General features: G+C 37.4%; 1 protein-coding gene across 1 annotated transcript; it reads right to left on the reverse strand.

Annotated features, from left to right (window-relative positions):
• Positions 1-53521: 53521 nt before the first annotated feature.
• Positions 53522-56624, reverse strand: LOC148044389 (uncharacterized). Its single transcript, XM_087722050.1, has 4 exons — positions 55975-56624; positions 55281-55423; positions 54435-54500; positions 53522-53682 (listed from the first exon to the last, which is right to left on the reverse strand). The coding sequence occupies exons 1-4, from the start codon at positions 56622-56624 to the stop codon at positions 53522-53524; spliced, it is 1020 nt and encodes a 339-aa protein (XP_087578176.1).
• Positions 56625-60948: the final 4324 nt, after the last annotated feature.

The following is a 60948-nucleotide window of genomic DNA, read 5'->3' on the forward strand; positions in this document are numbered from 1 at the left end:
AACAGTACTGCTTTTATTTCTTCCCCCACTCAGTTTAATCTGGGTTCAAGATTCAAATAGAAATAATACAGAGTGCAAATCCACCTTTTTATTGCTTCTGCACTCTTCAATTTCTATTTTCTAGTCTTGGAGTTTAGCCCATAAGCTAAATTTTATTAAATTATGTTTATTGTTCTATACTGCATCCATTGTGTCAGTTTTCATACTCAGAGAATTACTATATGAATAGTGAAGAACATTAATTTTATGAGCTGGTGTTATTTCAGATTTTTAGCAGTATGAAAGAACTTTTTCAGCAACAATCTTTCTTTCTACATCGCACAAATATTTTATTCCCGTACTCCTGCCAGTTCAAAGTGTTTCAAAGCATGTTCCCTGTGTACTGAAGCTCACAATTGTAGTTTTTATCCATTTGTCATCAGTTTTGCTTCATATTACACCACCAGTTGAAAAGTTCTTTTGGTTCCCTCTTCCATCTTTAGGCATTTGAGAAAATACAAATCTCTGCACAGAAAAAAATGGATAAGGTTTTCCCTTAATTTCCCTGTTAGATTAGTGGCAAACTTTTCCTAAATGTCCTAAATGTGTTTATTTGCTCAGAGAGCTTGTTTTTTAGAACCTTGCTCCTAAATTCCTCTTATAGTCTTGACCTTCAGCAGGAAGCAATTATGCAATCACCCACAATGGGCAGCTAAAAGCTCTTAGGACACATTCCTTGCAGTCAGCAGCTATTCATGAGATGACCTTTTCCCCTCTCACAATTCAGCATAATTTCTATGGCCACTGAGTTATTTCTCTTTATTATTGGACAGTTGCAAAGCCTCTATCAAAAATATAGTATAGTAATACATAAGTCAATGATTCAACTGCTCCATCACCACAAGAACATAGTCTTTTGCATTAGATGATTTTTTCAAGTCTATTCTTTCAGAACAAGTAAATTGTTAAAGCATAATAGCTTTAAAACATCTAGGATATTTAAGCACAATATTTGACTTTATTCAATAGGTCCTTAATTGCATGTAATTAACATTGTTTTGGTGTTTATATAGAACAAAGTATTCATGTTGAAAAGATGATCAGGTATCTAGAACCCTATCTTGGTGTTAGAGGCATCAACATTTGTGAACCAACTATGGCTTGGAATACAATTTTCTGAAATTATGTTCTGTTTACTTTTAATAAATGAATAGTGGGACAGTGCATTTCATTTTGGGAGCATGGCTAATGTGTCTCTTGTGTGATTGACCAAGTTCTGTGGACCCTTACAATATCTGGAGACTGGCAGTTGGATTCTTCACCTTGACTAAATAATGAATGGACCTGGAATCTCCTTGATATAATATTAGCTGAGAAGGGAGAGGCAGATGTAGCACTTATGAGTTCTCTTCAACAGTGTACATTCATGTCTCAAGCAGACTTTTCCTCAAGAAAGTTACAATGTTAAGGGCAAAGAACAAAGAAAACAAAACCCAGTTTGCTATATTTGGCAAAAGCACTTTCCCCCCAGAGTTATCTCATTATGTCTTTTGTTAAGAGTCACTTGAATCCTTATTTCTTTTCTTGGCTTAGTACAGGCATATTGCTACCAACAGGATACTTGGAATTCTCTCAAGATAAATTATAAATAGTCACTTATCCTTGTTTCCCATATGTCCCACTGAAATATCTCCATATCTTAATTTTACATACATTTGAAAGACAAATGTATTATTAGTAACTTTGGACATGGAGCTAAGAAAAATAAAAGGCAATACAATGGACTACATCTGGTGGGCAATACAATAGTCCATAATTTAAGTATAATTATATCACTTACTGCAGCATAGGAATTAACATGTAATTATACTAAGAAATGAAAGAAATTGCAACAAATTGAGTAATTTTCTTTACATCCCTGAAAGTTCGTCTCCACAGATCAATGGTATTACTTAATAATGACTCCAGTTACCATGAAGCCTACTTATATTCTGCATTCTGTTCAAAGATCAGTAAAAAAAGAATTCTTATGGCATTTTTTTTTAGGAAGAACTCATGCTTATTGTGCATAGCTATGATGCGTCTGCCACAATAATTATACCTGATTGCTCAGCTTGTGTACTTTGGAGTGATGTACTATTTTATGGTTTGGACTACAGAAAAAATGATCTGACAATCACATTTCCATTTCAAACTTCCTTTAACCAAATTTAACTTACTCAGCACATCGTTTAATATGGCAGTTAACTGGAGGCAACTTTTTTTGTTCCAAATAACATCAGAGGACTTAGCACTGTAATTTTCCCAGTATGTTTATGATGTATTGCTCTAGTCTACTATCTATTCATTACATTAAACCAAAGATAATGTCTTCTGAGTATAGCAATAGCAGCAATAGCAGTAGACTTATATACCGCTTCATAGGCCTTTCAGGCCTCTCTAAGCGGTTTACAGAGAGTCAGCATATTGCCCCCAACAATCTGGGTCCTCATTTTACCCACCTCGGAAGGATGGAAGGCTGAGTCAACCCTGAGCCGGTGAGATTTGAACCGCTGACCTGCTGATCTAGCAGTAGCCTGCAGTGCTGCATTTAACCACTGCGCCACCTTGGCTCTTATAGAATAAGGGAAGATGCCTTTTTCAGGGAGATGCATAAGCATTACAATTCTACATGCATTGGATCTGTCCACTGCCTTGACTTGTTTATTAAAATAATAAAGGTGGGATATAAATGAAATAAATAATGAAAGTCACATTTCCTATTAGGTGCTCAGGAACTTATAATATCATAGTTATATGATTGATACTCTTAGAAGTCTGCAATGTTTATTTTACTGAACAGAATTCTTGATATCAATGCTGCTGATTGGCATTTGTAAAGTAATAATTGTTTTGTCTTTTCCATGAATATATTAATCTTAAGCTTCTAATTCTGTTTGGCTTCCTGTGGCCAATTCTATACTATGTAATCATTTCTGTGTCCAAACTGATTACCCTACAAGAATAATAGAACTTTTCAATAATACATACAATGACATAACACTTTCACTTCTGTGGATTAATTATTGCTGATGGTTTGTAATTTAGGAATAAACTGATTTAGGTTGACTCAATACCCTTTTGGAAGCACCAATGGTTGCTATGAATTGTTTGTCAATATGGTGCTTGTAATATAGGACAACTATTTATCCTGCTTTTTTTTAAAGCTGTAAACCTCTTTCATGAATGAAGGCAAATGTAGGTGTCCTGGGGTAATGTTGCAGGATCCAATCTGGGTTGGTCACCAGGTCCAGTTTTGTCTTCCAAGATTGAACTCATATTGGAACCTATCCTCAGGGAACTTCTCTGTGTGCTTTGGACTGTTCTCTTTGTGATATTTATATAAAGGCTGTTGTGTTTTTAGATGGGTGGTGATGGCTAGCTATTAAATCATCACTGTTGTTTCCTTGTGCTGCCAAGCCCTCACCCTGTAAGTACTTGATAAGCTGAAGGTAAATCATCATTCCTATTGATTGATGAGGGGCCTTTTCCTAGACTTCAATCACTTCCCTGGCTGTTTTTGTGCCTGCTTGTCCAACAATCTTAGTAGATGCAAAATTGGATGTATGTCTGTTTATTGCAATGTGAGGCTACTAATGAGTTGGGACTTCTTGTCTGAGTGCTTGCTTGTGTTCTTGCAATCTGGTGGTTAGCTTCCTCCATGTCTGTCCTACCAAGTCACAAGGCCAATCCATGCAATCCTTAGGATATGGAGGCTTGGCAGCACAAGGAAGCAACAGCCAACAGGCTCAAATCAATATTTTTTATTGATTGATTAAGTGATTATGTGCACCAAACATTTTTTCCTAGCACATAGATGGATTTTCTCCATAACAATCTGTTCACAGCATGACCTTTCATGTCTTCCAGTGATATTTTCATTGCCACTGATTCACTTTTCTGCTGATCCACCTTGTTTCTGTGTTCTTCCACCTTTCTCAATATTAGACTGTTCTTCAAATAGCTGGATCTTTGCATAATATGTTTAAAATAAGATAATTTCATTTGTGCCTCAAATGAGAACTTTGGGTTGATTTGTTCAATGATTCATTGGTTTCTTTCCTCAATTGTCCATTATAGGTGTAGTTATTCATAGCATTTGAATATCTGATTCATAAATTAATTCCTGAAAACAAGAGATCAGTACACTGCTTTGAAGAAAATAATGTGCCCACTATTTTTTTTTAATTCAGTGGGCACATCTATTTTTTAATTTTTAATTAATAAATCAAACAAAATACTTGAGCAAAAGTATTTAATTCATGAGACTCTCTGAGGAACTAAAGTATAATTTCACATTCAAATTTCCAAGCTTAATTTGAGTCTCTGATTGTATTCTAGCATATTTATTAAAGTGTGAATGAACATTGTGCCATAATCTTCTTTCATGCTGCCTTTTCTTTGCGCCACAACACTTCCAGGGTATAAAGCCTGGAAGTTTTCTCTGTAATGAGAAAGTTAGGGTTCATCAAATTTTCCTGTATTGCAAAAAAGTCTCACAAACTTTAAGTACTGTATATACTTTATACAAAAGTATATACAGTACTTTAGAATATCTCCTCATGATGTTGCATTGTCTCAGGCCATTAATACTGTAAGTCCTCCTAAGTTCATTTTTAGCTGATTGGAAATTAAAGCAGTGTGTTCCATTTTTTCCTGACTTATAGCTTTGCGATATGAAATATTTATGGTGTTTTAGCAGTGTTTATGATAATGATTTGATTGAATATGAGATTGAGTTATTGATTATTTTGGATTATCTACATAATTTCTCATTTCTGGTTTCTAAGTAGTGCCCTTGGTATTGTCAGTTTGGTTTACACTGATATCTAACAGGTATAGCAGGTATCCATGAAATGACTGGCTGGTGCTTTCTGAAGCACATATCAATTCTAAGGTCAGATCCTTATTAATATGTGCTACCTGTGTGTTCAAATAAATAATAATAACTCCATGTGAAGAAGGTCAGTTTTATTGATAACAATTGTGTTTCTAGCAGCAGAGATTGTCAGTTGCTTTTACTGATGTGGAGACATATCAATGGTAAAGGACCTGGAATTGACATTCCTTGTTTTATTCAATGCATGACAGAATTTTCTGATACCAGATGTCTGTCACCAAGCTGCCAATGACACATTTTGGATCACTAAAGTGTTTAGTTTGTAAATGAACTTAAATTTTGGTGGGTTTTTTTTTTTTTTTGCACACACATAGACGTCTTATACAAGGAAATGCTTAGGTGACCAAAGTGTTATACGTGAGAAACTGTCAATTCCACCCCTCCGCCTTTTGCCAGATATTTGAATGCATTATACTTTTTCCTGAATTTTCAAAAAATGTGTAGATATTGCTTCACAATTTTTGCTAAGATTATTGCTAAGAGAAGGACTTTCAATATTTAATCCTGTTTCTTGTTCTGAAACAATATAATTTCCCTCACCATATTAAAAAACAATTCTACCGTAGAAGGCAGAACATACGATTTTATTAGATCCTATAATGTATGTTATATAGATACAGAAACTATTTCTGTAGAGAATCCCTGTAATGGCCTTGGAGGAATTGTGAGAACACATTTTGAAAACTGATTTAAGATTAGAAAAGAAAGCATTAGAAAATTTTTTAACATGAGTGTGGCTTAACTTTCTTGGCTTTAAGAGAAAGGGAGAAAAAATACTTTTATGCTTTCAAGTTTTTGTTTCTTATATAAAATAGATCTTCTCCTTGAGTCTGTTTCCTGACCTTGTCTACCTCAAAGGGCTAATAATTCATAACATTACATCATCCATACTTGAGTTTGAGACCTTGTCTGGTTACTCCATAAACTGTAATGTTGGATACTACTGAGTTACAGTAACAATTCAGAAAATGTAAAGGATTCTGGTTGATTTCTTTATTTGCTTGCAATAAGGGCCTGTTTCAAACAGTAGTTTTTATTGTATCTCTTATTTTGATATAGATGAAGGAAGATTAAATATTTTATTGGTGAAATATAACAACCAGAAGATATGATGAAGTACATCCAAAATGTGCTCTAGTATGAACAGAAATAATAAACAGAATAATATTTTGATAGACCTTCCCATATTTATTTCATCATATTATTTGAAATGGATTTATAGTATATGGACTACATTTTTGGCAATGACATCCTGAAGTATTTTTACTGTTAAAATTACAATGACTTGTAAAGAAAGGTTTATTACTGTGCATTTATAAAGTTTCAGTCACTACCTGGAATAATTTCTTTACAATTCATCCATTCTTTGGTTTCAGCATGAAAATATATTACACACATGTATCAAAATGTTAGAATCCAATATGGAGGGGAAAAATCACAGTCTTGTGGTTTACTATTATTCTGTGAATGATTGTCTGGCTATACAATGTTATATAGTTACCTAACTGTTGTAGGAAATGTTGGAATTTATAGCCACAAAAATCCTATGTCACCTCATGCATTTAAATAAAGTAAGCACCACTCTCCTACTCTTACATGAAAATATTTAAGAAACAGATTTGTGACTGAATAGCCACAAAACCTCAGTAGACCAAAAACCAACTGGTAAACTTTCCCCTCATCAATACAATAATCTCATTGTAAAGATATGATTTCACTCTGTTTGTTCATTCAGTTACTTATGGCCTATTATTTATTATACTTATGAGCATAAAAAAAGGAATAACTCCAGGCATATGACCGAGCTCTTTAACATTATCTAATATATAAGTACAATAATTTTTTGGTATTTATTTGTTTTAGAATTATTTGTTTGTTACTTGTAGAATATACTGATATTTTAAACTGTATCCAATTTATTATAATGTAAAAATGAAAACTATATCCAATTACACAATCAGTTTCACAGAAATCTATGTAAAAATTAAAATGAATAATTTTATTGCTCTTATTAACCAGTATGAGAGAATTGGCATTAAAATATCCAATACTAAATTGGCAATATCAGCATAATTAGAGAAGACACATACAAAGAAAGAATTTTGGTTAAAAGACAATAATCAAAATATGCTAAGGGAAAAGAAGTGAAAATTGGCAATCCAAGTAATATAAACTTTGAAATATTAATACATTCACACGCACATACACATACCCACTCATACACTCATATTTATGTATAAAACAATAAAATTATCCAAAAGGGATTTAACAAATTGTATGTTTCCTTTCAAACTTTAGAAGAATATAGTATAACACAAGCAATTCTTGATTTATGACCACAATTTCCATCATAAGTCATTGTAATTATACATCAGGTTGGACCTGATTTTATGACAATTTCTTTGTTGGTCATTGAGCAAATCCATTTGCCCAATAAGCACTTTTTATGGGTTTTGCCAGAAATCAGCAAAAAAGTTTGTAACTTACAATCACATGGCTGTAGGATGCTGCAACCAGTTCTTAATGTGAGCCAGTTTCCAAGTGCTGAGATGTGATCATGTATCACAAAGATAGTGCAAAGATCATAAGTGCCAAGTATAGGTATTAAGTCATCTTTTCTGAAGGCATTGTAACTTTCAACCATCACTAAATGAATACCCTAAGTCAAGGATTACTTTTAATTGGCGTGGCATGTCCACACCCAAAAAAGTTAAAAAATAGGCAATGGGTTGTTTTTTTGGGGGGGTTGATAAGAGGAAATTTGATATAAATTGCAAATGGTGACTACGAAAGGAGGTTTAGAAACTCTGTTATTAAATATAACCAATATTTACTTAGAATATGTTACAAAGATGTAATGTTACTGGATGATATTGGGAAGACCTAATGGAATGCCATTATGTGGTGCAGCTTTAAATCTGGAATATTTTATATAAAAGGATGTAAAAACAATTATAGTCAAATGAAGGTTGTGGTATGATGTACGGAAGTTTTTGTAACCAATTGACACACTTTCTACAATTTGTAATGGAAGATGGTTTTGTGTGTGTGTGTGTGTGTGTGTGTGTTTGTGTTTATTCAAAAATAAAAAAATCCTTATAAAAAAAGTAGCCAATGGTTAATGCTGAGCTTGAGCCAGAATTAAAATGGCTATTCATATTCAGACAGGTTCAATTACTCCCAATTATTCTTTGCTTGATTTCTCATGACACCACATGCAGTAAAACCTGGAAATCTTGTGTGTTATTTCAGAGTTGGAAAGTTAAAAAACAATGACCTGTTTATACTGTTGATTGTTATGTTTTGCTGGTCAGAATTGGAATAATTAGGGCATTTCAAAGTTGTTTATAAAATAAAGTGACCAGATTTTAAGATGGATAAAGCGGGACACCATTGACCCCGGGGGGGGGGGGCTCGGAGCACCTGAGCTGTAAATAAAAAAAAGAGGGCTGTAAAACCATGAAGCATTACCCCTGCTGCTGCTGCCGCGGCCTCCGCCGTGCTTTTGAGGAGCATGGGAGCTTCTTTTTCCTGCTCCTGCCCCTTCCGCCGCCTTCCTACTGGCTCCCGTGGCCTCGTAGCTCCTCAAAAGCACGCCAGAGGAGGAGGAGGAGGCAGCAGGGGTAACGCTTCATGGTGCTTTTACAGCCCTCTCTGAACAGTTTACAGGATGAAAAGGGGAGGGGGCGAAGGAAGGAAGAAAGGAAGGAGAGAAGGAGGTAAGGAGGAAGGGAGGGAGAAAGGGAGGAGAAGGAAGGAAGAAAGGAAGGAAAGAAGGGAGGGAAGGAAAGAGGGAGGGAGGCAAAAGGGAGGAAGGGAAGAGATGGTAGGGAGGGAGGAAGAACCCGGCTTTCCCGAGAACGGTCTGCTCCGGGCCAGGGAGGGCGAACCAAGAAGTTTAGACAGGACTTCGCTGGCGGTTGCAAAGCAGCCTTCCCCCGATTGCCTTCCCCCAATGCCCCCCAATGCTTTCAAAAGCCACCCCCATTGCCAACCTCTCCCAAATGGATCCCCGCCTGCCTCCCCTCGGCTCACCCAGACCAGGTTGCTGATGGCGGCTTGCACAGCATGGCTGCAAGGAGAGCGGTGCCCGAGAGTAGCGGGCAAAAAAACCCACTTCAGATGGCTGAGCTGCTTGGCCCGAAACCGAGCCTCTGCCTCACCGCACTGCCGCCACCAGAAAGCCCCCCCCATCCGAGGCCACCAGACAGCTGTCGCAAAAACATCACGCGTCGGGCGCACACGCACAGGAGAGGCAGGAGCCTTCTCCTCATCGGGCGCTGTGAGCTAGCTGAGCAGAGGGAGGGAAACCACTGCCCTCTAAAGGCCACATCGGGAACGACACTTCAGAGAAATAAAAACTTTTTTTTTAACGGCGTCCTTTTTAAAATTGATGATTTGGCATCTTTTCTTTCTTTTGGAAAATTGGGACTTTTTGAACATGTCGCGGGACACCTGACAAATTTTGAAAAATCGGGACGTCTGGTCACCTTAGTATAAAACTGGTAATACACAAAAATATGTCTGATCATTTTACCTGTCCTGAATTGTAAAGACATACTCATAATGAATGTGGTATCTTTTTGTTTCTTCCAGATGAAAGTGCTAAAGGGAGAATATTACATCAGGCTAAAGTGAAGGCCCTTCTCTGATGAGGGATGTTAAACTGTGTGACATACATAACTGATGCCAAAGGATATCTCAGCTATCCATCTTGGTAAGCTGAGTGGTATTACCAGCATCCTTTTGATGGTCCATTACTTAATTCTGGTCCTTGCTTGTTCATAGCCTAGAGATAGTCCATGGGGGAGTGTCCTAGGAGATAGAATTGGTTGTAAATTACTTGTTTCTATCTTATTTGAAAACTTCCCCTAATATGAGTAGAACTAAGCCTATAGGAAAAAGTATCAGTTTCAACCAGAAGTAGAACACACTGTGTATTGTCATGTTTTAGTCTCCAGCTTCCCTGTATAGTGAGGCATTGGGACACAGTGAGGAACTTTGAAAATTGTTCTTAGGAATTTATATTGAACAAGTTCCAGTGATGAAAGCTTGTAGTGGTAGTGGTCCAAGTAGCACATCATATAGAGATTGTGGTAAGTAGTTGGCCTCAAATAGCTTAGAGACAGCATATCTATCATCCAGCCAGCCAGCCAGCCAGCCATCTATCTATCTCAAACTATCTACTCTATAATCTATCTCCTCTGGAATTAGGAAATCATATGGAGTCCTATCTGCATTTTGTGAAATATAGTTAGCATGGGCCTTTTATTTTCCATAATATGGAAGATTACCCCAGGTATCAAAAACATTCTACTTTTTCAATGACCATGGTTAATAGTCTTCGAGTGATTTGGGGGACAATTTGTGAACATCATTATTTCAGTTTTAGAACAGTTGATTTCAAACTGACTCTCTTACAGTGATGTGCAAAGGTGTTCAAAGCTCTCTTGAGTCCAGTGAGTGTCCCTAAGAGGATTACTGAATTCTCCATATATAGCACTATAGTAATATGTCTCTTTGCTAGTTACAATAGGTAGAAGTTCTGATAAATTTTGCATGACAAGTCAGACTTTCACATTAAGAAGTAATAATTGGTATATTTGTAATATAAGAACTATAGCAGCAATTTTATTTCAATGGGATTTAAGTAGCCCCAAGATGTTTGTTGATGATTTTATTGCTTTCTATTTTCAGTGCTTTATAACTTAGTAATTTTCTTGGCTGAAGGTATATGTGCTTGCCTAAATCTACATTCTGTATAAAATTGCTTATTCTTAAAACACAAGTGAAGTTATGCATCCTAGATAAATTATTGGAGTCTTTGGATAGTCCCCTAAAAAGTATTATCAAATGGAGTTCTGATGGATCACACTAAAATCGGGGAAATAAAAGTCACTGATCAGTATAAATATATACATGATACAACCTCCTAATGCCTATTTGTTACTGTTGTTGTTTATTGCTTGTTTTCCAGGTAAAGGCCAATGCATAAACAATGAAAACTATCATAAACTTAGCAGTCACAGTAACCAAGAAAAGCAGAAGTTCAAAGTGGAGGTGGAATCAGATTATTCTGAGTAAATTGCATTGTTATGAAAGAATAAAACTTTACTCCAAGAGCTTCTTGATCCTCTGCTATCACTGCCTTTAGAGGTCATAATTCTAACAAGGATACATTTCCACTAATATAGTTAGTGTTCCAGTTGTGATTGTTTTCTGAATCAGTTGGACTCAGTATGATTTATTATAGTAATCAGACTCTATTTGGGTATTTTAATGTTCCCAATACTTAACTATCTTTCAAAGTTAGGATTGCAATGTGGAGCTGAGGCAAAATGTAGCAAATAATTGGTATAAAATTCAGGAATCAGATAAAGTTCATACCGAAAAAGCTGTTCTGGTTACAACTGGTGTTGTAACATAACAGCATAACAGAAGTGTTTATTTTGATATCTATTTTACTATTTATTCTGAGTCACTCAGATCTTCAGGACAGATGTTTCTGAATATTCTTTCATTTGTTCATTAATCTGTCATGTGGAAATGTGCTTTTCTCCTATGACAATCACAGAAAAAACAGTTACTTCAAGAATATTCTAGAGAGTCTCTAGAATAGAGAGTCTCCTAACTTACTTCCTCTTGAACTTTTGAGAGATCCATTTAACAGTGAAATTTTGAGAACCAGTTGGTATTTTTTTCATCCTCCACCTGTAATCTAGAAATTATCTCTCTAATTATACTCCATTCTGGAATAAAGTTGTACCCAGAAAAAAATGCCTAAGCCCAGTACTTCTTTGTGATTGCTAGTTCTGTAAATGTATCTTCAGTAAACCTACAAAATTCTTTGTTGTTACAAGAATCTGACTTAGCTGAACACTAAGGAGCTTTTTTAAAGACCTTTCTGAAATATTCCCCATTTATATTGCTTCCTGCTTTCACTCATTGAACTGAATGCATTATACTCTGAATTCCTTGCCTTTTTCTCTTTGAATTGAATGGTAAGCTCAATTCTTATAATTACTGCTTATTTTATTGCTTTGTGTGCTAGCTTCAAATATTCTTTGTACTATATCTTAATAAATTGTCAACTGCTTATTATCGGATTGCCCTTATATCATCAATCTTATGTTTATATTATAGTTCATTTTTAAACTCCTGTGATGAATACATCTTTAACTACCTGTAATATTAGATTCCAACACTTAAAGACACAACTCTAAACTGGAATGAAATGATTCAGCCCTTGCTACATTCATGGTTTTCTTCTTTTGAAAACAATTGTACATAAATAGAACGTAAGTCTTGATTTTAGATGTTGCTACAAATTTGCAAAATAATGTTGTTTTACTCTTTGTATAATATAGTAGTTGATTAAGCTTCTGTTCATAGGAATTCATTGAAATGTACAATTTTAGTCATGCCTAAAATTTTACGTATGTATGAAAAAAGTCTTTTCCAGAGAAATACTCAAAATAATTTAAAAACATAACAAAATATTTTCCCCAAAATGCTTATCCATTAATAAGTTTCTGAAAGGTCTAATTCCCTTATATACTCTGTTGTCATGTTTCCATGTATTTATTAATGTCACCTAACAAAATGGCATTTTCTTGTAGATTGCATTAAATTAGAATGCTTCATATTTTTCCCTAAAACTTATCCTTGGCTCTTATGTTACCGTAATAAATGTACCACTCAAAAGACAATGGATTTCTACCCTTAAATACATATACAATAGCTTGATAAATCTAATCCATATTTTCTGATCTTTATTTTAGCTCGTTCATTCATAATAACATATGCCTTTGTCTATACTTCCTCAAAAATATTTATCAATTCCACTCACAAAATCGGAACACCTTATGGATTTAAATAAGTACATTACTCATAGTATTTTTAAGAAGCATATGCAATTGAGACTGGAAGTATTCCTCTTGGTGCTAGTGGACAAACAGTTGGAAAAAGTAATGGGACTTTATACAAAAACTGTATATGACAACTGCAGCAAGATTATTGTACAGAATTATTGTACAAAAGATTCAGCAATACCTGCAATGAGATAATATTTGCTGAAAATATGGAACTTGCCTAGGTAGCGAAATTGACTTGTCTGATTAGAGAAAAATTAATATCTGTATTTATTGATGGCTGGAAAATCCTTATAATCTTTTTACACAGAACAAAATAAACTTTGGTTTTGATGATTGAATAATATAGATTAAATAAAGAGAGTCAAGATATACAGTATCTGTAAACAAAGAAATACATTTATAATTAATAACTGCTGTAAAGAAAATTGGAAACCACTTCTTTTTATCTTGCTTGCTTGTATTTTTAGCTATTTGATTTTTTTCTTTTTTTCTTCCTCACTCTATATTAGTCTGTATTAGTTTTTAATTAAAAGTTTATTTTTGAAACTTTTAATAAAAAAGTATATAAATGTACTTTTAAATTTACTTCCTTAAAAAAGGAAGGATGAATGAAGGAATGTATATATGCAAATCCCTGAGAAGAAAAGAAAAGCCAGAGATTAGCTAAAAGACAACAAATTATAAAAGGAAAAACAGACACTAATAGACCAGTTTAAGCATAATCTAGCTGGGAGCATAGAGAGAAAGGGCAAGAAGCAAAAAAAACAACCAATGAGATGTTGTGGTGGCTATAATCTCAAATAGCTCCAGTCCAGCCCGGTTATCATTCTTCTGCAATCCATTGAATTTTTTGAAGTTGGTTTAATAAACAGTAGCATGAGTGACAATCAGCTTAACCTGCACTTCAGAACTTATTTTAATTCTTGGTTTTACTGGATCTCTTTTGGGTTATTTTTGATTATGACAGAGTAAGTTAATTGGGGTTCTCCTCATAGTTGGTTTAGTTTCCTGAACTTAGCTATTTTCTGCAGGCATTTCATTACCCAACTAGGTAACATCATCAGAAAAAGTTCTGTAACTTAGTTAGCTAATGCGAACTAAGCTCAAGAACCCCCTTAGTTCAAACCTGAACTACAAATATTATCTTTTCTTAGTTAACTAGATTAGTCAACTTTATTTTTGACGTTCTCACAACATTTGCTTGTTTACTCTAGTTAACTGCCCCATTGACTCAGTTAAGTATGTTATGAAAACAGTCTGTACGTATTTAAAACTATCAAAAGTTCCTCCCATAGCAAAATACTGACTTCACTTAATATGCATGCCTACAAGATATATATGTGCTAATGCTGTTTAAAAAGCTCTGGAGAAATCTATTGAAAATTGCACTGATCCAAAGCCATCAAATGCCAAATTAAAATCTGCCTTGGACTACAGAACATTAATCATTGGGCATTTTATATACTGATTTGCATCATCAGATTTGTTGAATTCATAGTGCAGAACTGTTTTAATGCTTACTGGTGTGCATTTATATTTCAGAACAAAATGCTGCATTTATACTGTGCCTTTTTTAGGAACTCAAAGCCACTTACCTGTTTTCTATTACTCGTATTGTACTTCAAACCCCATGTAAGAAAAAAATATTGCAATTATTAGTTAATTACTAGGTTCATATTATATTTATATTAAAGGATACTATAGTATATTATCTGTGAAGAAACTAGTTGCACAGAAGCAGGGAACTGCATTTTCTCTCACTTATTTCAAGACATCATTTCCCATTCACCAGTTATACAGGTAGTCCATTCTTAATGACCATTCATTAATGACCATTCAAAGTTATGATTGACCTCCCCCAAAGTTAACCATTCTCCAAGTTATAACTGTTGTATCCCTTCTCTGTGTCACATGACTGCATTTAAGTGCTTGGGAAATAGATCACATTTACAAACAGTTGCAGCATCCCGAGATATGTGAGCTATAATTTGCAATGTTTTGGCCAGGGTGTGGTGAATTTTTGTCAGTTCTGGCCAAAAAAATGGCCATTTGAAACAATAAATTTGTTTAATGACCAAGTGATTCACTTAACAACTATGTAATTTACTTAACTTGCCATATGCTAAATAAATATAAAAACCACAGTGACTTATTTTATGACCATTCTAAAATAGTTGTAACATTGAATCAGATCATATAGTAACCCACATAATGACCTCAACAACTTATGATGGAAATTCCAGGATCAATTGGGATTGTTAAGGGACTATCTATAGTTCACTCATTTAACGATTCGGGTTAAATAATTCCACATGAGGTATGATTCCATAGCTTTTTGCTATGTCTTATATTATGCAATAACAACCACCAATAAACATATAAATAGCTTTTTCACTAAGAAGGCTAAGAAGATAACTCTTCAGGACATGTTATAGATATCTATGAAGAACATTATTGTCTATATCAAAAAGATGGCTGTCACTAACACACTATACAGATCCTTCTTTTCAAATCTTTTCCCAGGGATTTGTAAGCACTCAATGTAGCTACAGTCAATTTTCTATTGACTTTTCATTACACTCTGTTGAGAATCGAAATATCTTGATCAAGCTCCATGTTTTTCTGAGAAGCAATTTAGGGCAAATATTGTGCAACTTCAGCTACTGTCTCTGCATGTGCCAAGGATTTTTATGGCTGTAAATTTAAATTTCTTTTGAGGTATCAAAATGATTCTCCTATAGATGTACAGCAAGACTTATAATGAGTGTGGGAAGATTACTTGCACTTGCTATTTCCCCCACAGACTATTCAGTTATGCCTAACTAGCAGCAATGCTGGAAGAGCATGTTCTATACTGTAGGTTGAGCAGAAGGGATGCGGGATGGGAGGAAGAGGGAACTACATGAACAAATGAGAATTATTCTAGTACACTCATGCTAAATCTTCAAATCTGAAACAATATAACAGTTAATACCAATAATAAAACCAGTGTAGCATTTTATTTTCTTAGTTATCTTACATAAACATTTTATATTATTAGTTTTATTAACCTATAAGCCAAGAAACTTTGCTGAAACTCAAGGAATGCTTAAAAAAAAACTGTTTTTATTAACTCAAATTTCCCTAGTTTCTAAGTGCATTTCTTCATTGCCAAAATAATATGCTCAGCCCGCAAAATGTTTATTATTCTATTGCTATCCTTCTTTCTGCTGCAAACATGCTGCCACTGAATAGCCCTATTTCTATTTGCTGCATGTCAGACATTCTACAGAAAGAAATTGGTGAAATACACTAGTATTGAATATTTTTCACTTCATACAAAATTGCACCAGTGACTGGGAAAATATCTACCAATCAATCTCCTCAATATGGATGAGGCTAGACCTTTCACTTTATCAGTGGCTGGACCTCATAGTACAATGATCTGTCAAAATTCATTCCAGGGTGTCTAAAAGCAGAACATCTGATAGGAGTTTTGTGAAACTCTTCAAGGCACTATAAAATAGATTCCTATATTATTGGATAACAATATTTTAACCTGTTAGCTGCAAGAAGACTACTTAATCATGGTTTGGTGTGTTTTATGAAGAGCACTAGATACTGGATGAACAGGTGAAAGGCATGTAACCTGGTTGGGCAACTCAAGAGAGAGGACAATTCTTGCTGCATTGGATAACTATGCCTGCCCAATGAATATATTTTTTTTGTCCTCTTCTGTTTCTCTTTTATAATGTTCCAGTAGGAAAAAGTGAATCTGGGACAGAAAGAAATTGTAGTGGCCAAAGATATATCCTAGAAACAACAATATATATTACTCAGGTATAGCTTAAGTGACAAGAAAATGTTGTTTTGGTTTTTTCTATAGTTTTGTTTTAAGTGAAGCATTTGAAATTTTCCCTATATCTATTTAACCTGGTCTACACTTTTTTTGTCATGAGACAATGCTTAAATGGCATTATCTATTTTGATATTTAGTATTAGATTTATTTATATATTAACAGAACCAAATCCAGGTTTGGCAAAATTAGCAGGAAAAGCCCTACATGCATGAGAGCTGTGTTGCTTCATTTATGTTAATCAGAAAGAGATAATACACTAGGGCTATACAAAACTTCAAAGAGGCACTTTGATTTAACAAAACTTCAATCAAACCCTCCCATCAAAGTAGATTTGTGAATCAAAGCAGAGACCTACTTTGACACACCGAAGCAAATCAAATGGCTTCAAAGCACTTCCTAGCTTTTGAAGCACTTTGGAGATTTGATAGCTTTTCTCTTGTGTCTGGGATTTTGCAGACAATATATAATGTTGTGACATTGATGGACATTGATAAGTGGTGTTCTGGTCTCACAGATATTGACATGAGTTGACAGACAATAACTTTTATGACCTGATTAAATTTGTTGCCTTTCAGCAGTTCTTTAGGAGAAGAAAGGCTAATGTTGCTCTGGCTTTCATTCACTTCCACATCTGAACATTATTGTAGTCAGCTCCAAGCCTTATCTTTGATCTTACTTCTGTTAATTGGGCAGTACACTACATGATCTAAGGGTAGGATGCATTTTTATAGATATATGTTTTTAGTTGTCTACCAGAAAGGCATCAAAAATGCCCTGCCACAGCCCTCCAGAGCAAGCACTGCTTTGCCTGGTCTGCTCTGCATGAGTATGAGATTTAACCATGGTGCCTGGCAGTTAAACAGCAACTTCTTTTCTACTTCTATACAGTTCTCCAATCCACAGACAAGCTTCATAAGGTAGAAGTAGTAGCAAAAGTTCTATTTCTCTCTCTTTACTTCTCTTGGTAAGCAGGGATTCTGGGATCCTGCAGAACTGGCAGGAGATATGGTGGCGATGACTTTTTGACTCTTCCAGTACTAAAAAATAAATGTCCATGGAAAATAGAAGCTAGGGAAGCTCGTCCCTAATCTTACCTCAGTGAAGGTACTATGGACCATCCAAACATCATGGTGTACATTGAAAGAACATGCAAAATACCATTTAAAAAGAGGAATAGGAAAGATGTCTTTGTGATGGGTCAAAGTCAAGATGAAGATTCTATCAGCCATTTATATCTTTTTGAAACTGTTAACAAAATATCTTCCTGGCCCAATAGCCAGGCTCTCTATGGAAATATCCCTCTCATCAGTTTACAGGCTGGTTTGTTGTTCTTTCCTTATTGCTACAATCTCTACCATAAATGAAATCTCTGTCTGTCTCTCTTAATCACTTCCTGAATTGAGTCAAATTGAATTTTTGAATCATAAATCAAACCAAACTCTAATGAAATCTCAGATCTCAAATTTGAATCTAATCAGAACTGGATCGTATAACCCTGTAAAACACATCTGCTTCTCTTCTGAAAATGAAGTCATTAAAAACAAATTTACCACATATTTTAGTAATTGTAACTTGTGTTTCTCCTGTAGAGAAGTACCATCTGAATAATTCATATTCCACATTCAGATTGCACTGATCCAAGTTTGCATACACCAGGATAAATTGTAAGGAAAATTATAATTCATTGTCAGAACAAATGAAACAGAATCATTGTGTCGACTTCTAGTATTAATCTAATATTTTCTGAGCATGAAAAACACATTATTACATTTCCACTATGTTAACTGATGGGAATTCAAATTCTACTAACTGCATAACTATGAATATTATGTCAGCCTTCAGAAAGATAATACTTTTCAGATGAAAACTAATAATACGGGTGGCAAATTCTGAAATTATTTCTAATGAATGATTCAGGCATTTCTCTGAGACTAACCACTGAAATTGCAACATAAAAGCTTAGGCTACCAGAAATATAATATATAGGCAGATATAAATCTACTTTATCTTTTGGTTTCAATGAATATTTGTTTTTTTGAGGATGGCTGAGCAAATTTAGATAAGAATTATGGGGGAAATGAGGAACAAACTGATGAGGGCAACTATTGGGTCATAAATATTTACAAGACAAAAAATATATTTTAGTCCCTTTAATGAAGATTCTCCAAGAGATAATTATTTGATAAAATATGCCATTTCAATGCATTACATAGATTATTATTTCACTGTATTGTTATCTTCTTGTGTATTTCATAACTTGTGTCCAATACAGACAACTCCTTAACCACAATACTCCAGATTATTATTTTTAAGAAATAATAATAGTGTTTGTTTAAATTGATTGGATCAAACTGTGCTATTCTACATGTTACATTTCAGAGTAATCAATCAAAAGTATATGCATGTTTGCTATATTAAATATGAAGTATTTATGAAGTACTTGCACAGTAAAAAAAAGCCCAAATAAAGTTTTTCATTAAGGGTGCTGCTGCCAAAAGTTTTATTGGTTGATGGTACCAGTTTAGATTTGGTATGTTATATATCTATAAAAAATAAAAATCCTAGCAATGGAAAACTTTTTCAAAAGTGTCAGTATAGATTACATTTGCCAAATGAAATATCCTTCTATTGCCGTAATTCAAATTATAACAATGCTGGCAATCATCCCAAAATATTTATGTTATGCATAAAATTATATTTGCTTTCATGTAATAAGTGTTTATGTTCAACTTCTTTATTTTCCATAAACTGAGCATTAGTATATATAATTAAAGAGTTGGTGGGTCAATGCTGTCCTAATTTTCATTGAGTGCTTTATGCATGTCCAGTACAATTATTTTTCCTCTTTCTCCCTCAATATGTCAATTCTTATTGAAGTCCTTACTTCAAGATTATTATGTCAAAACTACACAGGATTCAGTGACACCCCCAAATCACTCTTGCCATACTTTATTCAAGCTCAGAAAGCAGATTTCTCACAGAGAAAACAATTTTATCTTAATTTATTTTATTTTATTTATTTATTTATCAAATGTAGGCATTTGCTCATCTTACTATTCAAATGACACTGGGTTGTTTACAAGTAAATTTCAATTATATATGATATCTGATCATCCCCTCACTTCCACCCCACCCATATTTGCACATATATAAACATATATACATTCACACACATCATTGTGCATATACATGTTTTATATATACATGCACATATATATATATATATGATTGCATTCCAGCTTCTGTTAAATATATTGCTCTAATTTAGTGCAGGACAAAGGACATGGTTGGATTAGAAATCAAAACAAAAGCAATCTTGGACCCTAAAGTTAAAAAAAAATCACCTCTCCTAGGCGTTGCTTGGAGTGTCCACCTTGCTACCCAAGGACTGAGTTTAAATATTTAGTACAGCCATGCCTCCTGCTCCCTTTGGAGGTCTGTTTGGAAAAACTCAGGATGTATTTGGGATTTCCAGTTCTTGGATAGCAAGCTGGATTTCTCCTACTTAGTTTAGTGTGGCCTTTTTTATTTTTGTTTCACAGTTGTAGCCTTAGTTAGACCTAGGTTTTTTGTTTTACTCTTGAAAGAAGTTATTTTGCCTAATTAACCTTCCTGAGCATGGATCAGACTGCTTGGAGCGTTCCAGCCTCACGCACCTCCACGTGGTTCTGACAGCACTGGGAGGGTCGTCAGCGGCTGCTGGTGAGCCTAGGGGCCAGGTAGGAGAGTTAGGAACCCCTGCAAATTGTCGGAGGACCCCTCTTAGTGCTCTACTGAGCACTCCAGATCACCGATGGTAGCCCAATGTCACTCCACGCTTGTGGTGGCCATTTTGGAAGAGAAAAAAAGCACGTGCTTTAAATCCAAGTCGCTTTTTTCTCTTTTCTGTGCTGCAGCCTGGTCCCTTAGCAGATCAGCCACTGGGAGGGGTGTTGGTCAAGTGGCCTTGCTCTGGGTCTCCAGACAGGCTTCCCCCTCCCCTGAAGACCTTGATTGGTGGCTACAGGAAGTTTGGCTTTTCGGGCCATTACCTGTCTTCATATTACCAGCGCGGATCTGCGAGCGCCCTAAGAGCTTCTTCTTGGTGCCATTTTGTTGCTGCATCTCCTGCTGGAGCCGTTGCCTCTGGACTTCATTGCAACTTGGTTCTCCATTTTCTCCAAGCAACCCTTTCTGGATAATGAGGTTTGGGGGCTGGAAGTTCCACCATGGCCAGCAAAGGTGTGGAGAAGGTTGCAGAGCAGGCAGGGCCTACCATCAGTAAGAGCAGCAGGCCCAATCCTGCAGTCAAGGGTGATAGTGCAGCATGCCCAACTAAAGGCAAACAGCCCAAAACAAAGAAGGTGTCCAGGGCAGAAGAGAGGCTGGCTGAGAGGCACCAGAGAGCTCTAGAAAAACAATTTCATCAGAAGGCTCAGAGCAACCAGGGTCTTGAAAAGGATCTCACTCTGCCTGCTGAGGCTCCTGCTAACCCCTCCATTTTAGATCTTCCACCAGAAGAATCTCCATCTGTAGTAGAGGAGGAAATTTTGGATTCTCCCCTAACCCCTCTAGGGCATCTCCCAGGTCCTTAGCCTCATCTCTAGAGGAGGAATATATGGAGGAGGCTTGTTCCATGTTGGAAGAGGAAATTCCTCCTCCTGGGCTGTAGCTAGGGATTTGCCCCAAACCAAGATTCCACTCCTGAACTATCCCCAGCTTTAAAGGAGGTGGTTGCAAGGGCTATCTCTCAGGGGATTGCTTGCATTGCCTGCTGTGGCTTCATCACTGACAGGCGGACATGAAGGCAAAGTGGAAGCTTGCTTCCGCCCCAGGGCCTTCCAAGGGGTATTCCAACCACTCCTTTCGGTGGACTGTGACTGTCAGAGGTCCCCTCCCATTGGGGGCCATCTACAGTTGTATGCCGACCAATGGAAGAAGACGATGACAGATGCTTGAGTTTGGAACAGGGTTCAGCACCGTCTGACCCTAGAGTTTCTTTCGATGCCCCTGCGGACCTTCATCTGCTGTCCCATTCCCAAATCGCCTCTCAAACACCAGTGATGCAGACGGAGATCAGACATTTACTGGAGATAGTGGCCATCGAGCAGGTACCCCTGGGTCAGGAGGGCAGGGGTTTTTACTCGATCTCTTCCTGGTCGGGGGGGGGGGGGAAGCAATACTGGACTTCAAGAAACTCAACATCCACCTAGCATACAGGCACTTCAAGATGAAATCGCTCCAAACCATCTTGAGTTGCAGCAGGCGATCTCATGACCTCAATCGACTTGAAGGAGGCCTACTTACACATCCCCATTCACCCAGCGCATCACCAGTTCTTGCAGTTCCAGTTTGCAGACCATCAATACCAGTACAGGACCCTTCCTTTCGGCCTCTTATCGGCCCCAAGGACATTCACAACTCCTGGCCGCAGTCGCAGTGAATCTCTGATCCCAACCTGTACCACTTGTCTGCTACCTGGATGACATCCTGCTGTCATCATCCATCCCACAAGCACATCAGGACCTCAATCTCACCATGTGCACCCTTGAACAGCATGGCTTTTCTGTCAACTGGGAGAAAAGTCACCTGACTCCAACCTCCAGAATTCAACATCTGGGCACGGTGATAGACTCCAACATTTGCAAGGTCTTCCTCACGCAGCAATGAGCGGACAGCATAACATCCCTTGCTCGATGCATCAGGACGTCCAGGTCAGCTTCCATCGTGACTCTATCCCAGCTGCTGGGGAAGCTGCTCACATGCATTGCAGTAGTTTCCTGGGCTTGAATGCACACATGGGAGCACCAGTGGTTCTTGCTCCCAGTTCAACGACACAAGGCCAGAAATTCCAAAAGGATTGTGAATGTCCCTCTGAGAGTCATCAATCTCTCAGGTGGTGGCAGTCACTGGCTCTGCAAAGAAGCTCCCTCTTCAAGGATCCAGAGCACCTTGTCATAATGACAGATGCCAGCCTGTATGGGTGGGATGCCCATTTTCAGACTCACATGACACAGGGCAGATGGTCGCCAGAGGAGCTCACCCACAATATAAATTGGCTGGAGCTCAGGGTGGCCAGGCTGGTGCTTCACCACTTCCGCCAGCATGTCAAGGGCACATACGTACTAATACTGACAGACAACATTGCCACCAAGATGTACATAAACCATCAGGGTGTCACTCGATACTGAAGATGGATCACATAACTGCAGACTGGCTGAGGAGAACATAACTGCAGACTGGCTGAGCAGAACTACGATCAGCAACTCAGAATGGCAACTTCATCCATCTCTCTTTCACCAACTGTCCGAGAGATTTGGCCTTCCAGTGGTAGATCTATTCGCCAGTCTGTCGAACACGCAGCTCCCCCAGTTCTTTTCACGATTCCAGTGCTCCAGAGCGGAAGGGACAGACACCCTCTGATGCGCTGGCCTCCAGGTCTTCTTTATGCCTTCCTGCCTCTCAACATCATTCCCCAGGTGATCAAGAAGATCCTGTTGGAAGGTGCTGGTTGCACCCCACTGGCCGAGATGATCCTGGTTCACCAAACTTGTCGACCTGTCAGTGACCAAATCTGGCACATTCCTCAGGAGCAGATTTCCCTCAGCCAGGGGGCCATTCAGCACCCAGACCCTCAGTGGCTCCAGTTGGCCGTCTGGCACTTGAGGGAGACCTCCTGAGGCAAGACAATTTCTCTGATAAAGTCATCCACACCATGCAGGCATCCAGACATCCCTCCACGGTGCACATCTATGATGCAACCTGGACAGCCTTTTCATCCTGGTGTCTGCCACATCAAATTGTTGCCTCTGCAGCAACTCTTCCACAAATTCTTGACTTTCTTCGGGAATGTTTGGACAAAGGTCTTGCCCCCAGCACTCTTCGGAGGCAGATGACCGCTTTGGCCACCATCTTGCCAAGAGATGACCACTCAGCAGACACCCCAGGGTTTGCAGCTTCCTGAAGGAAGCTACCAACTTATGTCCCCCAACGGTCCACCGATACCCAACTTGGGACCTGGCAGTAGTTCTGCAGACATTGACCTCAGCTCCATTCAAACCACTTCGTTCCATCACTTTGTGCCACTTATCATTTAAGACTTTCTAATTGCAATCACTTTGGCTCACAGAATCTCTGAACTGGTGGCCCTATCTGTCAGGAAGGATCTCTGTGTTGTGCATCTGGATAGGGTCATTCTTCATCTTGACCCTTCCTTCCTCCCAAAAGTTAACACCTTGTTTCACAGGTCACAGGAGGTGATTCTCCCTGACTTTTGCCCTCATCCCAGGCATCTCAGGGAGTGAGTTTGGCACAAACTGGATGTACAAAGGGCAATACGCATATACAGGAAGAGAACAGCCTCCTTCTGCAAATCTGAATCCTTCTTTGTTTCCTTCCAGGCTGCTTCGATGGGCAGGAAGGTTTTCTCCTCGACTATCGGATGTTGGCTGCATAAAGCTGACCTACAAACATCAGGCCCTGCTGGTTCCTCCTCACATCACCGCCCATTCCACGAGGAGCGCCACGACCTCAGCTTCATGGGCAATGCAGGCACCCATCAAGAAAATATGCAGGGCAGCGACTTGGACCTTGCCATCCCCATTTATTCGTAACTACAAATTGGAGTTCTTTGCAGTTGTGGAGGCCTCTTTTGGGAGGAGAGTCCTGCAGCAGGTCCTGGCGGCTCCAGAACAACAAGATCTCTCTGCTTCCCACCCTGGGACTATATGGCTTGGGTATGTCCCATGCTTGGACACTCCAAGCAATGCCTAGGAGAATGACCATTGACTTACCTGAATGATCGTTCACTAGGTGCTGCGGGAGTGTCTAACCCTGCCCTGGGGTAATCTAGTGGAGCTGAGTCACCTCTTCTGATGACATAGTTCACCTTCTTACGACATTTTCTGGACTCCATATCCTCGTTTTTCAAACTGACCTCCAAAGGGAACAGGATGCGTGGCTACACTAAATATTTAAGCTCAGTTCTTGAGCAGCAAGTTAACCCATGCTTGGACACTTCTGCAGCACCTAGAGAATGACCATTCAGGTAAGCAAACAGTCAATCTCACATACTGTACTGCTCATTGTATTAGTTCTCAAATTGTTTCATGTAGTTCAGTTTTATTGCTCAGGCATTGGAAGAGGAACTGATGAGATAAAACATTAATGTTGTTTCTTTTGTCACCTGTTCACACTCATATGGGTCTACAGTATATCTACATCTGTCTTTCTTTTCACACCTTTTTTATTCCTCATGTATTTTAAAGCTGCTCTTATTATTTTTCTGAACAGATCTTGAGATGTTCTAGACAGAATATGTCTTCACTTATATTAACATTCACTTAAAGCTCCACTGCCATGGTAATGTAGGACTTGACAGATCCTTAACTATTGCAATCCCACCTGTCTTTCTTACATCTGTTCCTTTGTTGCTCAAGCATTTTTCTTTTAATCTCATTTCTCATTCTCACTTCTCTACTTTTCATTACTGTCCCTGCACTTACTGATTGAGAATAAAAAAGGCTGGAAACATTAAAGAAGATATTGCAGGAAGAAATATATTTCATGTGAATATCCATATGAAAGGTAGCTTTAAAAAATGTCTTCATTTTATTTTTCTTTCTGCCTTAGGATATTTTGTTCTTTTCACTTAAAGCTACTAACAGAACTTGTTCAGATTTTTCCAAATATATATCTGCATCATTAAGTTATAAATGTGTACAATCTTGTCAAAAAGAAGCAAAAGAAATCTGCTTGATTAACATAAAGACTTATAATAATAGTTTCATATATATTAATAGTAAGTCTATTTATAGAGGATAAACTTTATAAGAAAAAGTTCCAGAGCTTACAAGCTTTGCACTCAGATTCTTATCCAGACAGAGAAACAAATTATTTTTAGAGGTTTAAAAGTTAAATTGATTGTAAAGGAGGCATTCATTTTTAAATTTATTTTTGATAAGAAAATAAAGAAAAAAACAAAATATTAAACATTAACTTGTAAAGATTGAAGTATTACAGTAATTATTGCATACCAATTCAAAAGCACACAAATATATCAGTACTGTTGTTCTATATAATTGACTTTGAAATAATATTCTATAGCAAAAAAAGATTTGTATGTCTATGGAGATTCTCATTCAGCCAGGTGATGGTTGTACCAACAGTGCTTTTCCAAAAGGCAACTGGACTTTCTTGTTTTTGTCCTTGAAATCATTTCACTTTTCATCCAATAAGCTTCTTCAGAGGAAAAAAAACAACAAGAAAATTGTTCCTTCTTTCAAGGACAAAAAGAAGAAAGTCCTGTTGTATTGACTGAGAGATACTACATTTTTCTTTGGATACTAAAACAAAGCTTTTCTTATATAAGTTTTTTTCAAGTACAAAAAAATATACAGTATGCTAAGCAGATGGGATTGTGCTCAAGAATCTATATTTCAGTAAATCTGTCATTCCTGCAAGCTTTAATTGAATGAAATGGTGCATCATATGACAACAATTTTTGTACCAAGGTATTTCAATATGATAATTTATGGAATTTCTCCAAAATCTGAAGATCATGTCTGTTGTGGAATTGAACTTTGGCAAAAAACATTTTATGATTCTCATGGACTGAGAATCTTCACAGAATTTTATGATCTAAAAATTATCATAAAGCAGTTTAAGGTGTAATTCAAAATTAAGCATTAACATCGAATATTTTCTCTGCTGATATTTGTGCTATATGGTTCAACATGGTCTTTTTTCAAGGTACTTACATCTCTGAATGTATTGCAACTATTCCAGTGAAGGCAGTACATTAGAAGTTCAGTCATTGTTGAAGGAACTGAGGAAGCTGGTATGGAAATACCTCTGAAAGGATAATCGAAAATGTCAGAGGATGTCTAGTCTATCCTAAAGTAGGATTATAAATTCAGTATGAATCACTATGACCTACATCATATTCAATAATAACTTAGTAAATACAATGTGAGCCCTCATTGATCTTGCACCAAAGAGAAATGAGTATGCAGTTCTTTCCATCCATTTATTCTTGAACATAGTAATGTATATATTAACTGTTATTTTAAAAGGTATAGCATATGATTGATATTGATTTGTGGTTTGTGATATAATGAGCCATGTTCAAAAACATAGGCTTGGTCATGATGTCATATCAAACCTTTGTCACCTTGGCAGTCTTGGGACAGGCTGTGTGAACACCTGTGTGTGTATGCAATATTACATATCAAATACAATATAAATTCTTCATTCAACCCCAACCATACCTTACTGTCTTATAAATTTAATATAAAAGTCTACAAAACTGTACTAATTATCTGTTTGGAGAAAAATATGCCGGAAAGACCCTTCATGAATGCATGTGTGTATCATTCTTAATTCTCCTAACTCTCAAAATTTGAGAGTTAGCACTCTCTCCTGCTATCTCTGAATGTTCTGAGCACTGGTTCTGATAATCTAACTGGGCAACTACAAAGAAAATGCTACAATACTGTCTTCCCAGCATTTTCTCTGGTGCAGCAGCAGAGGTAGAAGTTAATTATTTCAAGATCCATAGCATCATGGGAGCATTGTGCTTTACAACCAAAATTAAGTCACACTGAAGAATTCAGTGTTAATTCAGTTTAAGTCAATTTATGTACAGTACATACTTCATGCATTATGGCTATGTTGAGTGGAAAGAAATGTTGATGGAGAGTAGCTCTTATTTCTTATAAATTTCCTCATTCCAGCAGTAGCAACACATCACATGGTTTGTAGTAACATTTCCCCACAACTTTAATATATAGCCTATGAGGAAAGAGGAAAGAAAAAGGGGAATGCCGACATAAATCTTTATCAACCACAGTCCTTCCCTACATTGCATTTTATTCAAAAATCAAAGGTGATATCCTCTACATATTTATCTAAGAATAATAACCTTTGTATACAAAATAACTTTTGAGCTTACATATATAAATTATATGTAGCAACACTCCTGGTTTCTCTCTCATTTTACAAACATATTCTCCCATCCATTGCAAGAGCAAATATATGGTTTCCATAGGAATAGAAAAACATGGGCTGTTTTACAATTTGATATGAAGGCAATTCAATCAAATTTCCAAATTAAACTGATTTTCTAATTATTCAATATAATTATTGAATCATATCACAATTTGACCTGGAAAGATCTGCAACTCCAAGCAAATTAGATGAATTTGAATGATCTGGAGTTGGAAGATATATTTCTCTGTTTTTGTGTTCCATTTAAGACAGCTCATAAACATTAGAATGATCATAGATTTAAGGTTGCATTTGTTTGCATTTCATTTAAACCATTTATATCATCAAATGCAGTGCTTAAAATTGTTAATACTATTTATACAATTTGCTTTTGTAGTTTTTAACTGTCTTTACTAATCTAAGCTGATAACTATAGGTTGCTTGCACAGTTTCACTCATTTTAGAACATGCCATTCAGAGGTGGTATTCAGCCACTTCTGACAGGTTCTGGAGAACCGGTAGCCAAAATTTTGAGAGCGGGGAAGGAATGGGGATTTTGCAGTATCCTTCCCCTGTCACAGCCATAAAGTTATGCCCACAGAACCATTTTTTAATCCCACCACTGATGTCATTGTACACCAACTTAGAAAAATTTCCTTTATTTATGTGGTTTATATACTAAAGGAGAGTCTTAAAAACAAGGACTAAGTGAAAAAAGCCACTGTTTATTGAGAACAAGGGAAAAAATAGCTGCATTTAGATATTATATTTGCAATTACCAGTTATTTTTCTAATGCTGTCCATTATAAAATATAATGATAAAACACATGTAGCTGAAGAAATGGAGACATCACAACTCAATTCTAAAAGATGCTGCAGATGCAAGATATTATGCATTTCCCTCCTGAAATTTGAAAAAGGAAATACCTTTTTAGGCATGTAATCTTCATAGTGTGAAATACATGCAAACCATTTTTCTCCTAAGTAGTTTATGTATCACCTTGAAATTAGCACATGTGTACTTTATCACTTCTTCCAGGGGTTACATTTTGCTGTTGATATCTCCCCCGGCATAAACTCTCTCTCTTCTGGAGTTTCTATTCTGCTGTCAATTTGTATTTAAATCCCCCTTCTTACTACTGACACATTTTTCGTAGCTCCAAAGCTCTCCTTATTTAAAATATAACATTCACACTCAGTTGCCCTATGTGATGAAGCAATCCCTGCCATTGACATGTGAATGTATGTATTTATAAATCCAGGACAAAGATAAATGCAGTCTTTTATAGAGACATACAGGGACTTTTCTATATTGAAAAATGAGGGATGAGTTCAGGCTTCATTACTAACCATACAAAAAATTGTGTAAGCTACACAACACCCAACCTGAGATTACCCATGAATCAATATCAAAGACAGAATGAAGATTAGATGCACCAAGGCAAGTTCAAACTAGAAGAAACCATTCAAAAGAATTAAAATAACCTTTAGCCATACCCCCACATTTAGAAACTCTACATTAAAATAGACTGTACTTTGAGGAATAGCCCTGCTATAAAATAATAATATTGACTCCCTTATGATTTATCACTCTACCAGGTTCTTCTGGCTAACTCCAAGTACCTTGCCTCCACTTAGCTTTATGCTGTCTCCTGTTTCATTGCTATTCTATGCATATACTTTGAATCCCAGTATACCTTTCATTTTCCTTTAAGGGTAAATTCTCTTCTCAAGCAGAAATTGTGTCTAAATTGTACAACTCTTTTTCATTTACATTCTGAATGTTTTGCTCTGAACCCTGTTTTCATGCTGAAGCAATACTGGTGAACCATTTCAAAATAAACAACTATTAGAGTCTATGAGCACCAGATGACTAAGCCTCCTCCCTTTCCCTGGCATTGTAAGCCTTTACCAGAATAAAATTAAATATAAGGATAGCAATAGCAGTTAGACTTATATACCGCTTCATAGGGCTACAGAACTAGCAGTCAGCTGAAGTGACTGCAGTACTGCACCCTAACCACTGCGCCACCTCCGCTCTAGTCTCCCTCCCTCTCCCAGTCACATGTCTCCAACTGATATCACAATGACCCTTAACATATTGCCCTACAGATAACAATCTTAACACTGACAAACATAGCAATAGCAGTTAGACCTATATACCACTTCATAGGGCTTTCAGCCCTCTAAGCGGTTTACAGAGTCAGCATATTGCCCCCCAGTCTGGGTCCTCATTTCGCCCACCTCAGAAGGATGGAAGGCTGAGTCAACCTTGAGCCGGTGAGATTTGAACTGCTGAACTGCAGATAGCAGTCAGCTGAAGAGGCCTGCAGTACTGCACCCTAACCACTGCGCCACCTCGGCTCTTAAATACAGCAGTATAAAAGACTGCATAGCACTTTAATCAGAATTAAACAGCCTAAGTGCTTTGAAAGATATCAATAGCTAAGGATTGATCAAATTTGGTTGTTAAATATGCAGCTACTTCTGTAAATAAAGTTGATGAAACTAGCATATATAAGAATATAATTTTGCAATGTTTTATTTTTCATTATCTATAACTGATAAGCATTAATACATGTAACTTATCAGTTATATAAGTAGGCATGGCCTCATTAAATAGACGTTTAAAAGATAGAAGTCCTGTCTCTTTAACAGAAAAATGGGAAGGGGGTTTCTTTTTAAGTTATCATACATACATAGCTCACTTCTGATGCTGAGTTTGGCATAAAAATATCAGTACAAAATGCCAGAGTATTAATTGCTTGTCAGTAGTGCCTGAGAGCCTTAGAGTGTTGCTTTAGCGTTTTCAGATGGATTTTCTGACAAAACTTTACCCTTTTGCCTCTATAATAATTGAATGAATTAATATAAAAAGCATGTGATGGCTTTTTGAACAAGGAGAATTTGACCATGGGTATTGAAGGGAATGGCTGAGTGCTGAGTATTTACAAACCTTTTAGCCTTGGCTGTAGTTGAACATTACAAAATGAAACCTATTTATTTTACCTACTGTTTGTATTTGGCCCTGAAGCTACTGCATGACAATTTTTCTATTAGTGAATCTTTTAAGCCATATGCCTCCAATATATGTCTGGATTTTAGTCTCTTTTGTCTTAAACCCAGATGGTTTTAATTATAATAAGCATTATCTATTTTAATCTACATTTCCATGATATATTTAAACATTTTATAGTGTAAATTTAAAATAACTTTCTATCACTAGACATTCAAATGGTTTGCTATCTATTGGGTAAGATATGAGATCAATGAGCTTAATTTCTGGATTGAAATTTGCTTTCAGTGCAAAGTTCACCATAACCTGCAGACTAGATATACACCTTCTGCCCTTTCTGTTCATTGACCCATCACTTATTTCAAATCCCATTTATTCTTCTTGGAACTTAGATGCATTTTTTTCAACTTCTCTGTTTCCAAAAAGCAGAATAATGTAGGAAGGAGACTGTCCTCTTATTTCTTTTGCTCAGTTGACCTAAGGGGAACAGAAGTGTATCTACAGAATTCCATTATGGAGTTGCTAGGAAGAAAGAGTTATACTCTGAGAGGTCACTTGCTATATTCCAGGCAATGAAACAAGGAACACATTTCTTAGTTTAGCAGAGATGTCAAACAGGCTGCTTTTATTCTTATTCTCCATGATTTTTTTCATGCAAGGTGACTGCAAATGGAAACAACTAACAAGTTGTAGTTATTTCTCTAAGATGTCAGTGAGGTTTGCCACCCAAATAATCCTCAGTGTAGCAAGGCAAGCTTTAAGCAAAGGACAAAATACTATGAACAGAAATACTTACACACAATGTGTGTCCCACTGCCTGAATTCTATGTGCATCACCAAGACCCTGAAACTGCACCAACAATATTTGATGGCCAAATAACTATTAAGACTTGATATCAGAAGGAAAGTTTGAAAAAGTGAATTGTTTTTATTTTACTCCTCCACCAAAAATGTTAAGAGAAAAATAAACTGAAAAATAATTTTGTGCCAAAAATCAATAGCACAATCTCTGATCATTTTTGTATTTTTGCCTCTCCTTTCCAATTCTATTCTTACATTCCACTCCAAATATGGGGAAAATCTAACATTAAAAAAGTCAAATTTGCTACTTATCTTTGTGGCTTTCAGGAGCCAACTTTAATATTGGGAACCTAAGTTGTGGTCTCAGACCCCAATTACTGTCTATCCCTCTAGAAAAGTATAAAAATAAAATTATGATATATTAGCAATTTTGCAATCAGTATTTTCCCCAATAGTTGAAGCCATAGTATGTGTTGCTATGGTAACTGGATTGGAAGAGAAAGAGATATACTAGTGATTCTGTAGCAGGTAAAGTGAGGCATGTGTTTCACAAAACTACCACTCACCTGCTAGATTCCTTCCTAAGATTTCATAAGCTGTCTATTGAGTTCCAGGCTGCTGAGGTATGATTGTTCCTTTAGGTGATCCTCTTCCATTTGATGTAGAAATTCTGTTGTAACCAACTGCTCATAAACTGGGAGATGCTTCTCCTAACTTGGAATCTGGATAGTACACAACAGGAATTTATTCTTTCCTATGAATAAGCTTTTAAATAATTAAAGTTATTTTCTTCTTTTGACCACTGTAGAACCGCAATTTAAATACTTTATTTAAGTTAAAATAAAATCCAGTATATATAGGAGTGCAATTGAGAAATTTGCTGTAAAAGATTATGGAGATAATTGAATAATAAAAGCACAGAATAAGTGAAGCAAACAAGGTAAAACTTTGTTATAAAAATGATGCATCAATATATAGTTGGCTAACATACTAAGTGAGCCCTTGCTGTTTTTTTAAACTAAGGTAATTACTATATAGGTTTTTTTCCAATGTTAACTTAAAAAAAAACAAATTGGAAATTGTACTGGAAATATAATATGGTTATACAGAATTGTTTGATTTATGCCACAAAGATGGAGTTGATTCTTAAAAATCACCCAGCAACCATTTTATTCAGAATGATCTGTTCCTAATCTGGTCCTTCAGATCTTTCAATGATTCATCATTGCTATAATAAATTCTATGCTACTGGTTTTCTTTTTCACTTTCTTTCCAGCTATTCCAGCATTATGGAGTTTTCAAGAGAATTGGATTTTCACAAAATGTGTTCAAAATATGACAATATGAATCTAGTGATTTGAGCCTACAGTGAGAAATTTGAGTTGATTTGTTTCGTGATTCATTTGTGTGTTTTTCTTGACTATTGATGGTATTGTAAGGATTCTCCTCCAACAACAAAGTTCAAGTTCTCAAACTCTTTTTTCTTTATCTTCAAAATCTAGTCTCTGTTATTAATTTGGACAAGGTGTATACTCTATTAAACAAGGAAAGAGTCTTAATCCTGAATGTGGGGAGAACCCTATAAAATTGCTTTATGGTAGGAACTCAGACTGAGATATGACTTCCTATATATTTTCAATGTACGGTGTAAGTGATGGGTACAGACTTCAAGAATTAGTACTTCAATTTGTATTTTTATAAGCATGAGAAGAAGAATAGAAGAGCGATGTCTAAATAAGAGGACTTTAGGAGAAAAATATGACTGTGATTCTTTTTTTCATAAAGTTTTTTGTTTTTCATAAAATATAATTGTATGTATACTATTACGTAGCCAACATCGTATTGTATTATTATATGTTTATATCAATTCATCTTACCACCAACTCCGCAAAAGAAAAAGAAAAAGAAAACCAGTTATTGGCTCTTCTGCTCTCCATGCACTATATTTATGCATTCACTATCTTCCTCCTCTCTCATCCCCCTCCCTACCTCCTTTCTTCTCTACTTCCCCTTCCTCTCTCCTTTTCTTCCCACTCTTCATCTTGTTTGCTTGGTGTATTTCAGCTTTTGAGCAAGCTCCATTTTATGTTGATAGTATTTATAGTTCTTTTTAATATACATATTTAATTTTAAACATATAAAGTAAATTTAGAACAAAGAAGTACACACACACATACACACACACACACACACAGACACTCATTGTACTTTTAAACCCCCCTCCAGCCTAATTTTGGTCGAGATATAGATCTGGTTACATTTCCCAGCTATTCTCATTATCTTTATATAATTACATGCCCCCAGTTTGTGATTCTGCCTTTAAGTCTCAATAGTTTCCCATTATGTGTATTTCATGTTTTCTCTCCAATTTTTCCATGTCTTGGATTGGGTTACCTTTAGTTATCTGTGAATGGCAAACCTCACTGTTCAATATTCATTTCAATTCCCTTAATCTATTGTATACTGTAGCAAACGGTAAACATCTCACTTTATTTCATCATCTTAAAAGTTCTATGTTTATCCATGTTTCATATATTTTAACCCATGCTTAGTTATCCTTCTGTTGTCGATTACATTTTCATCTGTTGGAATCTCTTCACTTTTCCATTGTTGTGCAAATACAATTCTAGCTGCAGTCAATACATGTAAAATCAGATATGTATTCCCTTTATTGTACTTATCCAGTAAAATGCCCAACAAAAATATTTCAAATCAATATGTTGTTTTACCATTTTTTCCAAACATGAATGTATTTTTGTCCAGTAATTTTTATTTTTGGACATGTCCAAAAAATGTTTTCTTTTCTCAATCATCTTATTTCTGGTTGGATATTTCAAATTATTTCATTCACTGTAAAATCACAATCAGCAGTTCTTTCTCCTAAAGCTTCTAATTATGGAAGTAAGGAAAATACTGATTATGCATTTCCAGCTATTGTTACTTCAACCATTGAACAAGATTTTTTTTAAAAAAAATATGATTTATGTAAATAAAGCAAAACTAATACAGTATATTTTAAGAAATGCACATCTAAAAATGTAAAAATATAAATAATTCTGTCACATGCTATGCTACATAAAATACTAAATAAATGGATTTCTCGCGAATGAAAGTAAATATACTGTTCTCTGTTGCAGGATCCAATCTGGGTGAATTACCATGGTTCCAATCATTCTGATTGAGAGAAGCTCCCTGGGGATGGGATCCAACACAAGTCTGAAAGCTCAAAAGACTAAACCTCTGGTCTCAATGACTGACCCAGATTGGAAGCTCCAAATGGGTTTCTTCTGATGGTTCTGTATGAATACCATTGTTTTCTAGATTCTGGAAGTTCAGGGCTAACATTACATTGTTGCATTCACAGCTCACAAAATGAGGTGCTAAATGATTATTTAGAATTTTAGCTAACTACAATAATTATGACACTATTATTGTGAGGGTTAGCAATAGCAATAGCAGTTAGACATATACCGCTTCATAGGGCTTTCAGTCCTCTCTAAGCGGTTTACAGAGTCAGCATATCGCCCCCACAGTCTGGGTCCTCATTTCATCCACCTCGGAAGGATGGAAGGCTGAGTCAACCTTGAGCCAGTGAGATTAGAACCGCTGAACTGCAGATAACAGTCAGCTGAAGTGGCCTGCAGTACTGCACCCTAACCACTGTGCCACCTCGGTTCTTTTTCTGAATCTTTCTTCTTTTGTCCCTGCCTGTGGCCTGAATCATCCCTTCCTCAAATATTTATACAGCTCCTAACAGTCCATTAAAAATCTAACTTTTGCCCCATACCTTAATTTAGGGTTGGTGAAAAAACTTATATAGATTTTTTTCTGTGAAATTGGATGGCTATCTATTCAAATTAATTTAAATTGAGAAATATATTCCATCATATTTCTAGGTAATTCTATTGCATTATTAGACATACATATTAGACATACATAGAATATTATTATTCTACCTTACCTTCATCTTTTTTTCAGAGTAGAAGGGAATACTTCCAAGCAATGAAAGCATTCTAGTCATCTATCACTTTTATTTTCCAAAATCTCTCCCCAATAGAGGACCTAGTGGATTCTCATACCTTTATCAGATACAGTATGACTTACAACAATTTGCATAATCACTAAATGACATCACACAAAATCCATAACCTTTCAGTGCCAACTACTGCTTGTCTCTAAAACTTTACAGACCAGATCTAATAGCCCTATATTCTTGGAATCAAGAGTTTGCTAGAAGCTGGCACTTGCATTGCAACATGTCTTTTCCCAGTTTTTATTCTGAAGATGAACAAAGAAGATCAGATAGAGCAAGAACATGACAGGCACCAAGAAAGAAATCAACAACCTCATATGGTGCCCCGTGATCTTATTTTTCCCATTGCTGTAAGACATCAGCAGCATTATATCTTTTGTACATCCCTGTTAATTTTCATAGCAGAGAATAGAAAAAGTCTATTCCCTTATTGTTTTTGTAGGAAAAACATACCCACATTTTATACATTACAAGGCAACAGGAAAAAAATGTTTTAATAGTACCTTTCCAGAAAAAAAATACCCTATGGATATGGATTTTCATTTTTTTCTAATTATGAAATTGCAGTGTCATTGGATGTTGTGTTCTTAGTTTTATTTTTAGTTTCCCACTGCTTCTTGCATTCATGAGTGCTACATACTTAAAACAGTACTTGAAACACTGATTATTCTGAATATGATAATATAAAAATGATATATTGTCATCAACAAAATATAAACAAGTCATTATTCCTGCAGAGACACTCAAACCTAAAATTGCCCCTTGTTTTCTATCCAGTACAAATTTTAATGCAAAAAAAGAATCCAGGATTCTATTCTTTTTTGCAACATTAGAAATGCCTTTTACTGTTTTCAGTGACCATACTCTAACGTAGTGTTTCTCAAACTTGGCAACTCTAAGACATGTGGACTTCAACTCAGTTCTGGGAGTTGAAGTCCACTTGTCTTAGAGTTGCCAAGTTTGAGAAACACTGATCTAATGTAAAGTATTCACTTGGTCAATATAACTTTCTACCACTTCTCTGCAGATAGAAAGGCTTTTTTTTAACCCATCAAAAGTTTTGCCTAGCTGTACATTTTGTATACCTATCAATTAAAATTGCTTATTTTGGCTGCCTTATGCTTTTTCTCCCACTCCCTCCACCAAATGTGTTGGGTTGAGGTTATGGTTATCAATTGGTTGCTGATAATTACCACTGTGAATCTATGTACCAATGCCATAAACATAGCAGGATATCACACCAATTAATTTCATATTTGGTGAGTAAAATTGCTTCAGACAGCAGATTGTAATGAAAGGAAAGGAAAGAAAGAAAGAAAGGAAAAAGGATTTCCCGATATGGAAAATGTGAGTTTACATAATGGTGTTATTTATTATATTAGAATAAGTGTAGCCTTCATTTTTGCTTTTCACTGAAGCAGTGAGTGCAAGGTAAGAGAAGACCAAACCTCGGTATGCTTTGTACAAAAATGTTTCTATAACATTCAGTGCCTAAAACGCTTCTCATTTATTCCTTTGAATACATGAGGATCCAAAGTCCCTGCCATATTATGTGAATTTCTATTTTCATAATTGTTTTTCACATCATACTTTAGTTACAGATTATAATTACTACTTATATTACAATGTCTACTAAACCCACTCTCTTTAAATCTAGATTATATATGTCTTCCTTGATTTATCTATCTTTGGCTGCATTTCATTCATTACTATCTTTTCTGCTTCGTGCATCAGTGCTTTTAAAAAAATGAACAAATATATTCTCATCCATCTGCAGCTGCCATATTCAATAGGTATAGTTATATACATTCCATTACTTTGTACATTCTTCCACATAGCCGTTAAATATTACAAACTCAGAAAAAAGAAAACCTAGTTCAGCATCAAACTTAGCTAAATACACAGGCATTCCAACTAAGCCCTTGGAAAAAATCCTGAATAAATACATCTATTATTTGTTTCATTGTTCCACATTAAAACCTTTAATTAAAATCTTGAATTTCTTCTGTTTAGTGAGGATTGGAATTCAAAAGAATTTTGAAACATTTCCACCCATCTATCCCATAAAACTGAACCAAGCTGATGTAACAACAACTGAAATAGTATACCTTTTTATTTGGCAACCAGATAAAACGTCTGAAAGTTTACTTTCTAAACAGATTTCCCTTCTGATAAAACGTACTATTTCCAACTGTATGTATGTAATATATACTGATCTCAAACGTATCTACTGCTATTGAATAGGATTTTTAAAAAACTGTTTGCTGTTTTCATTCATTAACTCTGTTTTATTTCTGAGTTAAACAGTTTATAAAGTTATAAATACAGGATTCCCCGGGTTTATTTAAAACCATTTATCAGCATGAGGTTACTTTTAACCAGGTTCAAATTATTTAAGCTACCAATTTTATTGTTTCATGGTGGCAAATGTATGATGTGCCTCTCAAGGTTAAGCCGTATGTAGTCTTCTCAGAGACACCAAATGCTGCTACCCTTCAACATGTAGTTTAACAATCCAGGAGTACTTACATAGGCAATACAAGTTACATAGATTTATTTTTTAGAAATTACATTGAGAACTATTACTAACCACTCAGAAATTAGGTTAAATCTAGAAAATACTTTTTTTAGGATCATATTTATGAGGCAGTAACATTTTCAGAAACAACAAAAGACATTGGCTGAATGTGGTCAGATTTAGTAGTATTTAGGTAAAAATTCCAAAAGAAATTCAAGGATTATGAATTTCAAGAGTAAATTGAACACTATTTCTTTAGGCAGAGGCCTAAAAAATGCAATTTACAAAATTTGAAACTCCTTGTGCCAGACAATGGTGTCCTGCAATGTGTTCCATTCAAGCAGCCCAATTGGCTGCAGTAGCTGGCATATCCCTTTCTCTCTAGCAGATTGTCACTGCCAGGCTATGATTTTGTCCTGAGCTGCTGGGCTGCTATGTTCTCTGTTGGTTGGCAGTTGCTGGTTTTTGTATAATCTTGTTGATAACCAATTGATGTTCTGTGAAGCCAATCAACTGTCTTCAAACTTAGAAGCCCTCACTTCTCCTAATGTGCCCCCTTTCTGCTTCTGCATAAACTGGTCAAGTGTGTTGCCTCACTTTCCCACTGCCCATAGGACTTCAAAGCTTCCTTTGTCTTCTTTCATATTTAGTTGGCTAGTAATTGCATCTTTCAGTTCCAACTGAGGATATTTAATACTTTATTTTTATGAAATTCTTCCTTGTTATATGGATTCCATGGAACTACAGAGTCTACAAGAACAGAGAAAATAAATATATTATTTTTCCTATTGCTCTGAATACTACAGCAGCAGAGCTATGAAGTTTCCATGAGAATAAAGACAAAGCAGAAAAGAAAGGGTTTGCGTTCTGTCATAAGTGATGAATATTTAGAGTAGAATTTCTGAAGTTAGCATAAGAAATAAAGTTTCTAAGCAGCAGCCTAAGAAACAAAAAGTTGTTTAGTCTATAGTTGTGAAGTTTCCAAAAAATGACCTAATTAATTTACAAGCCTCGAGAGAAAGTTCAAAAGAAATCCAGTCATTTATTAGGATCAACATTTGGGCATGTTCTTCTGCAGAGCCGAAACTGATTTCCGGTCAATGGTCTCTGCACTTTACCCCTCTGTCTCCCCTCCCCTCAGTCTGTATCATAAATCATATCCACCAACGAGGTGCTGCAGCATGGTGTGAACTTTGCACCCCACATGCCGGCTGTAGAAATATGAGATCTGACTCTGGTTGAAGGTATGCATGAAATTCTCCCTCCCGTTTTCATGCCAACTTGATAATAGTCATGGATACACTTTACAAGTTGACATCAGTATGAAATCACTCCTAAAAACATTGTGGAATTCAAATTCTATTATAGATATATCTATGGATATGTCCATGTGATCACCAGAATCTACAGAGGATTTACTCAATTATTATTTGTTTTACTGTTACAACTTTTAAAATATCCACTCTAAAACAGATTTTTTTAAAAATGGAAAATGTTACTTTTTCTATTACACATGTTAAATGTGAATACTTTATAGAGGTTTAAGCCTACTTTGACATTACAGTAAATCTTATAATTGTTCATTTTATTAAGTTCTATAAAACTTCAGAAATAAAGCTTTACATTAAGTATATCATATAATTTTAATATAGCTGTTGTATTGTATAAAATGTGCCTACACAGAAAATACACAAGTCAATGAACATTTAAAATGTTTTGTGAATTTAGACATGAATTTCAGAAATATGTAAAAGCGAATACCTTGCAGAAACATAAAAATAAGTTATTCATTATTTATAAATATTGCGTTTTACAAATACAGATTTCTTTTATTTTTCCACCATAAATGGCATCAAGGTATCTAAAAAACACAAGTTAATACAAATGAAGAATTACAAATATTGACAGAAGAATCAACAAGTTATAAAACAATATAAAGTGGATTTTAAAAAAAGATACAACTTAACCACATTCCTTAGCACAATTGGCAGCTTTATGTTGAATGTATTGTATTCTTCCAAAATGAAAATAAGAAAGTTTTTTTTTCAATTTAAATTGACATAGTCTCTGCAAAGAAACATCTTTGAAAGGAATCTCTTGCAGTCAATATGTAATAAAATAGAATCTATACAAAGACATGATGCGGGTTCCTTTATGTGTCAAAAAAAGTCCAGATGGCAGCTACAACTGTGTTGTTGAAGCCCTGCCCCTTTTTAATTGTGTGACACGTGAAAAAAAGGGCAGAATGTTGATGATATAATTGTGGCTGCTGCCATCTGGACATTTTTATGTACTCCCACAGTTGCACCTAAATCTAAGATATTTTAGACTTTAAGGATTAAAATCTACCACCTTGAATTGAACTTTGAAAACAACTGACAACTAGTGTAGATCTTCTTTCAGTATAATAAAATAATGTACCAATTGATAATTTAGAAGCCATATTTTGTAATAATTGACATTTCTAGCATTCTTTAATGTTGCTTTAAATATAATATTATGTACTGTTAGGATATAATATGAGTAAGAACCATTGTAGATAACAAGGAATACTTGTTGGAGCAATGCTTCCCAACCCTTCCAGCTTGGCGGGCCAGTAGAGGCATCAGTGTGATGGAAGGAGAAGGGATGGTTTCGTGAATATGTGCTGCTTTCACAAATGCAGCTTTACTTTCCGCGCTTGCCCTCCACTTCTATGGCCTGGTTCTGAATGGGCTGAGATTCAATACCAGGCTGAGGGTTGGGGATCCCTGTGTTGGAGGATATCTACTAAAAAAATAGTCCCAATTATCCAATCCACTGCTTTACTATAACTCATATTCAAAATCACTTTTTAAAAAATCTCATCCATAGTCAAAGAAGACATTAATATTAATTATTGTGTGGAATCAAATTATTGGAGCTAAACTTTAGTTTGAAAAGGCTTCATCATATAGGATATCAGGTTTACTATAAAAGTCTGATTAAAATTTAAATCAAACGAAAATGTTTGTTTTCAAGACAACATTGATGATTATAATGGTTTATGGTTTATGGTTTATGGTTTATGGTTTATGGTTTATGGTTTATGGTTTATGGTTTATGGTTTATGGTTTATGGTTTATGGTTTATGGTTTATGGTTTATGGTTTATGGTTTATGGTTTATGGTTTATGGTTTATGGTTTATGGTTTATGGTTTATGGTTTATGGTTTATGGTTTATGGTTTATGGTTTATGGTTTATGGTTTGGTTTATGGTTTATTAAACTTGTATGCCGCCCTATTCCCAGAGGGACTCAGGGCGGCTAATAAACTCATAGGAAAGTGGGGTAATACAACGAAAGCAAACAAGACAAACAATTACAAAAAACATATTAAAATTCCACAACAGGCACAACAATTCGAGTGGGGCTGGGAACTCATCAGCCCCAGGTCTGCCGGAACAGCCAGGTTTTAATGGCTTTGCGGAAAGCCGGAAGGGTGGTGAGGGTCCAAATCTCCACGGGGAGATCGTTCCAGAGGGCCGGAGCAGCCACAGAGAAGGCCCTCCCCTGGGGGGGTCGACTGTCGACACTGGCTAGCTGTTGGGTCCCGGAGGAGGCCTAGTATGTGGGACCTAATTGGTTGTAGGGAGGTAATTGACAGGAGGCGGTCTCTCAAGTACCCAGGTCCGATACCATGTAGGGCTTTAAAAGTAACGACTAGCACCTTGAAACGCATCCAAAGTCCAATATGCAGCCAGTGCACCTCGCGGAGCATAGGTGTAACATTGGTGCACCGAGGTGCACCCACGATCGCTCGCGCGGCTGCATTCTGGACAAGCTGAAGTCTCCGAATGTTCTTCAACGGCTGCCCCATGTAGAGCGCATTACAGTAGTCCAGTCCTGAGGTCACAAGGGCGTGAGTGACTGTTCTGAGTGCCTCCCGGTTCAGGTAGGGCCGCAATTGGTGCACCAGGCGAACTTGGGCAAATGTCCCCCTGGTCACAGCTGACAACTGGTGTTTTAAGGTCAGCTGAGGATCCAGGAGGACTCCCAAATTGCGAGCCCTGTCTGAGGGGCATATAATTTCACCCCCAGCCTGAGAGATGGAATACAAGGCCAATTATTGGGAGGGAAAAACACAAGCCACTTGGTCTTGACGGGATTGAGTGCAAACTTGTTCACACCCATCCAGACCCTAATAGCCTCCAGGCACTGACACATCACATCAACCGCTTCACTGAGTTGGCACGGGGTGGACAGATACAGCTGTGTATCGTCTGCATATTGGTGGTATTTTATCCCGTGCCACCGAATGATCTCACCCAGTGGCTTCATGTAGATGTTAAACAGGACGGGGGACAGGACTGAACCCTGCAGCACCCCATACTCAAGGGGCCTAGGGGTCGACCTCTGCCCTCCAACCACCACCGACTGCGACCTGTCTGAGAGGTAGGAGGAGAACCACCGAAGAACAGTGCCTCCCACTCCCACCTCCCGCAACCGCCGCAGAAGGATACCATGGTTGATGGTATCGAAGGCTGCTGAGAGGTCAAGGAGCACTAGGACAGAGGCATGACCCTTATCCCTGGCTCTCCAGAGATCATCGATCAGTGCGACCAAAGCAGTTTCTGTGCTGTAGCCAGGCCTGAATCCAGACTGAAAGGAATCTAGATAATTGGTTTCATCCAAGGACCGCCGGAGCTGAGTAGCCACCACTTTCTCAACAACCTTCCCAACGAAGGGAGGTTGGAGATTGGATGATAGTTATTTAGAATGGCTGGATCCAGAGACGGCTTCTTCAGGAGGGGTCCCACCACCACAGCCTTTAGGAAGGGTGGGAAGGACCCTTCCCAAAGAGAGGTGGTAATAATCATCTGGATCCAGCTCCGTGTCACCTCCCTGCTGTTCGCAACCAGCCAGGAGGGGCACGGGTCCAGCGCACAAGTGGAGGCACTCACAGCTCCCATGGCCTTGTCCACTTCCTCAGGTGTGACAAGTTGAAAATCAATCCATAAATTCCGCTCAAGACCCTCCCCCGGTACCTCGGCTGGGTCTGAGCAATTGGAGTCCAGGTCTGTCCGAAGCCGAGCAACTTTATCCACGAGAAATTGGACGTACTCCTAAGCTCTACCTTGTAAAGGGTTACCCGCATCCCTCCCTTTCAAGAGGGAGTGGGTTATTCTAAACAAGGTGGCTGGGCGCGACTCAGCAGATGCAATCAGAGTGGCAAAATATGCGCTTTTTGATGTCCGAATTGCCTGAAGGAAGGCTCTGATGCAGGCTCTCAAGAGTGCTTGGTCTAACTCGGACTTACTGGCTCTCCAGTGGCGCTCTAGGCATCTCTTTTGGCATTTCATCTCCCGGAGTTCCTTGGTGAACCAAGGAGCCCTCCTTGATCCGCTACCTCGGAGAGGCCGTAAAGGCGCAATCCGGTTAAGAGCCTCCGACGCTGCTGAGTTCCAAGCAGCGACCAAGGCCTGCACCGGACTGTGGACGAGAGTATCAAGTATAATGCCAAGCGCCGTCTGAAAGCCCTGAGGGTCCATAAGGCGCCTGGGGTGGAACCACCTAATCGGTTCCTCCTCCTTACAGTGGGGGATTGGCCTCCAAAAGTCAAGCCTCAGTAGGAAGTGGTCCAACCATGACAAGGGCAAGATTTCACTACCCCTCAAACCAAGATCACAACTCCACTGCTCCGAGAGGAATACGAGGTTGAGCGTGTGACCCACTGAGTGAGTCGGGCCCCGAATTACTTGGGTGAAGCCCATGGCTGTCATGGAAGCCATGAACTCCTGCACTCCATCAGAGTGCTTGCCGAGTAAAGGCAAATTGAAGTCCCCCAGCACCATAAGCCTGGGGAACTCAACTGCCAGCTTGGCTATTGACTCGAGGAGCGAGGGGAGAGCTGTTGTCACGCTGTTAGGAGGCAGGTACGTTAACAACAAGCCCACTTGACCCTCAAGGTCCAACTTCACCAGTAAGGACTCACACCCGACAAGCTCCGGAGCAGGGATCCTATGAGGAACTAAAGACCCCCGGATAACAATGGCCACTCCCCCACCCCTTTACTGGGGTCATGGCTGATGAAGCACCTGAAAACCCTCTGGGCACATTACAGTGAGGGGGACTCCTCCCTCCGGGCCCAGCCAGGTTTCAGTAATACATGCCAGGTCTGCCCTCTCGTCTAAAATTACGTCCCGGACGAGGGGAGCCTTGTGAACCACAGACCTGGCATTTAGCGACAACAGCCTGAGACCAGGATCCTGACTACTCATGCCATCTGGCCTTGGAGTGGAACTAATAGGGCCAGAAGGAGGGATCTCTGTGACGTAGTGAACCCTCCTTCCCCGGTAATGGCTAGCCCTAAAGTCCCCACCATATCTGCCCCTCCCTGTTATGACCGTAATGTTCTGGCCCACTCCCGTGTCCATGGTCCCTCCCCCCTCCCCCCCAGCCACCACATTTCCCGGCAGGTCCTTCGAATCAGACATTCTAAGGATGGGATTAGGCATAGGCCCCCTGATGCTTCTGCAGAGCACTCAGTGCAGGAGGTGCCCGGCAGTAGTCCCAGCCTTCTCAGACATACACAACCATACTATCAAACAATCCCCACAGACAATTTAAAAGAAAATAACAACAATATAGTTAAAAAGTGGGTACATTCAATCAACCACACTCATACCAAACACTCACCATACAGATAAATTTAAAAGCCGTGCAGTAGTACCAAGTGAAATTAGCTCAGAATTGTCCTAGTATGTAAGAAGGAGTTTATGTCCCGATCTTCTCCCACAAAGGGGTAGGGTCCAGAAGTCTGAAAAAACAGTATATTGACCACAGCTGGAGGGGGAAGCACACTCCTCAACCATGTCCTCTTTGTCCATTGCCCTCTCTCTCTGATGGAATAGAGATGAAAGATGACTGGGAAGGGCATAAATGGGGGACCCACAAGGGCCGGTGAAAGAGTCATAAGTCCCAGTTCACTCCCCGATGATAATCCGAAGGACAGAGATAGGGGGAGGAATAGCTGGAAGGCTAGCAGGCCGTAGGCAGCAGATATAAGAGCGAGAGTCATAAAGCCAGCCATGGGCCACAACTAGCCAGGATCAAAACATGACTTCCTCCAGGAACAGAGGACGCCAGAGGACTGCTCCCACAATGCTAAGAACTACAACTATAATGGCGGGGGGGAGGAAGCCCCCACTCTCAGCTTAGCTGCCATGCTCTCCAGCGGTGGCAGCAAACCGGCAGGTCATCAGGCTAGCAACCCCCCCCACCTCACCCTAAGCCTAACCCTAACCCTAAACCTAGTCAGCCCTAAACTCAGCCCTAAACTTAACCCTAACCCTGACCCTAACACTAAGCCTAACCCTAATCAAATCTAACCCTAGCCCTACACCTAACCCTAACCCTGACCCTAACTAACCCTAACCCTAACTAATCCTAACCCTAGCCCTAACCCTGTCCCTAGCCTGCCCCTGCAGCAGCACACCAGTGGTTGAAGGGTCAGGCAATCGAAGGGGTTGCCCCCCCCCGAGACAGGCCTCCAGTAGCCGCCCCCGCAGCGACCAATGGCGGTCCCAGTAGGTCGAATCCCCTCAGCCAGCTCTTCCAGGCTCCAGCATTCAAGGAGCAGTCGGGTGACTCTCAACCAGTTCTGGCGATCTCCCGAGGACCGATTCTCCTGTAGGTGGGATGCTCAATCCTCTCAAGTCCTCTCTGCGGTCTTAGCAGAGACAAAAAAATGTCAGCCAGGGGCCAGCCAAGGCCGTCCCTAGCTCTTCCCGCAGGCGCGGCAGTTCAGCGTAGCGATATGAAATGGCAGTTCAACCAGGTGATTTAAATAGCAAATCAAACGGTTAAATAGCAAATCAAACGCAGCACAGTCGCAGCACTCTTCAGCCCCCCCAAACACTCTCTACAATAATGCACAAAGTGTTGTTGACCCAGACTCCGCCAGTGTCGTCCCCAGCTTAATTCACGCTGGGAACTGCCATCCGCGAAGGGGGGGGGGTGCCGTCCATGAAGCCGAGGCAACTGCCAGGCACGCCGCAGCCCGTCCCCAAGCCTCCAGGGCAGTATTTCTCCCGAGCCGCCGTCTGCATAGGGGGGGGGCGCCGTCCGCGAAGCCAAGCACGCCACAACCGCCGAGCACACCGCAGCCTGTCTCCAAGCCGTCATGGCAATGTTTCACACGAACATCACCTCTCCAGGCTAGTCAAAGATTCTCCTCCAAAATCCCGCCGAATAGGGATCTTACGTTCAGCGGGAGGCTCAATTTTGAGCAATTTCAACTTGCTTTCCAGCCGAGCGAAAAGCTCGAGCAGCCATCTTCCTCGCACAGCCGCAGTTCTAATGATTTTCCTCTCTCCATGTCCTCCTTTTTCCCCTTTGCCCAGTGATATGCCAAGATATGGCCAGACACTCATCATTTTCCTGGTATTTCCTGGTATTTTCAAACAAACAATTTAACACAAACTCAATTCATCTTGATATTTTTCAGCTCGTACTGTACTTGTCCAACGAAACAGATAGTCAGAGTTTCAATTTATTTTTCCACATTAAATAAATAAATACCTCTTTTCAATTATTAACTATAGTTAATCAGATAGTTACGAAGTTTGAATGTACAACCTTGGATATAATGCAAACTTTAATTTTAACTGTGTTTTATATTACATTTTGGTCTGCATGAGCGTGTATGTGTTTATGTACAAACATACACACATTTTGTATATACACATGACATATTTTAAAATTTTCTTCTTATATTATGTCTGTAATAACTATGCATATACATACATATACATATACATATACATATACATATACATATACATATACATATACATATACATATACATATACATATACATATACATATACATATACATATACATATACATATACATATACATATACATATACATATACATATACATATATATATATATATATATATATATCAGCATAAATATAGCATATATATATATATATATATATATATATATATATATATATATATATATATATATATATATATATATATATATATATATATATATATATATATATATATATATATACACACACACACACACACACACACACACACACACACACACATATACATAAAATTTTACATGGGAAAAGACCTGAATACAACAAGACCAGTCAAGGTGGCGCAGTGGTTAGGGTGCAGTACCGCAGGCCACTTCAGCTGACTGTTATCTGCAGTTCAGCGGTTCTAATCTCACCGGCTCAAGGTTTACTCAGCCTTCCATCCTTCCGAGGTGGGTGAAATGAGGACCCAGACTGTGGGGGCGATATGCTGATTCTGTAAACCGCTTAGAGAGGGCTGAAAGCCCTATGAAGTGGTATATAAGTCTAACTGCTATTGCTATTAGAAAATTTTAAAATATCAACGTCCAAGTGGCTTAGTAAACTATTGAAGCTGTAAATTTAAAGTGATTGGGCTATGATCTGATATATAAGAGAAATCAATTATGCACACTTAAATATATTAAAATAACACCGAGGAATACAAAACATAATCAAATCAGAAGGGAAGAAATGCACAGCTGAATGCAACGTATAATTCCATTGTTCAGTATGCCGATGAACAGTCAAGTTTAATTTATCTATGTATGCTCAAAAGATACTTCTCATTAATGATTCCCTTTTATGGAAGAAAGTATTCCCTTCTAATTTCGTTTTTTAAAGGCTCAGTAAACTATTTCCCCATAATAGTATGATCATAGGATATTTCATCTAAATAACTAAAACACTGATAAAACCGGCAGTGGAATCCAACTTAAGTCAATTAATGTTAATCATAACAATAGTTATGCCAGAAGCTTTAGAAATTAATTTCAAGAAAAGGTCCAGTCATATCAGTTATAACCTATTGAACCTGAAGTGAAAGATGTTTATGAATCATTTATGAATCAATGCCTGGGGAGTAGAGATAAATTCTTCGATGGATTTCAAAGCCTTTAGCTGACAAAGAATGACTTTTAATAAAATAATAGTCATTTTTTCATCTTCTGCTTTGGATACCATATGTGTGTGTGTGTGGGGGAATGATATGGTTAATATTGGACTTGAAGCTAGGCCTTTCTTGCTTGCAGTGTACTGTAAGAATGTCAAAGCTTAAGATAAAAGTATATTTAAAATTAAAGAGATTTGAACACATTGGGCTATGCATGTCTGTAAATACTATAATCACCTTGAAGTTGGTGACTGGATCTTTATGAAAGATCTAAAAAAAATTTTTTTACTCTTTGCTCATGTACTCATTGTTTGCAGATTTGTAATTTTACAACATGCTTTAATGATGATTAAAAAGTTAAAAATAAAATGAATCCTGAAATTATTTTACACAAGTTACAATATGCTACAAACATCTTAGAAGACTGTTACTATTATTGATAATAACATGAGCTCTCTATCTCTTTATCTCAGATGTTTCATCTTTTTCAGTTTCCCTGGAAATTCTTTTCCTCTAGAAAAAGTATTTTCATTAAAGGTTGGAAAACTCTGCTACTAGCTCATTTTTATTTCCAGACTAGTAAACACCTTAATCCTCTATCTCCAAGAGAGATTTCTCTTTCTTTCTTTTTCTTTTTTTAAAAAGTCCTCAGTTTCCATACCTTGTTCAGGAGGGCTTGTGGGTAATTTATTACTGCCTATATGAAGATGTTGGTTTTAATTCAAATGTTCTTTGTTTGTTTATAAAATTGGAGAATGGGGAAGATATTTATCTATAAAGTAGTTTAGAAACTATGCAAGATTCATTCACTCAATTTTTTTATACTATAATGGCTTCATTTTAGTTTGAATTAGTTACATATATTTCCACCAAATTGTTATGAAAAGAATAAAACTCATATATCATAGCAAGGATAAAATTTAGTACATTCATGCTTTAAGAATTGTTTAAATATTTTTTTCAGCAAGGAATTATTCTTTCATTCAGATAAATAAGTTGAAAGTTGGAAAAAATGAACTAAGAAAAATTATCTATCATCTATCTATCTATCTATCTATCTATCTATCTATCTATCTATCTATCTATCTATCATCTATCTATCTATCTATCTATCTATCTATCTATCTAATCATCTATCTAGTCATATAACAATGCATCCTATAGATCCTTGTATAAATCTAACTTTTTCAACACTTGTCTTATTTGAACAGCATTACGATTAGCATTCAGTGAGTCAATATTTAAATAGGAGACAAAGAGAATATTTAAATTTCCTCAAATAAGATTGGTATTCAATAGTTAGTTTCCAGTTAGAGAGGAGAAGACTAAAAGAATGGTGAACTCCATTTTAGTATGATTTATGTGATATAAAGTATAGTAATGATTATAGTATGATTTTAAAAAGTTAAAATTAATTAAAACTTTAAAGAAGTTTGAATCTTCAAAAGAAATAAGTATTTGTTACATTAATAAAGAGATAGGTATGAATTAATTTATATTTCTCTCTACTTTATTTGTTTGCTTCCCTGTTGTCAGAGCACAAACTGTTCCTGGGTCAATCCTTATGTTAATTAGACCAATGACTATAAGATGATCAATGACTAATCTGCTCCTCCTTGAAAATTCTTTGTTAATCAAAAAGAATCTGGCAATAGTCCTGGTAACCTATGTGCTCCAAGGGCTTTCAGTATAGAATTACTTGGACTAGTGATGCTTCTGCTTCAGGACAGAAACCTTGGGTAGGAAAAACCCTATCTTTGCCCTTGCCTTGTCATTTCCATGAGGAAGCTGAAGCCACTAAAAAGAACTGCAGAGAGAGGAAAGTAGTAAGAAGTACATATTGTTTTTATCAATAGGTTTAGCCTCGTCCCTTTGTTTTGTTTATGTTGTAACCACAACCCTTTTGTGACATGTTTTGTTTACAGTGTAACCCTTCCCCTTTTATGACATCACCACACACACACACACACACACACACACACACACACACACACACACCTTCACCTCCCACCCTCACCACCCCTCCCACTTCCACACTCACCCCCCTTACCTTGGCGGTCTATAACATCATATCCTCCAGCCCTCCCTGAACCCCTTTTTATAGAAAGTACTTTCACATCATTGTGAGCCAAACCTCTGTGACCCATAACCCTTCTCACCCAGTAGTACAGGTTCAAAAACACACACCGACCCATTGTGACACACATGGCTTTTCACACAGATGCGCTGTAACAACAAATATGCCAGACCTACCTGACCCACAATTCCTTTCAGCTTGAATAATTGTGACATACTAATTATTCACCAGAGGAACTTCTCATTGGTCCATATTTGTAAAGCCACAGTTTGACAGAAGCAGCCAATGGTGTTGTTGCTCTGCTTCACAGCTCCCTCCCATTGGTTGAAAAAAAATTATTGAGGGGCCGAGCACATGTATGCCTTCACAATGCATAAAACAAAATGAATGGCAAAGAGTTTTCTGTGGGGGGAGGGAGGAGGGAGTAACTGTCAGCATGAGAATAATAGCTTCCCAAAACTCAGCTTTTTACACAGAGCAGGAAGTAAAAAAAAAGCAATATAAAAGCAAAGTAAGATGCCCAGGCCCCTGATATGACTATTTTACTTTATAGAGCTGTAAAAAATTAAAATACTATATTTGCAAAGAAAATCACCTTTCTTGTATGTGAGTTATTTATTTTTCTGATAAGGGTGGGTAAAAGGTAGCTCTAACAGGCAGGAAAAACAGAATTAAGAGAAAAAATAATACTAAAAATGTGGATTTTTTCAAAGGAGTGCTTATCACAATATTACACAGGGACATGTTGAAGCATATTCCCGGAGAGGGAGTGGAGTCTGGTGGACATGCGCTGTAGGTACTGAGAGTGTGGTAGCACATGCAATAATCTTGACTAAGGCATGTTCGGGCCTGCCCCTGGCACTGGCTGTGGTTCATGGTCTGATAAAAGAGGCCCTCTGCAGAAGGGTGGTGATTTAACCACTTAAGGCTTAGGCCTCTTAGACCTCAACATGCAACCTGACAAAGGAAATAATAAAAGGTTTGTAGACCCTTCTACACCATTGGCCGAGGGAAGGCCTCTTTTGAAAGATTGCAATAAAATATGTTGTGCTACGTTTGTTGATGAGCTAGAGTACTTCATACCTAATTTTTGGGGGGATGTTGTCTGTCCTACTGTAACGTGAAGGATTATGAAGGTGATGCAGACCTCGATGTATGTTGTCGCAAGGGTTGATAGTGGCTAAGAGAAGTGATTTATCACAGGACCATGCAACTGGAAGTTGTAAGTAAAGACCATTTATATATTCAAAGGGAGGGGGGTAAATTGGGATAATCCTGTTATCACTGTGATAGATAATGAATTAATATATTTTTCCAGGTGCTGTTCCAGGATGTGACCATAACAAGATGGCCTCCTTAATAACAAACATATCAACCGATGAAGAATCTGCAGAGGGATGCTTAGGTAAATGAAACTAAATAGACTTTTTTACTAAGTGTATTGATGTACTACGATGCTTACCTGTACAGGGTATGGACAATGAAATAATAACAACAACCTATGACCAACTGCATTATGTAACTGTTAACAAGCATTACATAGAGATGATTACTGTAGAAATCAAAACAGATTAGAATGAAAACATAACTAAGCTTCATTTCAGGTGGATGTTACATTAGGTGAGTTACCACTGCTACACATACGGAGCCCTTATTGAACTTATTCTGAACTATGGTAGAGATGCCTTGGACACCCAGTTTTCAGTGGGTGGGTTTTACAAGGACAAAGTGACGCTCATGGAGAACACCTTGCTGACAGCAGCTGGTAACTCTGGTTTCAGAGAGAGTGCCAGACATACAGCTGGAAGTCATAAATGGGATTTCCTAGGGCCATTGAATAGGGATCTATTTTTTCAAGGCAAGCTATTGATTAACAGTGTGGTTGTGAGCATTAAACTCTCAAGAAGTAAAAATGAGTTCTGACTGATGAGGGATGGTAACGAAAATTACAAAGTACAGATCCTGGGTGCGTCTCTCTTTGTAAAACTTGTAAAAGTATCCCCCAGTTTACAGTTGGGACATGCAGAGGCGCTGCTTACCTCCAACACCAAATACCCCATTGACTGTGTAGGTATGAAGGTTTACAGCATTTCTGCACGCAGTCTTGTGTGTAACCAGGAAAACCTATTTCTAGGACAGTTACCTAAACCAGTGATCCCCAACCCCCGGACCGGTGCCGGGCCGTGGAGTACCTGGCCCCGGGCCGCGCAGCGGCCGGGGGCCATGATCGCTGCAGCGGCCGGGGGCCATGATCGCTGCAGCGGCCGGCCGATTTCTGAAAAAAACCTAAGAGCGCCTGCGCAGCTACGTAGGGCTAGCGTAGACAGCGCTAGTAGCGTAGCCTTGCGTAGGCGCAGTTTGTGCTACGCTATCTACGCTAGCCATACTGAACTGCGCCTGCGCAAGGCTACGCTACTAGCGCTGGTCATCGACGCGCTCAGCGGGCCACGGTAAAATTATCAAAGGCTGACTGGTCCGCGGCGATAAAAAGGTTGGGGACCACTGACCTAAACAGTTATTGATCGGCTTCATGGACAACACTGCATTTAGCGGTAATTATGAAAGAAATCATTTTAATTTTCAGCACTATAATGTCAACTTTTGTGCCCTGTATTGTGATCTAAGCCCCTTCAGCCTGATTATGAACATAACCTTTTTGTGAGAGAATATATGCAATTGTTACAGATGTCTAGCAAACCCATGAAAGATCATTCTGTGCTGATCAACTGTGAGGAGTTTAACAATGGTTATACATTATATTGTTTTGATTTGAATCCTGATCAAGGCTGCTCAGAGCATTATTCCTTAATCAAGAATGGAAACCTGAAGGCAGAAATTGGATTTGCTGTATCCCTCCCCAATACCGTCAATGTGATACTATATGCAATCTTTGAAAATCTTATTGAAATAAGCCACACAAGCAATATTTTGTTTGATTATATGTGAGAATGGACACCATACAGATATTATGGGTACTGTCTGGAAATGCTCTCTTTCTAGGCGTATACCCCAGCAATTTGTTACCCAAGAGAAAAATCTCAAAGAAGCCTTTTGGGTTAATTGTTAACACACATCCAAAAACTCTACTGAGTGAGCACTGGATGGCGCTCTACTTTCCAACTCACAGATATGGTGAATTTTTTTGACTCCCATGGAAGGTCTCCAGACAACTCTCACTTTCCTGGTGACATTGTGAGGTTTTTAGAACTGCAAGCTAAGAAGTACAGATACAAAATTCTTCAACTGCAGCACCCCCTGGCAATAACCTGTGAAGAGCATTTTTTGTTTTATGTAATTAAGTGCATGAGAGGATTACCTTAAGAAGATATTTTAAAGCTTTACTGTGAAAAAGATGTCAAAAACGATCAAATGGTGAAGTCTGTAGTTTGTAGTTTGTAGTAAATATGAAGTCTGGAAGAAGTACCGGGATGTGTAACCAATACGATTGTATGCAAACATGTATGGTACATTATAAAATAAACACAAAACATTAAAAGTATTGTATGTTTTACAGTGTTTTATTTGTTCACAAATGGAGCCAGTCACCTAAATTTAGAACATTTTTAGAATCTGACATAGATCCCTCACCAGGTGCAGACATAGCAGAGGGTGATTTTGTAGAACTTACAACCTTAAAAGTGCCTGCCTCTTTCAGCTTTTTAAGATGCTCTTTAACAGCGTTAGAACCTAGCAAGACCATTGGGACATTCATCTCATTCATATTAGGAAATGTATTAAGCAATTCTTATACAGAGGTTGCCAACAGTTATAAAACCATATAATGTTTTGAAGCATTTCAGATAATACATGTTCACTATGTTCTAACATTTGTTTTATAAAATAAGATTTTCCAGAATTGGAAGGTCCACTTATAATACATGAGAAAGGATGTACAAACTGTGCACTGCTTTTCATCATACTTAATAGCCATAAGGTAGCGTACAATAATCTTCTGTATTGAGCACCATTTTATTATAGACAACTTTTAGAGTTTTCCTGAGCACCCATGTTTCCAAAGCTTACTGCTTCTTAATCCTAACAATTCCAGGCTGCTGTACTTGAATCTCTTTCTTTTCCTCACCCCCTGTTAGGCAATACTCATCAATCAATCCTTCAGGCTTTCAAAGTTAACCTTAACACAGTTGGCACTATGCAACGTTAGGCCCTTCACCTTTAGCACAGTTGCCCCATTTGACAAAGCGTATCTGTAGCTCTTTGGACAAACTGCCACAAACTCAGTGACTGAAGTGTTTGGAGGAATCTTACTTGTCAACTGTCCTAATAAGGTGACCATGCCCCCGCTTTGCTAATACAAATGACAGAATCGGTATCGTGATAGAAACATCTGTCCCCTATGCGATCCAATATTCTGTATAATTCTAGCCATGCACAAGCAGTTGTAAAACTGGCAATGAACACATTTGTACAAGTTGACTTACTAGGTTCGTTTTTGGCAGTTTTCCATGTTATAACACCTGCTTCATTATCCACAAATTTACAGGACACTTCAAATAGGGAACAAAAAGATACTTAAATAATTCTTCAGGCTCTGTCACCACGAGGTTGTCATCTGATTGGTACTCTGGCCAAATTTACCCCACAATGAGTTTAAAAACAGTTTAGCAATCTATCTTTTAGCAGAATTGACTTCAATATGTTCTCTGCATAAGCGGACCCTCTCTTTTTCATTATCTTGAACATAACACTCTTTATCTTCCTCTATTTTGCACCAATAGGGATACTCACTAGCCTCCTGTTTTTGATGGAGATGCATGTTAATATAGCCTGAGAACAAATTTTTTGTCTTCCTTTCAAAATGCCAAACTTTGTAGATCTTTGCAATTCTGTAGCCTTTCTCCACAGCCACATTCAATTCTACAATACACTATGTGCCAATTAGGGCTCTTTCTTCATCATTGTGGAGGCACTCCATGACTTGTTGCTTTTCTGTACAGGTTGCACACAAACTAAACATTAATCCCCCCCACGACTTATGTGGCAGTACTGGAAAGTATAGACCCCTCGGCGTGTACACTTTAACTTTTGCAAATCCAAAATACTGTTTTATATCCCCAAAGTTTTGGTATATTATTTCTCGGTGACCTATTGGATACACCTTGTTCTTGTTCATAAAGGGATATAAACTTGTAAAATCATAATATAAGATTTGTTCCCCCGGCTTTGGTTCATAGTACAAGCATGTGGCATTTGTTCTACCCCAAAAAAGGTGTCTCTGGGATTCAAGGGCGTTGGAAGTTTACTATCTGTTAGAAATCACTTCAAACCCCCATCTTCCTTCAACAGGTCATTCCATTCATGTTCCCAGATGCTTCGTACAACCAAAACTAAACTATGCAGGTAATCTTCTCTAGCCTTAGAATGCAACATGCTGTAGGTTGAATCAAGCAGACTATTGAAGTCCTGGGATCTGTAGCATATAGAGCAGCCATGAAAAAAACAGCCATAAAGTTTAAATGCTGCGGGACCCCGTTTATGACAGCAAAACTATCCAAAAAGTAAAAACCTACTAGCTTTTCACCCCCGTGCAGAACATGTTGGATGTTGATCCCCCCAGTATGTTCTATATACATCAACCACTATATAGAGCAAGCAGAAAAGCTTTCCTTGCTTTTCTGGTAATTATCCGGAGGGGCTAGTGCTATGGTATCCTTCTTCAAAAACATGAATCGATACTGTGCCATACAAATAGATGCTAATTTTACATACTGGAAATAGCCAATGTAGCAAGTTTCTCTCTCTTCAAGAATATCTCCTCCCCTCCCTGTGAAATATTCTCTACCTATCATTTCCATAACTTGTTCCCTAAACCTATTGCAAGCCTCCTGTAATATTTTTACATCTTGTTTGCAGTAGTATACAAGATCTTTTTTGAGGTTAAATGCTGTATCTTTATTAGTAGCATGCCATTTCTCAAATTTCTCTCTCTCTCCAGGCATCATAGTGTCAGGACTATACTACTTGGCTTCTGGCAAAGTTCCAACATAATCTTGGTTCTTTGCAGTGTTGAACAAATGAGGAAAATAACTCTTGGAGCCTTGAAAACCCATAGCTTTGGGCATTTTACTGAGCATCATTGGTAAAAAAGAAAGGCTGTCGATAAAAAGTATATGAAAGATAGGCAGGGATATGCATAACAGTTTACCTCTCTGAGTTAAGAGTTGTACCTTCACCTTTTCATGAATCAACTGCCTGAGGATTAGGTAATGGTCATAACTCTTGGAGTTGTGTGCTATGAATGTGGAACCTCTAAACTTAGGCTGCACAAACGTTTTCACAAATTTCTCCAGACACTTATCACTATACCATTCCCACTTCCAAATGTCCCTGGCATCCAGCATGTCCATAGCGTACACATAGTTTAGTATGTGTGTTCCTGTTTCTTGACAACATTCAAAATCATATACAATGCACCTGTTACCAATATTCGGCTTAGAAATCCTTTTCAGAAAACATAAGTGATCTGCCAAGGTATCTACTTTGGTATCACACTGTCCGCACATTGCCTTCTTACATTCATCATGTGGGGCAGGCACATAGATACCACACCTAGAACAAAATACATTAGCCTCGCAAATAATTTTTCCTTCCAAAGCCAACTGTTCATGCATTTCAAGACATGCCTTAGACCTGCAAAGCAATTTGTACATATGACATCTCACCTCCCGCCTGTCAATTTGCAGCATTTTGAACCCGTGCAGGCTCGACAAAAATATTGACAATCATGCCTAAATTTGTGGTGATATGCTGTGTGACACAGCTTGCAGAAGTAATGTACACCATGTTTTTTACACCATAGTAATGACTGTTGTATAACATCATAAACTCCACTCTTACTTCCAGGGACACCCCCCCTCCCCATTACAAAAAACCTCCATCATAAAACACGACCTTTATAGTTATACTGAAGTAGTCCTCAAATAAGTATATCTGTGAAAAATTAATTCTGTGATCCATAGAAATACCAAGAGTGCTATATAGGCTCATGGCTCTGGTAATAATTTCTTGTTTAGTAGACGCCCCATTATCTGCCTGCAAAACACAGAAACTTCCCCTCCATATTGAAATCAATCAGGTGCTGTCTTTTCTTCTCCAAAACCTTACTGAATGGAACTGTTCATAATTTCCTAAGGCCCTTGTGGTTCTTCACAATAGTGACTGTAAATTCCAAAGAATTCCTCCACAAGAGTTCAACACTGCTTTGTAATAAATTCTCTACATAATTAAGGAACTGGTCAGCATTTAAATTCTCCAGAGGTTTCCTAACACTAAATAGAGGTCTACCTAATTACTCAGCATCCATCCACAATTGTACAAGATCATTGGGCCTTATCTCCCTGGAAATAGATTCAAAAGGTTCTGTATCTCATTATGAATAATATCTATAGCTTGTGTGAATGATTGAACATGTTCCATATTTACAAATCTATAACATTCATAGTATTCTGTCGCCCTGAAATTCTCCATATGTCTATGCCATGCTTGAATGTTTTCCAGGTACACATATGGGACCTCTGTTGTACTTAGCATGTCAGAATCTTCCAAGGGTCCCCATTCCTCTGCTGATTGGGTTTCTGACTTATCATCTTCTTCACTGGTATTGTCACTGTTTGTGACTGTATTCTGAGGGGTGCCAACCCCCATTTTTGACTTTTTACAAACAGATTCTACATAAATAAAAAAGACATATTGAAGATCTGTCACTGTTTAATGAATACAAACATCCTTATTTACTAATACTTTTTACATTTTAATTAACCTTGTATTCCACGAGATGTGGATGGCTGGGATTCAAGTTCCTGTCGTTGTACATCCTATGCATGGCATGATGGCATCTGCTGTTGTACAATACTCTGTCGAACCCTTTGTGGCCTTGGTACATCTGCAGAGAACTGTTCGCTGTCACTTTCTGTAGGTTCATAATTAGCAGTTAGGTTAGGATTCTTACTTATTATAGTACAAAGACCATATTGAAAACTGCCTGGAAATTTATAATTATTGCTTTTTTTCTAATGCCTGTATCTAAATAACAGAACTTACCTTGCGTATCCATTTCTTCAGAGACTTGTGTTGCGACCTCTCCCTGCTCCATATCTGGTGGTTGTTCACCTACAGGAATATGTGGCTTTCTTGCTTGTGGGTTTCCTTCCAATTTCACATGCAGCAAAGTACTGCAGCTTGGAAATTTCACATGCATCTGTCTATTCCACCATTCTAAAAGGAATATATAGCAATGAGTGAACACGTTATCTCACATTTATTACAATAAATACTACTGAACATAGCATTACACATAATCCCATCCACACATATTGTTGGTAGGGACATCTCTTTATTGCAATGTCTAACACCTTACATCTTTTAAACAAGGCTTATACTTGTAAAATAAATAACAAACCTTCTAATTCGCTTTCTTGTGTCCCATGTAATGTAGCCTCTCCATGGTCCCTGTTATAGGAAACCTATTGAGATTCTGCCGGCTATGTTAACGCAGCAAACAATTCATCATTATCATAACTCCAAACTAAAATAAACATCGATTCATATAGTTATACTTCTTGCTATAGAAATGATAGATAACCCCGTAATATAATAAATGCATATAGTTTGAAACCTGACCTCCCCTCCCCTCCTTACACATTCATTTTTGATGATAACCTTTCATCACAAGTCCTGACAAATAATACAAATTAAAAATTAGTTATGTCTTTAATTAATTAAGATACCTTTTAATTCCACTCCTTGAAACTGGTTTGCATTCCTATATAAATTCCATTGTGAATCTGAGAGCATTGTAAAAGTTGCAAATAGCTCATCTTCCTCACAATCTGAAAGAATAATTGAAACGTAATAGAATTTATGCTGATATACAAAAGGCCCTCCAAGCTCTATAAATTTTCATGGAAATATGTGTGTGTGTGTGTGTGTGTGTGTGTGTGTGTGTGTGTGTGTGTGTGTATGTATACTGGCTGATAAGGAGTCGAGCTCTGTAGCTCAATGGTTAACACATCTGCCTAAGAGGCAATAGAGCACAGGTTCGATTCCCAACAAGGGTGTGGCTAGCTGATGAGAGCTAAATAGCTTGAAATAGATCTATACTAGTCTCCCTTTATTTATTTATCAGCATAAATATAACAAATGTAACAAAAAGGCAACAGTAAAAAATATTGGGTTTCTGTCTGGATGGTCTCTTGTGACGAGCCGAAGACAGAGAGTGGAAGTGTGACCTTCCTCCCATATTTGGGCATACCAGGGGTTGTGACTTTAAATATATATATTTGTATGTGTATGTATGTGTATGTATATATAATATCCTACATTTTGTGTTTATTAGGATAAGGAGGCATGTGATATATATATATATATATATATATACATATATATACATATATATATACATATATATACATATACATACATATACATACACATACATACACATACATACACACACACATACACACACATACACACACATACACACACATACACACACATACACACACACATACACACACACATACACACACACATAGACATACACATACACACACACACACACACACACACACACACACACACACACACACATATATATATATATATATATATATATATATATATATATATATATATATGTTTTTTATTTGTGCTGATAAATAAATAAAGTATATAATGTATATATATATATAAATAATGTATATATATATATAAATATATATATATATATACACACACACACACACATACATATACATACATATATATATACATATATATTTTATATATACTTTCAGAGACCTAATGACTAACCTTCAGATTGCTAATGACCAGATGACTACTAAGAATATAAATCCTTCCATTCCCCACCAGTCACTTAAAAATGAAGAAGCTTCTTGGATGAGAAATAAAATGTTTTCAAAGAAAAAAAAAGCCCAAGAAAGTCTAGTTGCCTTTTGGAAAAAACACCTCTGGGAAAACCGAGCCCTAAGGCATCCCAAACCAAACCCAGACAAAGAAAATAACCAGTCCATTCCCAATTCCCAGAGCTGGATCAGAAGGATGCTATGCTCAATTATTTATATTTTATTTGTATATACTACTGGAAATTTAGAGCATACCTGTGCAAGTTTATTCAGATGTCAGTCTCATTTTATTCACTAAGTTTTCATATCAAGCATTTATGTTTGTAACTAGAAATCTAATTGACTATGAATGAATAGATAGTAATTTTCCTGAGGGCAAATTCTTCTACATTCTCTCTGTCTGTTGACATTTTATTCTCTACCCCCTCCATTCTCTGATTAAAAACACTTTTACTAATTTGTATTTTAATCTTTTCATATTTTGACATATCTGACATACCTGATATTAATAAGTTGGTAACATTAAGTTTAAATTATAACCTTGCTCCCACATGTAGCTGAAAGAAAAATGCATTTATGAGCTAATCTGTATTCTTTGTATCTATATAGAAATACCAGAATAAGAACTGTCAGAGATAGCTAGGCAAACAGAAGAGTGGAACTTTAAAAGAAATATTCCAATGGGAGTCTAAGTCTCTGTGGTCGGAGAGAACACCCAGTGCAGGTTATCTCAGCTCTTTTACTATTCCCAAATAAAGCTTTGCTATTGTAAAAGTCCTACCAGTAGAAGACAAAACATAGCATTTATTGATATGGACACTGTATTTTTAATTTGTCCATATCATTGATCCAAAATTATGTGAATATTTTTGAGGTATGAGGGAGATGCAAGCTAATAAGAAACAATAGTCAACCATAAATTTTCCCCTCCCAAAGGATAAGAGGTCTCTGAAAAGTAATTTCTTATTAATTTTATTTAAGCAATAAATAAGAGCTTCTGACCACTCTATGCTAAAATTTGTGTTTTTCATGAATGGCTGAAGTAATAATAAATTGTTTGTAGTATAAG

The sequence above is a fragment of the Thamnophis sirtalis genome, unplaced genomic scaffold (assembly GCF_051295495.1).
Source record: "Thamnophis sirtalis isolate CommonGarterSnake01/CBP01778 unplaced genomic scaffold, rThaSir2_p1.2 scaffold_8, whole genome shotgun sequence".
Lineage (NCBI taxonomy): Eukaryota > Metazoa > Chordata > Lepidosauria > Squamata > Natricidae > Thamnophis > Thamnophis sirtalis.

Coding starts and splice junctions, on each gene's coding strand:
- LOC148044389 (XM_087722050.1), bottom strand. CDS start 56,624: ATGCATGAACAGTTGGCTTTGGAAGGAAAAATTATTTGCGAGGCTAAT. Junction 55,424..55,974: donor GGAACTTTGCCAGAAGCCAA/GTAGTATAGTCC, acceptor TATATGCTACAG/ATCCCAGGACTTCAATAGTC. Junction 54,501..55,280: donor CCTGTTGAAGGAAGATGGGG/GTTTGAAGTGAT, acceptor CCCTATTTGAAG/TGTCCTGTAAATTTGTGGAT.